The 72,089-nt window shown below is 37.2% G+C and overlaps 1 protein-coding gene and 3 pseudogenes across 1 annotated transcript; 2 read left to right on the plus strand and 2 right to left on the minus strand.

Moving 5' to 3' along the window:
- Positions 1 to 16,444: 16,444 nt before the first annotated feature.
- On the plus strand, positions 16,445 to 25,081 carry LOC138330934 (uncharacterized). Its single transcript, XM_069278414.1, has 4 exons — positions 16,445 to 16,584; positions 24,136 to 24,368; positions 24,490 to 24,678; positions 24,879 to 25,081. The coding sequence occupies exons 1-4, from the start codon at positions 16,445 to 16,447 to the stop codon at positions 25,079 to 25,081; spliced, it is 765 nt and encodes a 254-aa protein (XP_069134515.1).
- Positions 18,828 to 20,655, minus strand: LOC138330935 (uncharacterized; annotated as a pseudogene).
- A 21,468-nt stretch (positions 25,082 to 46,549) lies between the features above and the next one.
- On the minus strand, positions 46,550 to 52,268 carry LOC138330705 (uncharacterized; annotated as a pseudogene).
- An 8,466-nt stretch (positions 52,269 to 60,734) lies between these two features.
- Positions 60,735 to 63,180, plus strand: LOC138330706 (uncharacterized; annotated as a pseudogene).
- Positions 63,181 to 72,089: the final 8,909 nt, after the last annotated feature.

Below are 72,089 nucleotides of genomic sequence, written 5' to 3' on the forward strand. Positions count from 1 at the left end.
CAAAATACCAACACTGTAATATAACACTGTTACCAACACTGTAATTAACAGCTACAACATGTAAGACGGCCTCCCATGTATGCGTGTTGCGTGTAATATAACGAGGTGCGTGTTTTACCAACTGCTGTATATAACAGTTGTACCAACACTGTATATGGAACACCAACATATATCAGAAGCATGCGCCGTAATATAACACCAAGCAACATACCAACACCTGTCATATAACACCAAACAACCAACACTGTAATATAACACCAAACATACCAAACACTGTAATATAACACCAGACATACCAACACTGTAATATAACACCAGACATACCAACACTGTAATATAACACCAAATATACCAACACTGTAATATAACACCAAACATACCAACACTGTAATATAACACCAAACATACCAACACTGATATAAAACCAAACATACCAACACTGTAATATAATACCAAACATACCAACACTGTAATATAACACCAGACATACCAAACACTGTAATATAACACCAAATATACCAACACTGTAATATAACACCAAACATACCAACACTGTAATATAACATCAACATACCAACACTGTAATATAACACCAGACATACCAACACTGTAATATAACACCAAATATACCAACACTGTAATATAAAACCAAACATACCAACACTGTAATATAACACCAAACATACCAACACTGTAATATAACACCAGACATACCAACACTGTAATATAACACCAGACATACCAACACTGTAATATAACACCAGACATACCAACACTGTAATATAACACCAGACATACCAACACTGTAATATAACACCAGACATACCAACACTGTAATATAACACCAAACATACCAACACTGTAATATAACACCAAACATACCAACACTGTAATATAACACCAAACATACCAACACTGTAATATAACACCAGACATACCAACACTGTATAATATAACACCAAACATACCAACACTGTAATATAACACCAGACATACCAACACTGTAATATAACACCAGACATACCAACACTGTAATATAACACCAGACATACCAACACTGTAATATAACACCAGACATACCAACACTGTAATTTAACACCAGACATACCAACACTGTAATATAACACCAGACATACCAACACTGTAATATAACACCAGACATACCAACACTGTAATATAACACCAGACATACCAACACTGTAATATAACACCAGACATACCAACACTGTAATATAACACCAGACATACCAACACTGTAATATAACACCAGACATACCAACACTGTAATATAACACCATTCATACCAACTATGTTTCATAGCCGCCATTATGCACCATAACGAAATTTACTGACCTATAAAGTGATAGGGGGGTCACCACGTGACGGATCTCTGCCAATCATTTGGGCACATATCTGTCTGAGGTGCGATAATATGTAATCCTGTCCGTTTTGAGTGTCTTGATAAAGTGGCAGATGACCTTGAACATTTGACTTTTTTTTTGTCCACACAGTTTGAATTACTTCTTTGTCCCACATTTACCATTTGAAGTAATTCGTATCTTACTTACGTTTGTTGAGATCCAGTGTCATCTGGAAAATCCTACTATTACTTTGACCCTAATTATATCATATATACAGCGTAAATGTATATACACAATATGTATCTCTGCTAATGTAAATACATATCAATTAATCATAAAAGTACATGTACTCTTTCTGGAACATATATAGTATTGTAAATGGTCGTTTACAACAATACATATACATCTACAAAAGCCAAAATTATAAACAATACATGTTATAATCGACAAGTTTACTCACAGTAGTAAAACACGTGTGAACCTTTTGGAAGTAGTATTGAAAGAGTGCGCTTCGCGAGCACCACGTGACCGCGTCCGCACACATCGGTGACGTCATCAAATCTGCGGTTCACAACACTAGAATTGCACTTAATAATTATATTCGTTATTATATGTTATCGATCGAGTGCATTGATTCACTTATATATATCCAAAAATATTACTTACAAGTATCATTGGTTTCATTTCGTACATGTATCTTAACGATTATAGAAAAAATATGTACATTGTCAAGAAACCGATGACATCATTTATGGAATTCGACTACGTATGCATATCATTTTCGTCAGTTACTTTAAACACACTTATTTTCGAATCAAGGTCGTTTTTTCCGTACACAGTTACAGGTTCATTTTTGAGTACTGCTTATTTTCGAAGCCGGCTTATACTCATTATTAAGTTTTTTTCAGATATAACTAAAGTGATGATACTTTGTTTGATTAATTAACGTCCTATTAACAGCTATGGTCATGTAAGGACGGCCTCCCATGTATGCGGTATGTTGCGTGTATGTTGTGCGAGGTGCGTATTTTGGGAGACTGCGGTATATTCATCATGTGTCTTCTTGTATAGTGGAACTGTTGCCCTTTTTATAGTGCTATATCACTGAAGCATGCCGCCGAAGACACCAAACAACACACCCTACCCGGTCATTTTATACTGACAACGGGCGAACCAGTCGTCCTACGCCCCGTTTGCTGAGCGCTAAGCAGGAGCAGAAACTACCATTTTTATAGACATTGGTGTGTCTCGGCAAGGGGACAGAACCCAGCGCCTTCCTCACAGGGGCAAACACTCAACTCAAGATCAAAAGTAAGGCGCCACCAGTTCATCTATATCGTCACGGAATCTATGGTTACCATGATACCATCACAACTCCATTACTTATCAGATAAAGAACACAATCAGAATGTTTTAAGGTACATGTATTAAATCTTTATATTTTAGGTACGGCTGAACGGATACCGGGGGAAATGAAGCCTGTCGTTTTGGTAATGTTCTGTTGTGCTGCATATGTAAGGGCTGGTAAGATATCATTTATTTATTACTCAGATAAGGTAACGACTCCTATAACTAGTGATAGATTTGCTTTGTATCAGGTCAATAACTTTATGCAGTGTGTTGTTTTTATATTTTATTATTTTGATTATTCTTTGCCTTGTGTCCTCTCCCACAAACTGTTTCTGCGCTTTTTTGCATAATATATCAATGGCAAATGTTGAAAAAGTGTAAATAGCCAAACGATAAGTGTTATATATGCGATATAGTTATAAAGTAGGACGTTATTTAATCAAACAAAACAAACATATTATAAGGTAAAATCGGCACACGATTCCGATACTTTAGAGCGCGCATTGACTAATTACTGTACATGTTTGGCAATAAGTTAAGTAATGCAAATGTTTTAGGAGACTTGTTGTTAATAGCCTCACTTGCAGAGAATAGTTGCTGCGTTATTCTTCTTTTTATCATTGTTTTGTCATACCACAAAAAAACCTTTACCGACTACAGAATGGACTCTCGAATCATTACTTAATATAAATCATTTTGGTCTACAACATTTATTTTAAAATATTTAAATTTTGCCACAGCGACTCCCATTAGTCTAATGATAATCTTGATCTGCATTTTGAGCCAATAAATGCAGCTCATACTTGGTGCAGTAATATTTATATAAATGGATGCGAGTCTTGTTTACTGACACCATGTTGGTCCGCGCGGGACAATTGACATTGTTGAATGAATCAGTTTGGTTATGAAACACATTTTTAGCCCACCATCATCAGATGGTGGGCTATTCAAATCGCCCTGCGTACGTGGTCCGTCGTCCGCCGTCCGTCTGTAAACAATGCTTGTTATCACTATTTCTTAAAAACTGCAGCAGGGATTTTGTTCAGACTTCACATGGAGGGTTCCCTTGGTCCATATTTGTGCCATACAGATTTTGAGGCTGATCGGAAAAACAAGATGGCCGCCAGGCAGCCATCTTTGATTTTGGCAGTTGAAGTTTGTTATCGATATTTCTTGAGAACTACGGAAGGGATTTTGTTCAAACTTAAGATGGAGTGTACCCTTAGTCCCTATTTGTGCCATACAGATTTTGAGGCTGATCGGAAAAACAAGATGGCCGCCAGGCAGCCATCTTTGATTTTGGCAGTTGAAGTTTGTTATCGATATTTCTTGAGAACTACTGAAGTAATTTTGTTCAAACTTCACATGGAGGTTACCCTTGGTCCCTATTTGTGCAATACAGATTTTGAGGCTGATAGGATAAACAAGATGGCCGCCAGGCGCCCATCTTTGATTTTGATAGTTAAGGTTTGATATCCCTATTTCTCAAAAAGTGCTGAAGGGGTCTTTCTCAAATTTAATATGTAGGTTCCCCTAGGGCCCTTGTTGTGCATATTGCATTTTTGGACCAATCGGTGAACAAGATGGCCGCCAGGCCGCCATATTGGATTTTGATAGTTAAAGTTTGTTATAGCTATTTCTCAGATAGTACTGAAGGGACCTGTCTCAAATTTCATATGAAGATCCCCTAGGGACCTAGTTGTGCATATTGCATTTTGAGACCGATAGGTCAACAAAATTGCTGCCAGGCAGCCATTCTTAGATTTTTATATTCAAAGTTTGTTATCGCTATTTCTCAGAAAGCATTGAATGGATCTTTCTCAAATTTCACATGTAAGTTTTCCTAGGGACCTAGTTTTGCATATTGTGATTTGGGACCGATTGATCAACAAGATGGCCGCCATGGAGTCATCTTGGATTTTTATAGTTGAAGTTTGTTACCGCTATTTCTCAAAAGGTACTGAAGCGATCTGTCTCAAATTTTATATGTAGTATGTTTGAAAAAGTTTAAACAGTAGAGAAAAGATCCATCTTTCCTTTGTCAGATATAGATCACTCTTTGGTGGGCGCCAAGATCCCTCTGGGATTTCTTGTTTTAAATGTCTTGATATTTGAAAGTAAACTAAAAAGCTATTGAAAAACACATAAATTTGTTGTTTTTTTTTCAATTTTGTTTTATAGGACCATTTTCTATCACGTTGAGGTTAAATTAGTCCGGAGGCTTAAAGCTGGTTTTTGGCCGAATCGTGCACATTGTGATACAAGTATGAAATTTGGCATACAGTTACTATGGCCCATTCCAAATATTTTTAGACCGAGACCCCAACGAGATTTCACCTGTGGGGGCCATGGCGGCCATTTTTCAAGATGGCCGCCATGAAAATTTTCAAATTCAAATTTCTTGAAAAGTAATTGCAATAAAAGCCTAATTTTTAATTCTCTGTCTATGTTTAGGGGTCAGGGCATACAATAATGGCATTATATAGGAAATATATTAATGTCGGCCATCTTGTTTTTCAATATGGCGGTCATTTTGGCGGGAAAATCACTCATTTCTCAGTATTTCACCATGATAAAAAGATTGTAACAGATTGTTTTGTCTATTAATCAATTATTTTAATCTTATAATTATGTTCAAAATTTGGTATAGATGTGAAGAGATAGGTTTATTAATGTAATAACAATATTTAATGGTTGTAAGGAACATAGATTGTAAAAAACAAGATGGCGATTTATAATGTTGTTTTTTAAAGAAAAAAATACAATGTTTTATATAAAGTCCTTCAATTTCAAGCAATCCAATGTTTTAATTTTACTTTGAGTTTCAATAAACATTCAATTTTTATTATTATGGAAGTGATTTTTTTCTTGTTGAGAAAATGGCCTTTATGATATTATTACAGATTAATATATTTCCTAAATAATGCCATTATTGTATGCCCTGACCCCCAAAACATAGGCAGTAATTATGTCACGTGTTGCCAACATTATCCGCCGTGATATGGTCGCCAATGAGTATCCATCATTTGACGGAACTTTTGAGAGTGACTGTCAGCAAAGATCAGTACCAACATCATTGCTCACTCTTGTTTCCATGATACTCCATGGTACCGATATTAGGAATGAGGCAAATCATCAGTCACAAACGGCATTGTCTCTTTCACAACTGATGTTCTATAACTCTGAACGCGATATAAAAATGTGATCTAAAGATGCCAGACATAGTCGTGATCGTGAACCACCGCTACCCCTGTTTCTTGGAGCATATGTACATTCAAAGACGAGATCTAAGGATATGATAACCATTCTTCATAAGATGGGACTGTCTGTAACATATGATCCGTGTTCTGCGTATGTCCTCTGATCTAGCAAATTCAGCAATCCATCACTTTGAATCTATAGGAGCGGTATGTCCACAATCACTGAGAATTGGAATCTTTACGACATCAGCAGTAGACAATATTGATAATGATCCTACATTTACTAGTTCTCAAACATCATTCCATGGAACTGGTATTTCCATTTTCCAGCATCCAAATGTTGATGACGTTGGCATTGAACAATGCAGGCCATCACTATCCAGCTCAGATCGAAAAATTGCGAAGCTTCCAGAAAACTACACGTCTGCACCAGCTGTTGTGACCATTAAAGACTCGTCTATTCCAGAGATGACAGAGCTGTAGCCCGAGATACTCTGGCCCTGACGCCAGACTTAGACATTATGACAGATAGACGTCTGGTTTAGGGCCAGAGCGCAGTAGTACACGAAAACCTGGAATAAGCTGACACCGTTTGGTAGCCAGGTACTCTCTCTAATAACAGCCCAAACAAAATAAATCAATTTGTAATACATGTACATGATGGTAGATTGTACTGACATTTAATTTTCCATATTTCCTTTTTCCAAGTGTTCAGGAGATTTTTCTTCGTCATGTAAGCTGCCTGGTAAGCACGATTACAGACGTGGGCAATCCCTTTGCAGACACCAGTGGAGATCTTCTTGTCCTTGACACCATAGTGATTGCTGATTCCACCATTGTCGAGTCCATCATCAAGATTAAGTTGGTAGGACAAGAACGATGTGACCGTTTCTTTGAAGACCGCCTCTTACACAGAACTACACCCATCCATGCCAAAACTTCCTCTCTTTCGAAAAATGCCCCTAAAGAGAAATCTAGAGATCAAAAACAGCTAAAGTCACTAAAACGCGATCGCACATTGTTTTCTACGCTGTACGTTGTCTGCCAAGCCCGCCAAACCAACATGAGAATCAATCATATCCATCTTCACTGTCGAAGTATGGAGCAATGCGAATGGGGACAAAGTCCGATCTCTTGGGGTGCATAGAGGGAGTAGTTGTCCGTGATACAGTCAAACCACTTGATGCTCAAATGGTTATCCTTGATAGTGCTGCCATTATCAACATGATCAAACCCGGATTATCAGAGACGTTTGATGACTATGTCTTGAAGATCATGGACTACATCCGAAATCAATTCCTTAGAGGTGTAACAGTAAGGGTAGATGTCGTATTTGATGTATATAGAAAGGATAGTCTGAAAGCTGGTACACGACAGAAGAGGGGAAAAGGTACTCGGAGACGTGTTGAAGGGAAAAACATGGTGCCTAGTAACTGGCCGGAATTCCTGCGAGACGATGATAACAAATCAGAGCTATTCCATCTGATTGCTAATCAAGTTGTACATGAAACGTTCCCAGGAATCGTCATCATTACTCGTGATGACAAAGTGTTGTCGTCGGCACCATGTGATGTTGCTGGTGTGATGAACTGTACACATGAGGAGGCTGACACAAGGATGTTTCTACACGCTTCCGATGGGGTTCGACAGGGCATAAGGAAGATCCTTTTGAGAACAGTTGACACAGATGTAGTGGTAATTGGCATACGTCTTGCTCAGAAGATCGGCTGTGAATGCATGTGTGTGGCATTTGGTGCAGGTAGAACATTCCGCTATCTAGACATAACGGCCATGGCTCAATCACTTGGACAAGACAGGGCCAGAGCTCTTGCTGCATTTCATGCCTTGACAGGATGTGATGTTACATCTTCATTTGCCGGTAGAGGTAAACAAACAGCCTGGTGCGCTTGGAATGCCTTAGACGTCGCTACTCATGCTTTGTGCACTCTAGCTCAGACACCATCTGAGCAGAATGTAATGGATGCTTTACCTACAGTTGAGAGATTGGTGGTGATCATGTATGATCGAGGGAGCCCCGAGACTACTGTGAATGAAGCAAGACAGTCATTGTTCACACAGAAAGGTAGAGAAATTGAAAATATTTCCCCAACACAAGACGCTCTTATCCGCATCTATTAAGAGGCGGGTATATGGCAGGTCATGTATGGGGTCAAGCAACGCTGAAAGCACCACAGTTGCCAAGCCCTGCCGGCTATGGATGGATTTGGAAAACCTCAACGGCACAATGGGAAATCAAATGGATGACTATTTCACCTGCTGGTGAAGCATGTCGTGTTGTTATCAAATGTAGCTGCAGCAAAGGCTGTAACAGGCAGTGTAAATGCAGGAAAGCGGATTTACTTTGCACAACGCTTTGCAAGTGTGGTGGATGTGTTTCATAACCATATATACAATGAACTTCTAATTATCGTGTGTGGTCAGTATAAAGAGAACAATAACTTTTGTTTTAATGTCTATTTACATTATGTGGTTCGTAAAGCTCTCCTTCAAATATATCAACATACCCATAGAATGAAAAGGAAACGCAACCAATTTGTTAACAATTGCTTTGAAACTTGAATAACATTAATATGTACACTGTTCTTGAAATTTTATTCCAGATAAATTACCATTATTTTGCTACCAATGCATTAATCTTTTTCTATTTGTATAGATAATCCTAATACTAAATTATGAGTACAGACACAAAAACATGTTTCTGTCTCATTTATTTTCCATAATATACAGCCAATAAAATTTCAATATAGAAAATGATTGGATTTTCCCGCCAAAATACAAGCATATTGGATTTTCCCGCCAAAATGACCGCCATATTGAAAAGCAAGATGGCCGACAATAATATATTTCCTAAATAATGCCATTATTGTATGCCCTGACCCCCAAAACATAGGCAGAGAATTAAAGATTAGGCTTTTATTGCAATAACTTTTCAAGATATTTGAATTTGAAAATTTTCATGGCGGCCATCTTGGAAAATGGCCGCCATTGGTGAAATCTAGTTGGGGTCTCGGTTGGAAAATATTTTGAATGGGATATAGTAACAGTGGGCCAAATTTGATGCTTGTATCACAATGTGCACAATTTTTCCCTAAGCCTCCGGACTAAATGGCTGAAGCGGGAAAATCAAAATGTTCACTTGCATTTATATTATACTCTACTTTGAACTAGAAAGTAAGATGTAAATAGAATATTAAAAGGATTGTAAGATTGCATTTATTGGAGATATAAATGCAATCTGGGTGGCAGATAAATAGAATAGCGCCGGTCAATCCTTTAATTGTTAATTAAAATCTTTCTTTCCAATAGCATGAAGGGAAAACACCAGCATGTAGAAAGTAAATCGAAAGTCCAAATCCATACACTTGGTGTGTAGACAATTGAACACATTAAATTAAGTCTCTTTTTTCTTTGCGAATGCAAAAGCAAACAATAGGCCCATGGGCCTAAACGGTCATCTTACTCATTGCACAAAACAACAAAGTCACAGTATAAAGTATTGGTTAACGATTAATATAAACAATACGAGGAACTCCTTAGTTGAATATGTAAGTTTCTGAAATAGTTAAATTGTCATTTGTTGAACAAACTTGGTAGCCCTTCATCCATATATGGTTGTAACCCATTCACGGATTAATATATGGTGGAGTCAGATTTTAAAGCCAAATTTCAGCAAAGCTTCCATTTTGGACATCCGCCGTACTATCCCCATGGGTCTTAGCTCGGTCCTTTATAAAACATGATTGTCCTCACCTAAAGTTCCCCCTTCTGAATCAAAACCCCTATAGACCAATTTTCCTTGAGATCGGAGACTGAAACCTGAAAACAGGAAGTGGGCCAGCGGCCATCTTGGAATGCCAACATCTTTACGAAAATGTTTGCATGTTGTTCGGCATCAATTTAAACCCCTATAGACCAATTTTCATTGAGATCAGAGACCGAAGCCTGAAAACAGGCAGTGGGCCATCTAAAATTAAGAAAATGTGGCCTTTTGGGGCCCCACCCCTCAGCCCCTAGGGGTCGGGCCAGGCTCATTTATATAGAATATGATTGTCTTTCCCAAATGATGTTTCACACCAAATATGGATGTAATCCGCTCAAGGGTAAAGGAGTAGTAGGCTTTTGTATAAATAGTCTTAGGCACAGCGCACGGCAGACTGCACACGACGACGGACGACACACGATGACAATAGGTCAGATGACCTATTAAAACTACCTATTAAAACTACAAAACAATGTCTGTAAACAAACACATGAATATCTACTTGATAAGTCGTATACCAACAAGGACATAGTCATTCAGATCCCCCGCCAATGGAGATATCAAAGCTGAAGTAGGTTTGATTGTGGAGACTTATGTGTATGAAAAACAAGGACATAGTCATTCAGATCCCCCGCCAATGGAAATATCAAAGCTGAAGTAAGTTTGATTGTGGAAACTTATGTGTATGAAAAAAACCAGGAAAAACGAAGTTGAGCTAAAGAAAGATGGAGTATAATTCAAGTAGAGCGGGGCTGCAATTGTTGAATCAGGTATACAGCCTTGACATTTATAAAAGACTATATACACAAAGATGGGTGGAGTTTTGCAAAGTAACATTTACCATTTACCATATTTTCAGCAATGTTTCTATGGTAACGGAAAAAGTGCAAAAAATGAAAACCTAAAAATAGCAAAAGGTACTACTAGACCATAAAAAGAATGTGTCTATGAAGTTTCGTGGAAATATCTCTGCTGGTTTTAGAGTTATGCTCCGGAAATGAACCTGCTACAAAAATATAATATTTTCAGCATTATATGTGTCTGTGGTTACAGAAAAAAAACAACACAAAAAATGAAAACCTAAAAGTAGCAAAAGGCACTACTAGACCATAAGAACAATATGCCTATGGAGTTCCGTGCATATATCTCAACCAGTTTTCCAGTTATGATGCGGAAACGAACCTGGTACAAAAAAATATGATATTTTTAGCAATGTTTCCATGGTTACGGAAAAAGTGCAAAAAAAGAAAACCTAAAAATAGCAAAAGGCACTACTAGACCATAAGAACAATATATATGTGTCTATGAAGTTTCATGGAAATATCTCTGCTGGTTTTAGAGTTGTGCTCCGGAAACGATTCTTACACAAAAATCTGCCATTTTCAGCAATGTTTCCATGGTTACAGAAAAAAATACAAAAAGTGAAAACCTTAAAATAGCAAAAGGCAATACTAGACCATAAGACCAATGTGTGTATGAAGTTTCGTGGAAATATCTCTACTGGTTTTAGAGTTATGCTCCGGAAACCATTCAGACGGACGGAACCCATTTGTATATCCCCCGCCAACTTCGTTGGGCGGGGAATAAAAAACAGGAAAAAGGAAGTTGAGCTAAAGAAAGATGGAGTATAATTCAAGTAGAGCGGGGCTTCAATTGTTGAATCAGGTATACAGCCTTGACATTTATATTAGACTATATACACAAAGATGGGTGGAGTTTTGCAAAGTAACATTTACCATATACCATGTTATTTTCAGCAATGTTTCCATGGTAACGGAAAAAGTGCAAAAAATGAAAACCTAACAAGAGGCCCATGGGCCTTAACGGTCACCTGAGTTAGAATATATGATGAAACAAATTAAAGACATAAAAACACTATATGCTGGGCCTTGAAGTTGGTCAGTGGTTTATAAATTTGACCTTTTTAGACTATGAAGAGTATTTGCTTCCATCAAACCTGTGAACTTGAGGTATTTTTTGAAATTTTAATCAATTTGACCCTGTTTGGTCCTGCCCCTCTGGTCCCCCAGGGGGTCATCGAGGACGGATATGAATGTTAAAATGCTATATCTTAGGCTAATAATTCTAATCAAGTTTGACTAATTTCCTACGAAAATTGGGCAAATAATGTTCACAAATATGTTTTTCCTTTATAAACTAAAGTAAACTTGACCCCTCCCAGGGGTAACGTGAGACCCCAAGGTCATATAATTCACAGTTGTTATAAACACCTGAAGACCTTTCCATCTATTTATTTGATTCTACTATATCCAGAATTTTAGAAGATTTTTGAAGTTTTAGCCTATTTGACCCTCTGCCCCCAGGGAGTCGGCCAGGACCAATGTGGATATGATGTTAAAATGCTATCTCAGGCTAATAATTCTAACCATGTTTGACTCATTTCCTATTAAAATTGAGCAAAAAATGCTCATTAATGTGTTTTTCCTATATAAACTATAGTAAACTTGACCCCCTCCCCAAGGGGAAACAGGAGATCCCAGGGTCATATAATTTACAATTTTTATAAACAAACTTTAAGACCTTTTCATCTATAAAGTGTATTTGATTATACCATTTCCAGAATTTTAAAAGAATATTTTTGAAGTTTTAGCCCCGCCCCTCTGCCCCCAGGGGGTCAGCCTGGACCAATATGGATATGATATTAAAATGCTATCTCAGGCTAATAATTCTAACCAAGTTTGACTCGTTTCCAAGGAAAATTGAGCAAAAAATGCTCATAAATATGTTTTCCCTATATAAACTATACGTGAGACCCCAGGGTCATATCTCCAGGGGGAAACGCGAGACCCCAGGGTCATATAATTCACAATTTTTGTAAAGAACCTTAAGACCTTTCTATTTATGAAAAGTATTTGTTTCTACCATTTCCAGAATTTCAGAAGAAGATTTTTGAAATTTTAGCCAATTTGACCCTTTTTTAGCCCCGCCCCTCTGCCCCCAGGGGGTCGGCCAGAACGGCCAGAACCAATGTGGATATGATATTAAAATGCTATCTCAGGGGCTAATAATTCTAATCAAGTTTGACTCGTTTCCAATGAAAATTGAGCAAAAAATGCTCATAAATGTGTTTTCCCTATATAAACTATAGTAAACTTGACCCCCTCCCCAGGGGGAAACGTGAGACCCCAGGGTCATATAATTCACAATTTTTGTGAAGGACCTTAAGACCTTTCCATCTATGAAGAGTATTTGATTCTACCAGTTCCAGAATTTCAGAAGAAGATTTTTGAAGTTTTAGCTTATTTGACCCCTTTTGGCCCCACCCCTAAGGCCCCTGGGAGTCAGTCATGGAAAATTTGTTAATAGGATTCAATGGCCATTTCATAGGGATAATTCTGACATTATTTGACTCATTTCCTTTTACAAATGACCAAATAATGCTCAAAAATGTGTTTTCCCTATATAAACTATAGTAAACTTAACCCCCTCCCCAAGGGGAAACCTGAGACCCCAGGGTCATATAATTCACAATTTTCGTAAAAGACCTTCAGACCTTTCTATCTATGAAGAGTAATTGATTCCATCACATCTGTGAGTGGAGAAGATTTTTGAAATTATAGTCAATTTTACCCCTTTTGGCCCCTCCCACAGCCCCCAGGGGGTTGGGGACCATATAATTCACAATTTTGATTGGCCTAATGCCTTAGAAGCTTTGTGCAAAATTTCATTGAATTTGCTTCAGTGGTTTTTGAGAAGAAGTCGAAAATGTAAATTGTTTACGGACATACGACGCACGACGGACGATGGACGACGCACGACGACGGACAAAAGGCGATTAGAAAAGGTCACTTGAGACTTCGTCTCAGGTGACCTAAAAATAGCAAAAGGTACTACTAGACCCTAGAGAGAATGTGTCAATGAAGTTTCCTGGAAATATCTCTGCTGGTTTTAGAGTTATGCTCCGGAAATGAACCTGCTACAAAAATAAGATATTTTCAGCAATGTTTCTATGGTTACAGAAAAATAAGCAAAAGGCACTACTGACCATAAGACCATAAGAACAATGTGTCTATGCAAAAATAACTAAAAGGCACTACAAGACCATAAGACCAATGTGTGTATGAAGTTTCTTGGAAATTCACTACGAGGTGTTTGCGATGTGTGTGCGATGTATGTTTGTTTGTTTTTGATATTCGTGTTTATTAGTGTGTTACGTGCCCTATTAACAGCATATCCAGGTCATGTCACCATCTACCATGCAAGGACGGCGAAAGAAACTACCACTATTATTAGACACTCCCATGTATTCTGACGTCACGGCGTGTTGTGTTGTGTGTATGTTGCTAATATATGCGAGGTTGCGTGTGTTTTGGGATTTCGACTGCGGTATATTCTAGTTGTTTTGTGTGATATACAATCTTACCATTTGTTAAGTATGTGTCTTCTAAAGGGACAATATATTTGGTATAGTGGAACTATTGCCAATGGATATATTTGTTAAAAAGTTATTTTCAATTTTATAGCATTTGCTATATCACTGAAGCATGCCGTTATGACGAAAGTCCGGAGAAATGGGCCGACCTTTAACCCTGGGGACACCAAGCGCTACAACACACCCACCCGGTATGGTCACATTATACTGACAACAAGTATATTCGTGTTGTGCGAACTACCAGTCGTTGACAACGGGTCGCGTACACAGTCGTTCCCTGTATGCTGAGCGCTAAGCAGGGGCAGAAACTACCACTTTTATAGACTTTGGTGTGTCTCGGCCAGGGGACAGAACCCAGAGCCTTCCTCACAGGGGCGAACGCTCAACTCAAGGCCAAAAGTGAGGCGATGCCAAGGGAGGCATTAGGAAAGATAAAGTCAGTTAGGAAGAAGAGAAAAGATAAGATCCTAAATTTAGTCGCCTTTTACGATCATGCAATAGGGGCAGCAGGTACAATTCTAACGCCCTACCTGCAGGGCCAAGGCCTCCCATGTATTCGGTATGTTGTACGAGGTGAGTGTACTGGGAGACTGCGATATGTTCGTGTTGTGTCTTCTTGTATAGTGGACCTGTTGCCCTTTTTATAGTGCTATATCACTGAAGCATGCCGCCGAAAACACCAAGCAACACACCCCACCCGGTCACATTATACTGACAACGGGCGAACCAGTCGTCCCACTCCCTGCGTGCTGAACGCTAAGCAGGAGCAGAAACTACCACTTTTATAGACTTTGGTGTGTCTCGGCCAGGGGACAGAACCCAGAGCCTTCCTCACAGGGGCGAACGCTCAACTCAAGGCCAAAAGTGAGGCGGTGCCAAGGTAGGCATTAGGAAAGATAAAGTCAATTAGGAAGAAAAGAAAAGATCCTAAATTTAGTCGCCTTTTACGATCATGCAATAGGGGCAGTAGACACAATTCTAACGCCCTACCTGCAGGGCCAAACAATGAGATACAATCGGTATATAATAGATTTTAAATTGCAATTATGTCTTCAAATATCCGCGTAAAAGTCCTTACAATTTAAAAATTTATTTATTTTTTTCTAAACTGATACAAATTTTGTCATTGTGCTATTCAGTTAAAATGTGTAAATTTTTTAAAGGTTTTCTTAAGTCTAATACCTGCTTGGCTTTAAAGCTGTTACAGTACATCTTTTGACTTGTGCTAAGGCTAAGAAACGTTTGACTGATATCTTAATAGAGGTTTGTTTGTTTGATTAATTAACGTCCTATTAACAGCTATGGTCATGTAAGGACGGCCTCCCATGTATGCGGTGTTGCGTGTATGTTCTGCGAGGTGCGTGTTTCGGGAGACTGCGGTATATTCATGTTGTGTCTTCTTGTATAGTGGAACTTTTGCCCTTTTTATAGTGCTATATCACTGAAGCATGCCGCCGAAGACACCAAGCAACACACCCCACCCGGTCACATTATACTGACAACGGGCGAACCAGTCGTCCCACTCCCTTTTTGCTGAGCGCTAAGCAGGGGCAGAAACTACCACTTTTACAGACTTTGGTGTGTCTCGGCCAGGGGACAGATCCTGAGCCTTCCTCACAGGGGCGAACGCTCAACTCAAGGCCAAAAGTGAGGCGGTGCCAAGGGAGGCATTAGGAAGGATAAAGTCAGTTAGGAAGAATAGAAAAGATAATATCCTAAATTTAGTCGCCTTTTACGATCATGCAATAGGGGCAGCAGGTACAATTCTAACGCCCTACCTGCAGGGCTGATCTTAATAGAGGGTTTGTTTATTTATTTGTTTGATTAATTAACGTCCTATTAAAAGCTATGGTCATGTAAGGACGGCCTCCCATGTATGCAGTGTGTTGCGTGTATGTTGTGCGAGGTACGTGTTTTGGGAGACTGCGGTATATTCATGTAGTGTCTTCTTGTATAGTGGAACTTAATAGAGGGTATTGCTGGGCTAACTTTAATCATATATACATATCTCTTTGAAGCGAAGTACTTACTGTCATTTGAATAATTATATAACATTATCTTAACAACCATAATCGAATGACCACTGTCATTGTAGGTATCCTTTCCTGAAGACACTTTAGTTACCGGTGTGACAATACAGGGACGGTACAAAGATTATAACCAATGGGTAAAGTCGTACTTTGTACTACACAGCATGGATAACGTCACATGGACAACGGTGACGTCAAAAGGATCTCCCTTAGTATGTATTATTTAATAACTAATTATCTTGATCTATAAATAGTACCGTCGTTATATCAGATGTTTGTCCTGTCAACGAATCTCCTCATTATTATAGTTATTTTCTGGAAGCACGGACATGAACACACCAGTGACGTCAACTCTGACGCCAAACATCACAGTTCGGCATTTGCGGATAAACCCACAGGCCTGGGAGTGGTTCCCCGCTATGCGGTTCGACGTTAGTGGTTGTCAAATCAAACAGCCGCTCGGTAAGCAGTAATTCTTAATTAATGCATATTTTTTCCTTTTTCGTTTCTCGATAGAGTCCTGTTTCTTTTTTTGTTTTCTCGAAAATAACTAATATGTGTCAAATCAACCAGGTATCTCTGGGCTAAGTTTACGACAATACAATATTATTTTAATAACTTAATAAATGTATCTGCTTAACTTCATTATCAAATAATAAAAAATTACCTCAATCAAATGCAATTGGTACGTTTGTAATTTATTGTGACCAGAACCCTGGTTTATTGTGACCAGAACCCTGGTCGAATTAGGCAGGTCACGTTAGAATTGTTGTTGTAGTTTTCATGATGGGGGAATTAGCGGGGCACAATTAACACATAGAAAAGGTTTCGATGTTTATTTGCAAGTGAGAGGTAATATTAAACATGTTGACATAATAATAGAATAGTCACAAATATATACACAGTTGAAGTTGTAGGGGAAAGTCAAGTCACCATGATGAGTCAAATAATTCTACGTATCCGTAATAAACTTCATATAAAATCCTGTAGGTAGAGGTAAAATCCAAATATAAGAATCTTTGACTCTATACTCCTAACTAAACTCTCCAACTCACTCACTAACTATCTGTTATATCTCCCTAAATAAGAATCCTATAGCTACTCTTAATTATAGTGACAGGTGGCAATTGCCTTTTTTCTCAAAGTTCTCAAAATAGTGACATGTATTTCTCAAGGCAAAAATGGGTGAGAACAAATAACATGTCTATAAATATAAGTGAAAGGTTTGAGATAATTGAAGTCTTAATCCTTTCCTGTTTGTCCCATGAAGTAAGGGATTAACTGTGGCACCTTTAGCTAGGATATACTTGACAATGGATAATTCATTACAGGTAAAAATAAAAATGACTTACATATGACATAAATGGTTTAGATAATGCTTTTATATTAATTTTCATTAATATAAATAAACTATTTGAATAAAGAGAAAAATCTTATTAATTGTGCAAATTTAGTATTGGCACTGGTGCAGTACTACAAATTATAATCAAATTAAGATAAATGCATTTTCAGCAAATCAAGTGGTGTACTCTTTTATTTAGTAAGTTACCGCCAAATAGCGCTCATCGGCTGCACATTTTCCCGGTAGTCGGCGCGCGTGCTCTTCTTGGTATGTTCTGGAAAGACTGAAGAGTTCCAATACATACGTTGGTAGGTAGGCCAAACAGTACGCTTTTCATTTGGTTTGCAATGCCCTATTACTGTTGTGTTCCCGGTTGTAAATCGGATGGAAGTGGTCATACATTCCCTTCTGATCCACACTTGAATAAGTTATGGCGAGCTGCAATCCGTCGTGTGGACGAAAAGACCAAAGGTTTATGGGAGCCCGGCAAGCATTCAAAGGTCTGTTTGGATCACTTTTCTGAAACGGATTACGTTGAGCAGACATTGCTTGGTAAGATCGTTTGTTTGTTTGATTAATTAACGTCCAATTAACAGCTATGGTCTTCTAAGGACGGCCTCCCATGTATGCGGTGTGTTGCGTGCATGTTGTGCGAGGTGCGTGTTTTGGGAAACTGTTGTGTCTTCTTGTATAGTGGAACTGTTGCCCTTTTTATAGTGCTATATCACTGAAGCATGCCGCCGAAGACACAAAACAACACACCCCAACCGGTCGCATTATACTGACAACGGGCGAACCAGTCGTCCCACTCCCTGTATGCTGAGCGTTAAGCAGGAGCAGAAACTACCACTTTTATAGACTTTGGTGTGTCTCGGCCAGGGGACAGAACCCAAAGCCTTCCTCACAGGGGCTCAACTCAAAGCCAAAAATGAAGCGGTGCCAAGGGAGGCATTAGGAAAGATAAAGTCAGTTAGGAAGAAGAGAAAAGATAAGATCCTAAATTTAGTCGCCATTTACGATCATGCAATAGGGGCAGCAGGTACAATTCAAATCTGTCACATTGTAAGGTTACTCTTGGATCTAGAATTTTAAATATATGCTTTGCTATTCAAAACTTCAGACAATCCGTTGTAAGTTAATTATATATATCCTTCATACACGTAATGTACATATACAGGCGTACATATTATAATAGTGTACAAGTTCATTATCTTTTTGTATCATGATCATTAGTCAGCACTACTAGTACAATGTACATGTATATAAAATAAATACCTACTTCAACAGAATATTAATTAAAATATGGTAACTTATAGTATACTAATTCTAGAAAAATACCAGAGTACCATAAATATTATAGTTTATTGTACACAGGAACATATTTAACAATGTTTTGAAAAAACTCTTATTGAACAAACATGTAAAATAAGTGCAATATGTTTTTCAAGAATTATTGGGAGCTGTGATGGTCATTTTGAATTTATCCCAAAAATAAATCTTGGTCATAACAATCTCAGAATAATTTCATGAGAGGCATACAAAATGAAAGATAATGCAAACCTACATTTTTCCTGCAACAAATTTCCTGTAGTATTTTTGGTAAAATAATTCTAACTTTGGCAGCATACTACCTGACCAAAAAGAATTATCAGCATGAATTTCCTCTACAAAAATATCTGTAAATGTATAGACTTCAAAAAAACATCTCTGTTTCTTGTAAATGTTCAGTTGCCCTTGAATTTGATAGTAATAATTATGACTTAAGATGCATGTTTCCAAGCTCATCTTTTACTAAAAATGGAAAGTCAGTGTTTCCATCAGTTACAGAATGTCTACCTCTATATGGACATTTGACTTCTACAAGATTACCCTGGCCATCTGGTGAGGCAGCAAGAAAACTATTATTGATATCCACCCTCAACCCACATGCATAGACTCTTGTCCCCTTAATTTCCTCAAACTTTTTAATTGCGGCCTTCTCAAAGGATTGTCCATGTATGATAGCTGGTGTACTGAGTGTGGCAGATTCAAACATAGATTGACATAACTGGTCCTTGTTCCGTCGGTCAGTGACTTTCATATATCCCCAAATCTGGGAGAAGTCAGGCGCCACTTTCTCTCCTTGTGCCACTTCTTACATAAACTTAGTTTTTTTGTAGTTTCTTCAATTTTCAGGGATTCTTCCATAGATTTAACCTATTTTAAAATAGTGTTAGTATTTAATTCAGGTAGTAAACATGCTATAAATAACTTATAAATAATACACAAATCTTTCAAAATAAAATTATAAATTCAATATTCAATGAAAATTGACTCTCATGCTAAAAAAACTCATTATGCAATGTCATTCACCATGTTTTTTTTTAAATGACAGGGGTTAACAACTATTTGACAGTCATATATTCAATGTTGTAAGTTTTTTTTATGTATAACAATACCTTATTTCCTGCATCAACCCAATGTTCAGTAATAGGTAGTGTGCTGTAATCATGGTCTCTTGCTGCCACTTGTATGTTCGCCTTCGGCATGAGATATCTGTTGCAAATTGACTCAATGTTATTTTCATGTGTGCAATATTAATCATTTCCAAGTTTACTAGTAAATTTCAGAAATTAGCAGTAGAATACAATATTTAGAATATTTACTTAAGCAAGTAATATTCTGAATCTAGATTCATATAGGTTTCTATATTTTTGCATTAATTTTAATTTAATTACATACAAAGATTTCATGATAATGCAATTTAATCACTGTTTGAAAATTTACCTAAAAGCATGGTCCTTGGATGATGCAGCGCAATAGTTGATTACTTGGGTTTTGACAAATGCGTTGTAACCAGCATTACCTCGGTATCTCTCAGGTCTAGGATCATCCATGTTGATGTCGTAACTGGATTCAATATCTTCTGCCTTCACTGGAGAACCTATGACAAGTGTAGACAACACAGTTCAATATACATGTATAAGATTGCTTTGGAACAGAAAACACAGTAGCAGAAATAAACAGTGAATTTTAATATTACAAACCAAATATATATTACACTGTAATACTGATTAAAAGTTATGATGATTGGTATAGATTAGGCGAACATACTTTTCTAATAATACATGTATATGGAAAGTGAATGTCAGTAGTATTATTACTGATTACAATATGTTCTGTTCAAAAGCTATTAATTATATTGGTACATTTTTTTGTTTGTTTGATTAATTAACGTCATATTAACAGGTACATGTATGAAATATAGGTTTTATCAGAACTAGCATTTCTAGCTGATATTCTGTTGCCATATAATACTGCCAGCACCTTTATATTGCTATAATATTGCAAAGTCCATTAATTATTGTCACTAAATAATTTGCTTGTTTATCAATGTTAAAAAACAAACAATAACAATCAAAAACAAACAACAGCAATAATAACAAAAAAAATTAAAACAATAAAGATGTGTTGATATGTTCAGTAATTATACAAAATACCACACCCGGTATAAGTAAACTTCTGATCTGAAAACAAACTGAATATAACCAATTAACCAAAGGCAGATTGATAATTACAATTTGTTTTCAGGTCTCATTTCAAATTGGTATATATATGTGTTTTGTAATTTTATTCGAACACTATATAATTGCATATACAATGGAACTGTGTTTTTTTTAATCCTACTGCCCATTCACCATTGGTTTATTGATTTATATTAAAACGAAACAAAAAAACTGAACGTTTGTTTTGTTATTGCCTTGGTAATTCTTCTTTGGTTTGTGAAAAGTTTGCAGTTGTCCTGTGCAGCTTCCCTGAATAGCAAGTCTACCAGTTTCAATAAACTGAACAAGGACAAGCAGAATGGCTGCGACATGCTTGCATGTACCGCATGAGCCTTTACCAGCTGGACACTCATAATCCGTATTTATGACTTCGCCATTTGGTCCGAGTCTTACTTTGTAGTTGTAAGAAATCTGTAAAAATGTACAGTAAAACCTACCTTAACGACCGCCTCTGTATAAAGACCACTTCACACTGACAGAACATTGACTTGTTGGTAAGACAAAGTCTACAAGTCATGTAGGTGATTAACTAATCTCAAATTAACATCAAGACCATTTTTCTAAGGTCTAAAATGAGCAATTTTAACACAATTCAATCTGTATTTGATGACCACTTGGCGATTATGACAATTTTTTGCTTTGAGTGGTCTTTATTGACAGGTTTGAATGTACACCAGGTATATGTACCATAGTGGACTAAATAAGGTGTTTTATATCTACGTTTTAAGTATGTTTTTCAGTAGATTGTTTGTCTGGTTATATTTTGCAAGCTTACTCTTTTTTTATTGCTGCTGCAACTGTTCCAGTCAGAAACACATCAGAAGCTTCTGCCTTAAAGCTGCAGGCATCGACCCGTCCGGACTCCAATAGGAGACGGCCTTTCGTAATAGTTTGAATATAGGACTGATGTTGTTTGTCAACAGCCATCCTGTACAAAAAATAACCTACACAAACAAGATACGGTTATACATACAGTAATGTAGTTATACGGAAACAAAATCATATCAAATTGGAAAGAATGATTAAATTTTTGGGATCATACTGTTTAAAATATCAAAGTCAATTAAAGCAATATTATAAATATCCTGCAATAGCTTTTCATACCAAGTTCACGCGAAGATCAATGTTTTTTACTATATAACTACAACCTACATTTAATTACATTTCCTTGAATACTAAGTAACACATGTACTTGAATTGGACTTCAATATTTGACTTTACACCTGTGTATACAAATGGGGCAACAGTGGCCAAGTAGTTAACATGTCTCGACACATTACCACAAGCCCTCCACCTCTGGGTCATGAGTTCGAATCCCAAGTGGGGCAGGTACTGACCGCTGGTCGTTGGTTTTTCTCCAGGTACTCTGGCTTTCCTCCACCAACAAACCTGGCACGTCCTTAAATGACCCTGGCTATTAACAGGACGGTAAACTTATAAAACCAAGCCAAAAGTCTATAAAAAAAATATGGTTCATGTTATGTATTTTAATTAAGTTAAGATATACAGTATCTTCTACCTGTGACATTCCTAGACTTGGCAGTTGGTTTCTGTGGTCTAGCGTCAACTGCCGAAACCCAAACATTCCCACTAGCCAATCAGGTAATGGTGATGGTGTTGGCAGAAGGACAACATCATCCCGAAAGTTCTGGTTCCTGTCGTAGGCTTATAGACTGCAATAAATACATACAGTACAGTGTATATGCATGTGATTTTAAATCAAAATGTTGGACTCACTGGCTTAATGTTGTATGCATAATGCAGTAAATAATCATGTTGTTGGTTTGTCCATGGGAAAATATGCATAAGCTTACTGTTAATATGTGTGGGATACGTAACGCCTAGGCACTGTCAGACTTTGACATATATAAACAGCGACTAATATACATGATAAATAATTTATGTGATGTGGTAGTTTACCGTTAACGATCTGTATCTGTATATTGACATGAAATTACCAATACTGGCATGTAATATTGACGGGAATAGCGTTCATACAATGTTTATATATCTGCCGGATAGGCCTACAGTAGTCACTCGTACATGTACTTCAAGCGAGATTAGAAGAAGTTGACAAGTCCTAGATATGCATTCTATACATATAGCTTCATATTCGTAATTCTGTGGAATGAAAAAATGCTCAAATATACACTATACGTTCAATTAAATCAGCTTTTCTTCCTCGTAATACCGCACCACGTTTTGCCAATTCTAACTTCAATCTGTCAAATTTCTACAAATGATTAGCCGCCATATTGTTTATATTTCTATACCAACTAGAGCACTAGCGCCACCTAGTGACGCCAAGAGCGATAACTCCCTGATGCCCTGATGAACCCTATTTGGAAACACATCAGACATACGTAATCAATTTATAATAACGATGAAAGGTTACATTCTTAGTCACGTATTCACACAATATATTATATAAATATAATCAGGTAGGGCGTTAGAATTGTACCTGCTGCCCCTATTGCATGATCGTAAAAGGCGACTAAATTTAGGATCTTATCTTTTCTCTTCTTCCTAACTGACTTTATCTTTCCTAATGCCTCCCTTGGCACCGCCTCACTTTTGGCCTTGAGTTGAGCGTTCGCCCCTGTGAGGAAGGCTCTGGGTTCTGTCCCCTGGCCGAGACACACCAAAGTCTATAAAAGTGGTAGTTTCTGCTCCTGCTTAGCGCTCAGCATACAGGGAGTGGGACGACTGGTTCGCCCGTTGTCAGTATAATGTGACCGGGTGGGGTGTGTTGCTTGGTGTCTTCGGCAGCATGCTTCAGTGATATAGCACTATAAAAAGGGCAATAGTTCCACTATACAAGAAGACACAACACGAATATACCGCAGTCTCCCAAAACACGCACCTCGCACAACATACACGCAACACTACGCATACATGGGAGGCCGTCCTTACATGACCATAGCTGTTAATAGGACGTTAATAAATCAAACAAACAAACAAACAAACTCTGGTACTGTAGATCAGGTTTGATAGCTTGGATGTTGGGTAATACCTTTTGTTGGCGAAACACCTGTTATTTCCATGTTGGCGGAACACCTGTTATTTCCATATGCATCCGTTTTGTGTTGCTTATGTTTATTGTTTTATATACCATTTTGTTGACAGGTAGAAGTAGACAGTATGCGCGAAAGCTTGTAAAACCCATGGACAGTGATCATACAGTCTTTGGTCCAATAGCAACAAGCCTTGCCGTAGCGGACTGTGCTAAGAAATGCCACTTCCATAGCACTTGTATGTCATTCACTCACCAGACATCCGATGCGACACCGCAATGTACAGGATATAGTGCCTGGATCGTCGAGTACGGCACCCTTACTCCCAGTACTGATGTATTCTTTAGGCAAGGTTAGATTACTATTCTTTGTTAAAGTTCAACCTGTATCTGAATAAAAGATAACACTATGTATACAAAAATAGATAAAATCGAAACAGATCTGAATATTGCTTCTTGTTACAGATATCTCAGATATGGTGGACATATATGGCTACAAAATGGATCAGGAAGCCGCCATCTTGTATAACATCGTAGAAGTGAGACAGGATCAGGGAAGTGCAGCAAAGGCCTGTACCTCAATGTACACACGTCTGATGGTTGTCGACACGTTAACTAAGATGGAAGGTCTGAACAGGATCATCACAGAATATTTCGTCTTAAGTTAGTATATTGCCATTTTAGAATTTCATTTTTGTTTGTCAAATCCTTTGTTGGTAGTATTTCTTAATATTCGAGTAGATCACTAATTCCGAAATGATCTGGCAAGTTATGAAACGAAGTTCTTGGTGGTGTGAGTAAAAGAGTTATGATCTAAGCAAATATATTTCAATTTTAAACTCATATATTTTTTTTTCTTTCAGAACAAGATTTTCGATTCTTCGTCGCCGGAACCTTCACATCTTCGGTTTGGAGTTACATGGGAAATACAGGAAAGGTTATCGACAATGACCTCTGGTCAGTTGGCAACCCAAAGCAAGGTCAAGGCCTATGCGTCATGTTGACGGAAACAGGATTGGCTAGTGTAGATTGCCAGAAACAGCTTTTCGCAATTTGTGGAAATTGATTTATTAGATTAAAAAACTTCCATTATTCCGAGAAAAAAATACTTCAGGTTTATTTCAACTGTTCCTGATAGTCTTCAGCCGGTTACTGAAAAGTGTTTAGTATAGATGGACAGTCATGTGACACTTTGAGAGACTTAACATTGGTGGCAGGTTTAATTTATCGTCTTTGTTCAATGATGTTTCTCTCAGTTTGTTTGATTATTCTAACGTCCTATCAACAACTAGGATCATGAAAGGACGGCCTCTCATGTATGCATTGTATAGCGTATGTGAAATGCGAAGTGCGTGTTTTGGGAAACTGGTATGTTCGTGTTGTGTCTTCTTGTAGAGTGGAAATATTGCCCTTTTTATAGTGCTGCATCACTGAAGCATGCCACCGAAGACACCAAGCAACACATCCCACCCGTCCTGTTTCTCTCACATGACGATTGTCTCCTTCACTCTTTTGTTATTAGGGTATTTTCTGTTGTTATCATTTTGGTCTTGTCATGGCTGATGTGATGACCAATGAGGCTTTGGCCACAGTTCACATTTGATGCAGTAAACCATATCACGAATTGTCTTTTAGTTCTGTGCAAAGTGCCAGAAGAACCTGGTAGATATTGAAGGCCAATGTTGTATTTCTGTTGTTTGGTGGTGTCTTCGCGTTCTTTTTGGGGACCAAGATCTTCCACTCCAGGTATCGTTGGTATGAGTCAATTTCCTATACAATGTGATATTAGCAGAGGTATGGGATATAATGTGGCTTTTTAAAAATTAATGCAGTGTTCAATTTCCTGACTATTCTGCCCGGTTTAACAAATGACTACTAATTAATGATGGATGTCTTACTATTCCAATCAGTATGTTTTATTAATGCTCGTGTGGTGGACCACTAGGTTAGCATTTGATTGGTAAATGTTCACAAAATACCCCGTTATGATATATTCTGGTGCAAACAAATAACATGTACATGTTCATCATGCTTTTTTATTATAGTCACGTGCTGTACAAACTTTCTATAATGTGTGTATAGTAATTCAAATGGTAAATGCATCAATTCACATGCGGTAGACAAAAATACAGGTAATCTAGAAAAGCCGCCATCTTCACATTCTGATATTAATACGTGTTGGTCCAAGTTGTTTATATGTTCGGAAAATACTCGGTTCGCAGTGTTTGGTCATAGTGTCATCGGCATATCTGAACCAGGCAGAAGACAAAACAGTCGAAATATACCGCCAGCAAATAATTCTCCGAATAATGAAAAATAAATTATTTCTAATACAAGAGCTTTTACATGTACATGTTTAGCTGCATTTTGGCTATGCTTAAAGTTGCTATTAACATAGAAAATAAAAAACACCTTTTCTAGTGTTTCACATTTTACATATCTCTTTTAGCCCATCATCATCACACTCAAATCGCCTTTCTTCCTTGGTCCGTCTGCTCTTCCGTCCTTAACATTTCTTGTTACCGCTAAATTTAATATAATATAGTTGAAGTTTTTATTTGTTTCCAACGTCCTATTAACAGCTTGGGTCATGTAAGGACGACCTCCCATGTATGTGGTGTGTTGCGTGTATGTTAGTGCGCAATCATGTTTTGGGATACTGCGGTATATTTAATTTTTAGTCCACCATCTGCAAATCGCCCTGCGTCCGTAAACAATGCTTGTTATCACTATTTCTTTAAAAAAAACTGCTGCAGGGATTTTGTTAAACTTCACATGGTCCCCTTGGTCCATATATGTGCCATTCAGATTTTGTGACTGATCGGAAAAACAAGATAGCCGCCAGGCAGCCATCTTTGATTTTGGCAGTTGAAGTTTGTTATCGATATATCTTGAGAACTACTGAAGGGATTTTGTTCAGACTTCACATGGAGGGTACCCTTGGTCCCCAGTTGTGCCATACAGATTTTTAGGCTGATCGGAAAAACAAGATGGCTATCTAGAAGCCATCTTGGATTTTGACAGTTGAAGACTACTATCACTATTAAGATTTACTAAAGGGATATTTTTCAAACTTCACATGTAGGGTCCCTTTAGTCCCTTCTTGTGCCATACAGATTTTGAGGCTGATCGATAAAAAAAATGGGCGCCAGCCAGCCATCTTGGATTTTGGCAGTTAAAATTTGTTATCGTTATTTCTTGAGATTTACTAAAGGGATTTTTGTTCAAACTTCACGTGTAGGGTCCTCTTGATCCCTAGATATGCAATACAGATTTTGAAGCTGATCGAAAAAACAAAATGGCCTACCAGGCAGCCATCTTGGATTTTGGCTGTTTGTTATCGATATTTCTTGAGAATTACGGAAGGGATTTTGTCCAAATTTCAGAGGGAGGATCCCATTGGTCGTTAGTTATGCCATACAAATTTTGAGGCTGATCGGAAAAACAAGATGGCCACCAGACAGCAATCTTGGATTTTGGCATGTGCAGTATGTTTTGAAGACTACTGAAGGGATTAATTTTAACTTCGAATGTACGGTCCTGTTAGTCACTATAGTTGTGCCATGCAAAATTGAAGGCGGATCGGAAAAACAAATTGCTTTCTTGGCAGTTTTATTTTTTAATCCCTACTAATTGAGAACTACTGAACAGATTTTGTTCAAACTTGATGACATGAAGGATAACGTCCCCTTGGTCCCTACAAATATCCCATGCAAATTTTGAAACTGAGTGCAAAAACAAGAATGCTACCTACGTTTTGTCTTGCTTCATTTATAGAATTTAAGTTTGATGGCAATATAAATCATTAACAATATTTTGTTTTTAACAGTCTTTGAATATTAAAAGCTGAAAAAGAGGTTTCAGAGTCTTTTGTTATTGAACATTATTTTTTACACACATATCACTGATTATCAGCAACCGTCTTTTTTTGGAACCATCTGAAAAAAAGGTTTTAAATGTCTATACGTACTTTCCTATAGATCCATATAGAAAATAACTAGAACTAATATAACTATCACAATGACGAACTAATATAACTATCACATTCAGTCATTACTATTATATATGAAGCCTGAAAAAGAGGTTTGTGAGTCTCTATTTAAGCACTTAATCCTGGAATGACTAGAATGAATTAACATGAATTATGAACACATAATTGAACATTTTTTTACACAGTTCAGTTTCCTTCACAATATCGCTGCGGTACTTTTACTACTCGTCCACTCCTGGTCACTTTCATGGGCTGGACACTTTCACCAGGGGGTGTATACGTAGGAGACAATGGCGAGGGCATTGTCCTGACATCAGTATTACCAAGCGTTGGAGACAATGGCGAGGGCATTGTCCTGACATCAGTATTACCATGTGTTGGAGACAATGGCGAGGGCATTGTCCTGACATCAGTATTACCATGCGTTGGAGACAATGGCGAGGGCATTGTCCTGACATCAGTGGTCAAACCTACAACACGAATAGGTCTCAGGAACCTTCGGTTTCGACGATACCGCTTTCCATTAGAGTTCTGTACAACATAAGAACGATGTTTGTATAATACAGTTCCAGCTTCCCACATATTTGACTACGCAGGATGTCTGATTAACACACGATCACCGTTGTAGAGTGGTTTGAGTGGTGTGGCTTTTGCGTGCTTATCAAAGTTCCTCTGTTGTTTTTCCTGACGGGTGTTAAGACTGGAATATGTAGCAGCGTCCAAGGTAGATGCTAAAAGTGGAGCTGTTGTAGGTAACTTTGACTTCAGCCATCGACCGAAGAACATTTGTGCTAGTGACAAGCCCACACCTTCAATGTTGGTGTTGCGATAATCTAACAATGCCAAGTATGGGTCTTTGGCTTTCAGTAGGAGGCGTTTTACAGTTTGTATCATACGCTCAGATTGTCCATTAGCTTGAGCATGATATGGACTGGTTGTAGTATGTTTGAATCCACATTGGTGTGAAAATTCTCTGAATTCCCCACAGTTGAACTGAGGGCCATTGTCAGATATCACCTCATCAGGAATTCCGTATTTAGCCATTACGCTTTTCACATGGCTTATCACGCACTTTGAAGTAAGTGTCTCTAGTTTCGAAATTTCTGGCCATTTAGAAAAATAGTCAACTGAGAATATGTAGTGCTCACCTTTGAACTCAAACAGGTCCATCCCGATCCTTGACCATGGTCGAGTAGGTATTTCCGGTGCAATCATGGGTTCTTTCGGATTTTGGTTTTGGTATTTAGCACATACTTCACACGATCGGATTTTTTCCTCAATGTCGCGTGTCAATCCCAACCATAACAGCACATCTCTGACATCTCTGGCGCAATCCTTACATTTGGTTATGCCTAGATGATATGAGTGAATTATGTCCAACATTTCATTTTTCATAGATTTTGGTATCACAAGTTTGTGGCTTTTGAAGACGAGTCCATCAATGCACGATATCTCATCGCGAAATGTCCAATAAGGGAGTAATGCTGAGGGTACCTTATTTTTGACATCAGGCCATCCATCGAGGAGCATGTCCTGTAGCTGATTGAGCTCCTCATCTTTTGCTGTGTGATCTTGTAGACGTGTACATTTCTGGTGAAACTGGTAAGTATGCTGTCAGGTGAAGCTCGTTTACCTGAAGCTCGGGGACTAATGGCTCCTTGGTTTCCTTAAGAAAGGAACGACTGAGATGATCGGCAATAAACATATCCTTGCCAGGTTTATAAACGACGTTGACATCATAGTTTTGCATAGTTAATAACAGCCTCTGTAGCCTCGGGGGCGTTTGTAGTATGGTTTTTTTTTAATATTGACTGCAAGGGTTTGTGGTCAGATTCAACAGTGATCTGTTGTGCGTAAACATACTCGTGAAATTTCTGACAGCCATATAAAATAGCGAGTGTCTCTTTCTCTATCTGCGAATACCGTTGTTGTGTCTCCGTCAAGGCGCGAGAGGCATACGCAACGGGTTTGTTGTCTTGCACAAGTACAGCTCCTAATCCTTTACTACTTGCATCAACGGATAGTGTTATCGGCTTACTACTGTCATAGTACTGCAGCAGCGGTGTTGACGAAGTCATCTCGATGATCTTGTTGAAACAACTGTCCTGCTCAGGACCCCAGTGCCATTTAGTGTCTTTTTCTAAAAGTACACGGATTGGGCTGCTCACTTCAGATAACCTTGGCATGAATTCCGCAAGTTATTGTATAAACCCCATGAATGTTTGCAGTTCTTTCACATTGGTGGGTTTCTCCATACTCTTGACAGCACGGACTTTCTCCGGGTCTGGCATAAGGCCATCTTTAGTTAACAAATGTCCCATGTAGATCACTTCCGCCTTACTTATTTCACATTTGTCAGCCCCTAACTTCACATTGTTCTCGCGAACGCGTTCCAACACTTTTCTAAGACGCTGGTCATGTTCCTCCTGGGATGTGCCCTATACTAAGATGTCGTCAATGATTGCCTCAGTACCGTCCAGATCTTCAATCATCTCTGAGATGACTCTTTGAAATACCTCAGGTGCACTTTTAACACCAAATGGTAGACGTGTGTAACGGTAACGGCCAAAGGGTGTGTTGAAGGTACACAACTTTGAGCTAGCCTCATCGAGCTTGATTTGCCAAAATCCCGACACTAAATCCAACTTACTAAAAACCTTTGCGCCTGGCATCTGTGACCCGACATCCTCAATGGTTTTCAAGGGATAATGTTCACGCTGAACAGCTTTGTTGAGATCACAGGGGTCAATACATAGTCTGAGTTTTCCGTTAGGTTTTAACACAGTTACTAAGGAGTTTACCCACTTGGTTGGTTTAGACTCCTTAACCACTACGCCGAGTTTTTCCATCCTGTCCAGTTCCTCCTTCACCTTTTCTGTAAGAGCAATAGGCACGCGCCGTGGAGGATGTTCACAACTGGAGGTACAGATTCATCAATTTTTATGGGATGTTCTCTAGGCAAGCAATTTTCGTGTTTTTATCTTGTATAGTGGAATGGGTACAGATTCATCAATTTTTATGGGATGTTCTCTAGGCAAGCGGAAGAAGAGAAAACAACATCCTGAATTTAGAAGCCTTTTACGATCATGCAATAGGGGCAGCAGGTACAATTATAACGCCCTACCTGCAGGGCCCAAACTTAATTCTGAACATAACAATACATTTAAAAGTGTTTTAAAGTTAAAAAAAAAAAAAAAAATCCTCCTCCCCAATCTCATCCCATCCACAATATTCTTTGCCTAAGTTTATAATATGCATAAATATTGCCCAATGGAACCTAATATGATATATAACATTTTAATTGTGGTATATTATGGCACAAGATGAACTTTAATCTTACATAAGTTTTCAAAACTAGGTCAGTGACCTATGTTTGACACTAGGTCATATTTTCCAAAATGTTTGTTTATTTGCTTGATTAATTAACGTCCGATTAACAGCTATGGTCATGTAAGGAATGCCTTCCATGTATGCGGTATGTTGTGCGAGGTGCACGTTTTTTGGAGACTGCGATGGCCCTGCATGTAGGGCGTTAGAATTGTACCTGCTGCCCCTATAACATGATCGTAACAGGCGACTAAATTTAGGATCTTATATTTTCAATTCTTCCTAACTGACTTCGTTGCAAACTAGGCCCAGCACGCTCATGTTGCATTAATATCTATATGTAATCAATGCGTTACTATACTTTTCAACAACCCAATAAATTATCTATTGTGTATGAAACGACGCGTGAGTATTTGCAAGGAAACCCCCTAACCGCGTTGGTAAACATACCTGAAGCAGCTTGATATTGGTGATATTTTAAAACAGTTGAAACTGACATGTGGATGATTTAAGTTCTATGTGCCGTAATTTTCCTACTCAATTTATTTGTTTGATTAATTAACAGCTATGGTCATGTAAGGACGGCCTCCCATGTATGCGGTGTGTTGCGTGTATGTTGTTTCTTTGATTATTTTAACATCCTATTAACAGCTGCGAGGTCAGAATGAAGATCTTTTCATACTGTACCCAACATAACCAACTTTGTGTGTGTGTACGGCCCTGCAGGTAGGGCGTTAGAATTGTACCTGCTGCCCCTATTGCATGATCGTAAAAGGCGACTAAATTTAGGATCTTATCTTTTCTCTTCTTCCTAACTGACTTTATCTTTCCTAATGCCTCCCTTGGCACCGCCTCACTTTTGGCCTTGAATTGAGCGTTCGCCCCTGTGAGGAAGGCTCTGGGTTCTGTCCCCTGGCCGAGACACACCAAAGTCTTTAAAAGTGGTAGTTTCTGCTCCTGCTTAGCGTTCAGCATACAGGGAGTGGGACGACTGGTTCGCCCGTTGTCAGTATTATGTGACCGGGTGGGGTGCTTCAGTGATATAGCACTATAAAAAGGGCAACAGCTCCACTATACAAGAAGACACAACACGAATATACCGCAGTCACCTCGCACCACAACATACACGCAACACACCGCATACTTGGGAGGCCGTCCTTACATGACCAGAGCCGTTAATAAATCAAACAAACAAACCAACATTGTGATAATTACAATACTTACAATGCATAAATTGTACAAGTATAATTAAGAGCTGAAATCATATTTACATCTACAGTACATAAGGTCAGAGCATGAAGCCATGTTGTGTTATTTGTAATTTTACTTGATTGGTCGAAAATTTTGATATGCCATATTTCTTTAGCAATCTATTGGAAAACATCGGGATCGATGCATTAAGCTGTGAATCAATCCAATGGACCATGATGCATTATAAAGATACGGTACAACACAAAAGTTGTGCATTGTAAAATTCTTGTTTGTTTGCCTTATGTATGTCTAGATGGAAACAAACTTGCAGTATTCTCTTAAAAACGTAGGAATTACAAATAATAATGTAAAAGTGCGACATGAAATTTATATAACGTGGCTTCGTAGCCTGATCGTATGTTATACGAATATATCATGGGTTACACTGCTCTAGGTCATTGTTTGTTTGATGATTTTTAACCTCCTATTAACAACCAGGGTCATGTAAAGACGGCCTCTCATGCATGCAGTGTGTAGCGTGTGTGAAGTGCGTATTTTGGTAGACTGTGGTATCTTCGTGTTGTGTCTTCTTGTATAGTGGAACTGTTGCCCTTTTTATAGCGCTATTTCTAGGTCATACTATTGAACCCGAGGTGGTGGTAATCAACAAGTGTTATAAAACCCATTTCACTGCACTAGAAATGTTTATATGATGAATTTTGGTAGTATCCATTGGTAGTTATCATTAATCAACGCATCATAGTCCCTTTCGCATTGACTGCGTTCCTGAAATTGTGACATGCACAAAAGTACTTCCTCGAGGACGACGTTATTGCCAAGATAAACAATATGGTGCAATTTTTCTGTTGTTTACAAAGCGGACGACTGTGTAGAAGAAAATTGTATAAGTTTATTTCGGTTCCCAAAGAATAAACGGAAAACGCCAGGCGTGGAGTAAGGCAGTCAAGAGAGAAGATTGGTATCCGACAGATGCTAGTTATGTTTGCTCTAAATGCTTTGATCGAAGCTGGCACAGCGATAACCTAGACGATGTCAACTATAAGCCAACGTTGTTTTCTATGTACCTGCTGTCCATATTGCATGATCGTTTAAGGCGACTAAATTTAGGATTTTTTCTTTTTCTCTTCTTCCTAACTGACTGTTTTCTAATGCCTCCCTTGGCACCGCCTCACTTATGGCCTTGAGTTGAGCGTTCGCCCCTGTGAGGAAGGCTCTGGGTTCTGTCCCCTGGCCGAGACACACCAAAGTCTATAAAAGTGGTAGTTTCTGCTCCTGCTTAGCGCTCAGCAAACGGGGAGTGGGACGACTGGTTCGCCCGTTGTCAGTATGTGACCGGGTGGGGTGTGTTGCTTGGTGTCTTCGGCGGCATGCTTCAGTGATATAGCACTATAAAAAGGGCAGTAGTTCCACTATACAAGAAGACACAACATGAATATACCGCAGTCTCCCATAACACGCACCTCGCACAACATACACGCAACACACCGCATACATGGGAGGCCGTCCTTACATGACCATAGCTGTTAATAGGACGTTAATTAAAGAACCAAACCAAACTATTAAGTGGTAAGAAGATGACATTGCCTGTTTAAAATGAAGTTTAATACTTTCAAGTAACTGGAAAAAAGGAAAAAGAGATTCAATTGAGAACAAAACTTATTTAATTCAAAGGTTCATGTTGAAGTAATAACTCAAGATTTGTTTGTCTTTCATAAGTTAAAAACCGTTCTGAAACAAGGATGTGTTGGAAAGATACTTGTTCAGTAAGTATTACAATTAAAGGTGAATCATACTTATATATCTAAAGTTTTTAAAGTAAAAGATATATACCATGTATTTTTGTGTAAGAAATTAAATTTGTAAAATATACAGATAAATGTAATTTGTGTTATTTTTTATATCGCTTTGTACCTCAAGATGAAATGATTTATTCAAGTCAGTGGTAAAAATGAATGCAAATGTGCCAAGTGTCTTAATTTAATGTTAACAATATCAATGCTGTTGAGTTTAATTTAATTAAAAAATTATATATTCTAAAATGCTGCACTTTTCATTCATTTTTATCACTGACAGTTGAAAAGGACGAACAAGGTCAGATTCTGACGTCTAAAAAACTTTCACATCCAACTTGTATCCGACCAAAATCCAACGTTGGATTCTGACGTCCATGTGCCTGCTGGGAGTGTATCCATTTACCATTTTGTGTGGATTTTGTATAATTGATAATATAGGTACAATTTATGAGAATGATTAAATCGATAAAATTGTCATGTAACAAACCCATCTTTATTTTATCAGGAGTCGGAATCAGAGTAGAGATTGGCAGAAGAGTGACAATACAAGAGCACTTTCATATGTTGTTAGAGGCGTGTATGTTTGAAAACAATCTATTAGGTCAAAATTATGCCAAAGGCAGCAATCTGTAAATATATGTATGTACGTAATTAGCCCCCCCCCCCTTTCCGATATAGAGTTGAAGTTGTATAAATGCCCCCGTGCCATGGAATTTACAATGTAAATTTTACAACTTGTTATTTGTATTCCATATTGCATGTACTTGCAACAAGTCTTTTACATGTGAATCACAACATAAGAATGCGTCTCAAAGGATAAAAGGCATATATGCATGCTTACTGAAACAGATTAATGTGTCATAAGTACAGAAAGTATTAAAATATTTCGCCCACTACATACATTTTGGTTCATTAATAAGCCAAAATTATTGAATTACAGCGAATACGGTTTATGTATTCCACTGTACTTTATATTTTTGTAAATTATATTTGTAGGTTAAACTGATAATAGCTTAATGGATTTTCTTTTGTAATTGATTTGGTGTTAAAGTGAGGCGTTTATATGTAAGTAAGTTTTTCAAAGGACTTGTTTTTGAGCCGTACCTATTGTATAATGGTGTTCCTTGATTGAATTTTAGGACACTGCTCCATGATTGGAAAATAAACTGACCACGTCACCAACTGAAAACTGTGATAAGGAACACCATGTCTGTGCTTTCAAAAACAGTTGAGCTGTTTTTCCTGTCTGTATATGTTGAGAACTGAATCTGCAGCTTTCATGGGACATAACTCGAGCCTTGTTCACTCCGGTGAATTATGGAAATTTGGTCACAAAAACTATTAAGAGCTGATTGAGTGTTGCTGGTAATCATTCAACACAAGTGTTGAAAGAAAGATTGATTTCTTGATGGATATAAGAAACAAATCATACTGACCAAATGTTGGATTTCTAGTCTATAATCTATGATATGAATAGATAGTGCATTTAATATCAATATGACAGTTTTAATGCTAAATCTTTTGTCAGAACTTTTTCTGAAGTTTTTGTAAAAGTTTCATTATGTCATATTTGTGATTATGTCAATTCTAACTTCTCAATGAGCAGAACATCTATCTTATACATGCTCAGGTTCTGTTCTTTCTTTCATTTTTGAATAAATCAAATATTACAGTGATTGATTTTGTTAATCATAATTTAAGGATTCAAACTTTTAATATTTAAAAGATATTTTTTCATAAAAGAAAATCTATAAGATGATGCTGCATCAGAGACTGGATGCCAATTTGCTATTGTGCTTTGTCTGTTGTCATCATAGAGTGCCATTACAGGTTCATACATAACATTTTCACTTTGTATTTTTTTCTGATCTTGGAATGGAATTCAATTCAAACTTACATACATGTATGGGAAATATTTCATAAACAATATTTGTTATTTACTTGCTTCTATTAAATTTATATGTGGAATTCTTATGGCTTTCAAGTTTGATTTTGTTTAACTTCCTTTAAGCAGCCAGGTGCATTTAGGTATGTACCAGGTTTAGGAAATGAAGGGAAGACATAACAGGTAGTACATTGATAAAAATCACTGACCTTCAAACAGGTACTTTGGAAGTCATGTGACCAAAGACCTAAGACCCCTGTTATCAGTGTTTGGTTTACATATGACATTCATATATCCCCTTGATGCTAATAATTTAATATATGAATTGAGACCTTAGATCAAAAATAACTTAGCAACCACAAAATTTGATCATTTCTATGTATGAAAATGCAATTTTATTGTTATGAAGCATTCAATTATGCGAATGAGAAATAATTGAAAGTGGTTGCTAGGGTACACAGCCTTTCATAGAGTATTTTTCCATCACAAAATTGTTATAGTCATGAAAATTTATGAATGTCTCAAAGAAAAACTTTTGTGAAAATGCTATATATATATCAAAAAACTTTAAATGAATGCAAAATTGAATCCAGGTAAGACTTTTGTAATATAATACTGCTTGGTTGCTATGCAACGGTTGGTTACTAATAAAAGTTAACCAAAATATTTTTTTCATTGAAAAACAGATATTTTATCATCTTCACATGCATAACATGTCTTTATCAGAAAAAATATACACTAGATTACATTAAAATGTACACAACAACCCCATTTATATATTTTAGAAAAATGTTGCTAAGGGAAATGGTTGCTATGGATTTAACATCCAATAACTTTTTTCTTAGAACAATGACATACCATTTTCTCGTCATTTTTATAAAGATATGGATGTCCTCTGCAAAATGAGCATCTTTGGAAAAAAGTTAATTATTCCTTCATATTTTTAGGTCATCCTGACCCTCCCTTCGGGTCAGGATGACCTATAGTCGTCATGTTTCGTCCGTCGTCGTCCGCCGTCCGCTGTGCGTTAACTTTTCACATTTTGAACTTCTTCTCAAGTTCTACCAGTGCGATTTGGCTGAAACTTGCATGAAATGATCCTGCCATGGTCCCGACAAAGTGTTGTTATTTTTGGGTCGATCCGAAATCCAAGATGGCCGCCAAAGCCACCATCTTGAAAAACACATTTGAACTTCTTCTCAAGTTCTACCGGTGCGATTAGGCTGAAACTTGCATGAAATGATCCTGACTTGGTCCCGACAAACTGTTGTTATTTTTCGGGTCGATCCGAAATCCAAGATGGCGGCTGAGGCGGCCATCTTGAAAATACATTTTTGAACTTCGTCTCAAATTCTACTGGTGCAATTAGGCTGAAACTTGCATGAAATGATCCTGACATGGTCCCGACAAAGTGTTGTTACTTTTCGAGTCGATCCGAAATCCAAGATGGCCGCCACAGCCCCCATCTTGAAAACACATTTTGAACTTCTTCTCAAGTTCTACCGGTGCGATTTGGCTGAAACTTGCATGAAATGATCCTGACATGGTCCCGACAAAGTTTTGTTATTTTTCGGGTCGATCCGAAATCCAAGATGGCCGCCAAAGCCGCCATCTTGAAAGCACATTTTGAACTTCTCAAGTTCTACTGGTGCGATTTGGCTGAAACTTGCATGAAATGATCCTGACATGGTCCTGACAAAGTGTTGTTATTTTTCGGGTCGATCTGAAAATTCAAGATGGCCGCCACAGCCGCCATCTTGAAAACACATTTTGAACTTCTTCTCAAGTTCTACATGTGCGGTTTGGCTGAAACTGGCATGAAATGATCCTGATATGGTCCCGACAAAGTGTTGTTCTTTTTCGGGTCGATCCGTAATCCAAGATGGCCGCCAAAGCCGCCATCTTGAAAACACATTTTGAACTTCTTCTCAAGTTCTACCAGTGCGATTTGGCTGAAACTTGCATGAAATGATCCTGACATGGTCCCGACAAAGTGTTGTTATTTTTTCGGGTCAATTCAAAAACCAAGATGGCCGCCCACAGCCGCCATCTTTTAAAAACACATTTTGAACTTCTTCTCAAGTTCTACCAGTGCGATTTGGCTGAAACTTGCATGAAATGATCCTGACATGGTCCCGACAAAGTGTTGTTATTTTTCGGGTCGATCCGAAATCCAAGATGGCCGCCAAAGCCGCCATCTTGAAAACACATTTTGAACTTCTTCTCAAGTTCTACCGTGCGGTTTGGCTGAAACTAGCATGAAATGATCCTGATATGGTCCCGACAAAGTGTTGTTATTTTTCGGGTCGATCCGTAATCCAAGATGGCCGCCAAAGCCGCCATCTTAAAAACACATTTTGAACTTCTTCTCAAGTTCTACTGGTGCGATTTGGCTGAAACTTGCATGAAATGATCCTGACATGGTCCCGACAAAGTGTTGTTATTTTTCGGGTCAATCCGAAAAACCAAGATGGCCGCCACAGCCGCCATCTTTAAAACACATTTTGAACTTCTTCTCAAGTTTTACCGGTGCGATTTGGCTGAAAACTTGCATGAAAATGATCCTGACATGTCCCGAAAGTGTTGTTATTTTTCGGGTTATAAAATCAGTGGCCGCCACCTTTAAAAACATTTTGAAAAATGGATGGTCCCGACAAAGTGTTGTTACATCTCTGGGCTTACCATGACACTATATCTAATTAATTTCCTACATGTTAAGGCCCTTTGGCCTCTTGTTTGAAAGAAAATTTGTTGAAAGAAATTGAAAATGATCCTGACATGGTCCTGACAAAGTGACACCATATGAAATTAAATTTACTATTGCCAAGGTAGTCAGATGACCGTTAAGGCCCTTTGGGCCTCTTGTTTCTGTTGAAATGGACAAGTCATATTGCTATATATCAGTACGGCAAAATGAGGGAAACGTTGCCATAGAGACACTTTTTAAAATCGACGCTTTGAAACAATAGATACATCGATTTATGATTTATATTTATTAATAGACACAAGACATCCATACAAATACATTAAAGTAAGAACAAATGAAACAAGAGGCCCAAAAGGCCTTGACGGTCACCTGAGTGCTGCTACAGAAAGCATTGCAAAGTTGGTTCAAATCTGTAAAAAGTATTTACGAATCAGAATAAACTTTAAAGTTGAACCTTTATATTAGAATTTTTTTTTTTTTTTGTTTTTCATTTTAATAGTTAGTGTATTATGTTACCAAACCTTATGCTTCAAAATCCAATTTGCTTCGCCAAAATTAACAAAACCAAACTAGAAGTCAGTTAGTGTCAGTGATTTATGAATTTCATTTTTTAATCTATGAAGATTATTTGGTTTCATCAAACCTGTGAATTCAGAAGCAGATTTTTAGGTCACCTGAGACGCAGTCTGGGGGTCGGCCAGGACCAATATGGATATGACGATAAAATGCTATCTCAGGCTAATAATTCTAACCCAGTATAACTAATTTCCTATGAAAATAAGCAGATAACATTCATAAATGTGTTTTTCCTATATAAACTATAGTAAACTTGACCCCCTCCCCAGGGGGAAACATAAGACCCCAGGGTCATATAATTCACAATTTTTGTAATGGACCTTAAGACCTTTCCATCTATGAAGAGTATCTGATTTTTAGATTTCGAGAATTTCAGAAGATTTTTTTTAAGATTTCGCCTGTTTGGCCCCGCCCCTAAGGCCCCTGAGAGTCAGTCATGAAAAATTTGTTAATAGGATTCAATGGCTATTTAATAAGGATAATTCTGACAACATTTAACTAATTTTCTATTATAAATGACCAAATAATGCTCCAAAATGTTGGCCCTGCAGGTAGGGCATTAGAATTGTACCTGCTGCCCCTATTGCATGATCATGAAAGGCGACTAAATTTAGGATCTTATCTTTTCTTTCTCCCTAAATTACTTTTACGTTTATTTTCCTATAGTCTCCCTTGACACCATCTCACTTTTGGCCTTTGGTTGAGCGCTCGCCCCTGTGAGGAAGGCTCTGGGTTCTGTCCCCTGGCCGAGACACACCAAAGTCTATAAAAGTGGTAGTTTCTGCTGCTGCTTAGCGCTCAGCATAACGGGAGTGGGACGACTGGCTCGCCCGTTGTCAGTATTATGTGACCGGATGGGGTGTGTTGCCTGGTGTCTTCGGCGGCATGCTTATGTGATATAGCAATATAAAAAGGGCTACAGTTCCACTATACAAGAAGACACAACACGAGTATGCCGCAGTCTCCCAAGACACGCACCTCACACGGTATACACGCAGCGCACCGCATACATGGGAGACCGTCCTTACATGACCATAGCTGTTAATAGGACGTTAATTAATCAAACAAACAAACAGACAAAAGCTCCAAAATGTGTTTTCACTATATAAACTATAGTAACTTAACCCCTTCCCAAGGGGGAAACCGGAGACCCCAAAGTATAATTCACAATTTTTGTAGATGGCCTTAAGACCTTTCCATCTATGAAGAGTATCTGATTCCACAAGTTCCAGAATTTCAGAAGAAGATTTTGAAGTTTTAGCCTATTTGACCCCTTTTGGCCCCGCCCCTAAGGCCCCTGGGAGTCAGTCATGAAAAATTTGTTAATAGGATTGAATGGCCATTTCATAGGGATAATTCTTACAGCATTTGACTAATTTTCTATTATAAATGACAAAATAATGCTTCAAAATGTGTTTTCACAATATAAACTATAGTAAATTTAACCCCCTCCCCAGGGGGAAACCTGAGACCCCAGGGTCATATTATTCACAATTTTTGTAGAGGGCCTTGAGACTTTTCAATCTATGAAGAGTATTTGATTTCTGGAATTTCAGAAGAATATTTTTGAAATTTTAGCCTATTTGGCCCCACCCCTCAGGCCCCTGGGGGGCTGGGACCATATAATTCACAATTTTGGTTGGCATTTGGCTATGGAAGGTTTCTGCAAAATTTCAGTAGTTTTGGATAAGAAGTCGAAAAATCCAATATCAGTACCCTGAGCCTTCTGGTTCTTGAGAAGAAGTCGTTTAAAGATTTTAGCCTTTTTGACCCCTGTGACCTTGAATGAAGGTCAAGGTCATTCATTTGAACAAACTTGGTAACCCTTCATCCCAGCATCCTACAGGCCAAATACCACTACCCTGGGCCTTCTGGTTCTTGAGAAGAAGTCGTTTAAAGATTTTGGCCTTTTTGACCCCTGTGACCTTGAATGAAGGTTAAGGTCATTCATTTGAACAAACTTGGTGGCCCTTCATCCCAGCATGTCACAGGTCCAATATCAGTACCCTGAGCCTTCTGGTTCTTGAGAAGAAGTCGTTTAAAGATTTTAGCCTTTTTGTTCCCTTTGACCTTGAATGAAGGTTAAGGTCATTCATTTGAACAAACTTGGTAGCCCTTCATCCAAGCATGTCACAGGTCTAATATCAGTACCCTGAGCCTTCTGGTTCTTGAGAAGAAGTCCTTTAAAGATTTTAGCCTATTTGACCCCCGTGACCTTGAATGTAGGTCAAGGTCATTTTTTTAACAAACTTGGTAGCCCTTCATCCCAGCATGCCACAGGCCTAATATCAGGTCTCTAGGCCTCTTAGTTATTCACAAGAAGTTGTTTAAAGAATTTTAGCCTATTTGACCCCTGTGACCTTGAATGAAGGTCAAGGTCATTAATTTGAACAAACATGGTAGCCCTTCATACCAGCATGCTACAGGCCTAATATCAGGTCTCTAGGCCTCTTAGTTATTCACAAGAAGTTGTTTAAAGAATTTTAGCCTATTTGACCCCTGTGACCTTGAATGAAGGTCAAGGTCATTTATTTGAACAAACTTGGTAGCCCTTCATCCCAGCATGCCACAGGCCTAATATCAGGTCTCTAGGCATCTTAGTTATTCACAAGAAGTTGTTTAAAGAATTTTAGCCTATTTGACCCCTGTGACCTTGAATGAAGGTACAAGGTCATTTATCCAAAAAATATTGGTACCGGTAGGTTAGCCTATTTGACCCCTGTGACCTTGAATGAAGGTCAAGGTCATTCATTTGAACAAACTTGGTAGGCCCTCCATCCAGCAACCTACAGGCCAAATATGAGTACCCCCTGGGCCTATCTTCCGGTTATTGAGAAGAAGTTGTTTGAATGTAAAGTTTACGCACGGCGCGACGGCGGACGGCGCACGGCGCACGACGACGGACGGTGCATGATGACAATAGGTCATCCTGACCCTTCGGGTCAGATGACCTAAAAATATTGGTACCGGTAGGCCTATATATGTTTATGCCCTTCGGTAGGCATTTTAATCGATATACAGCGAACTTACAGACCAGGATCTATCATAAATGTTCAGTGCTAACGTTTATTCTATTATAAATGCTTACGTACGTGTAGTAACATACCAGGCGAGTTCCTGTGGCTCGGTAATATGTGGATATTATTGCAAATGGCCGTGGTTTCTAATCTTGATTGGAATATTTCTGAGTCACCAGCTCTCATCTACAACCTATTCTACGTGTGGTACCGGTGTCCTCTGATTAAATAGTTTCTGCACTGAAGATATTAGTCTGTTTCTTAATTTACGTTTCCAGTTTTCATTTAATGAGTTAAGGGCGTCAGAATGGTACCTGCTGCCCCTATCGCATGATCGTAAAAGGCGACTAAATTTAGGATCTTATCTTTTCTCATCTTCCTAACTGACTTTATCTTTCCTAATGCCTCCCTTGGCACCGCCTCACTTTTGGCCTTGAATTGAGCGTTCGCCCCTGTGAGGAAGGCTCTGGGTTCTCCCCTGGCCGAAACACACACCAAAGTCTATAAAAGTGGAAGTTACTGCTCCTGCTTAGCGTTCAGCATACAGGGAGTGGGACGACTGGTTCGTCCGTTGTCAGTATAATGTGACCGGGTGGGGTGTGTCGCTTGGTGTCTTCGGCGGCATGCTTCAGTGATATAGCACTATAAAAAGGGCAAAAGTTCCACTATACAAGAAGACACAACATGAATTTACCGCAGTCTCCCAAAACACACACCTCGCACAACATACACGCAACATACCGCATGCATGGGAGGCCGTCCTTCCATGACCATAGCTGTTAATAGAACGTTAATTAATGAAGCAAACAAACAAACAAAAGATATTATTAATGTTTAGTCCCTTCCACATAGAGATGTTACGAATACAGTATTGAACAATTGAACAATTTTGAATTGCCACACCATAAGGATGGATTCAATATATCTAATGCTACGAATCAAAATTTGCTTTAAGGTAGGTTTGGCCCAACCAAATAAATAAAAAAAATTTGTGAAATGCGATAAACGGAAGAAAAGATGAAAAAAAAAACATTAAAATATCTCTCAATTTAATTTCTTCATGCGTTTGAGATTAAAACAAATGTGTCTTGAATACCAAATTGAAGGAAATCCTTGATTTATTACGGTGTCCGTCAGTTTGTTTGTTTGATTAATTAACGTCCTATTAACAGCTTAGGTCATGAAAGAACGGCCCTCCCATGTATGCGGTGTGTTGCGTGTATGTTGAGCGAGGTGCGTGTTTTGGGAGACTGCGGTATATTTATGTGTAGTGTCTTCTTGTATAGTGGAACATTTGCCTTTTTTATAGTGCTATATCACTGAAGCATGCCGCCGAAGACACCAAGCAACACACCCCACCCGGTCACATTATACTGACAACGGGCTAAGCAGGAGCAGAAAAACTACCAATTTTATAGACTTTGGTGTGTCTCGGCAAGGGGACAGAACCTAGAGCCTTCCTCACAGGGGTGAACGCTCAACTCAAGGCCAAAAGTGAGGCAGTGCCAAGGGAGGCATTAGGAAGGATAAAGTCAGTTAGGAAGAAGAGAAAAGATAAGATCCTAAATTTAGTCGCCTTTTACGAGCATGCAATAGGGGCAGCAGGTACAATTCTTACGCCCTACCTGAGAGCCAAACAAAATAGTATGCAAATGAAGCTGCGATGGATTGTGTTGTCGAAGTTTCGAGCATGCGCATTGTTAAGCACTAAAAGTAAAGAAAAATGGCTGAACGAAAGTGTGGGAGATAAAAAAAATATATCTGAATCGGCAACAAAGTGGCGGAAATTATATAATGGATTCGATAACACCCTAGGATATCTATAGGGAATTAAGTTCAGAGATGGCATGTAGCAATAGAAGAAACAGAAGCCACATCTCAAGTGGAACTTGCTCGGATCTGTTGGGACTCGTGTAACGGCGTTGCACGTGGTGAGTTAAATTTCAACACATATGCCAGCGCACAAACAGCCGCAGACTAACTACATGTATATTTGGTGTACAAAGCTAGCGAGTGTATGTAAGTAACATGAAGTGTTTTAGATTATATGATATGTATAAACAGTCCATCGCACTTCGATTTGTTGTTGTTTTTTTAACTAAACATGCCGTGTCAAGACTGTCACTGCTATCTGACATTTTGTTGCACGCTTCCGTTTGATGCTGCGGCCTCGTTTTGGAAAAAAATACGTCATGTTCTATGCTTGAAATCACTATTTTAAGGAGTATTTTCCTGGTCAAGCTAGGCAACTGACCATCCATATTCGCTGTATGCATTGAAAATGACCTGAAGATTATATCTATGTACAAGATAAATTTCAATTTCGTAGTCTTTATTTTCATTGGGCGAAACCTACCTTAAATTCCGGCTATGATAAAGAACAAAATGCAATGCACAATTACAGTGTACATGTAGATATTTCTTATTGTATAATACAAAAAAAATTGTATCAATTTTCTTAACAAGAGGCCCTTAACGGTCACCTGAGTTCAGATGCAGAATGAAACTAAAGACATGTAAACACTATATATTGGCCCATCAGGCCCTTGAAGTCAGTCAGTGATTTTATAAATTTGACTTTTTAATCTATGAAGAGTATTTGGTTCCATCAAATCTGTGAATTCAGAATAAAGATTTTTGAATGTTATCCATTTTGATTCCTTGGATTAAACTGTTTGGATTATAGTACAGCTTTTCAAAAACCTCATTCTTACTAAGCATTTACTCCACAACTGGTTTTATGACAAATTACACTCAAATGGGGTTCCGCACATGACCCTTATTTAGACCCTTTCACCCGTTTTTGCAAAGATGATAACCCGACTTGACCTCATTAGAGATTGGCAATACTGATAACAGCTCTCAGAATAATATCGGTATCTAGCAATATTTTTTTTAAATTACAATCTTTTTTTTACACTTCAAATTAATAAATTTGATAATATCACAAATTAAACAACTTTTGTCCAATTTTAAGATGATCGACGGATATCATTTCTTTTGCTTTTCGATCTTAATCAGACTGCTTATCTGTTTAAACAGGATTTGAGGAACAAGAGATCCAAGAAAGATCTTGACACCCGGGCCATGCAAAATAGAATGATCTTTGTCAGTCATTATCTTTTCTCTTCCTCTTTTCCTTTAAAAGTAACAAAAACACCAACTAGGGATTCAAATTTCAAAAAACTACACAGCAGCAACATACTTCTGTTGGCAAATTGATATGGCCCTTGTCTGTCATGTTGTAACAGGATTTATTTTTAAATAAATATGCAGAACCAAGGACCAATTAAACCCTACAAGACATCTTCAGTACTTGATTTCTGTAAAGGTTGCTCCAAATCAAAGATGGCTGCATATAAATAATGTTATTTTCTGATCATTCATGAAATGAAATGTACATTATATTATAGGGACACATGAAATTTCAGAGAGATACCTTGAAGTACTTTTAACAATAACAGACTTAAATTACTATAATCCAAGAGGACTGCTTGTTGTTTTGTGAACATTTCAGGGATATACATGTATTACACGTATATGCATAACAATCTATGCACAAAATATGAGAAAGACCCCTTCAGTGCTCTGAGAAATAGCCATTACAAAAATATTATATCGATGGATAGGAAGTGGACAACCAATTATGAATGATTTTAATTGCCCACCACCACAAAAATGCCAATTTTATTAATGACCTTATGAAGTTATGATATTAAGGAATTGTAAGGTACAAGATTTAAGGATTTTCTAACATATACAACTAATTAAAAGCAAAAAAATCAATGGTTATCTACAAATTGAGTAATACCACCACAGAATCAAAATTGTATTCTATATAATGAAGCTAGCTCAATCAGTCCTGAACTGACTATAAAATTTGAACATGATTTCTTATTGATTTTAATAATTATCTAAACATTTTATCTTTGAACATCATTCTTCTTGATCATGGATTTTTTTTTACCAAACTTTCACATTTTTTTCAATGGAATACCATTTTCTTTTAATATTACTATAGCACCAATTTCATCTCTTCTTGCAAGCTGAAGATGCCATTTTGCTGAGCTTGTCACAAATCACTTTACTTACAATTTAAGCTTTAACAAACTCCGTGTATGACTTTTTGCAGGATTTGCATCTTATACTATACATATCATCTTCAGTGCATCTGTCCATCAGCTTTGTAGTAAAAAGCTGCTGAAGTGAATTTACCTCTTCTACTGCATCATGGGCATGGTATTTGACATTCAAATAAGTCTCCACTAAATGACCATGCTTGTAACAGCCATTGACTTCTTCTTTAGGAAAGATTTTCTTTGATAATTTCAATGTGTCAATAAATGCTGGTATAATGCTAACAAAGTCACACTGCAGACCAAATTCCTTCAAAATCCTCAACAGAATCGGCACATCGAAGCTAGCAATGTTGTGCCCAACAAGTATTGGATGGTCAAATTCTTTGAGATATTCTAAGAAGTCAAGAAGAGCTGTACGAATGCATTTCCCTTGTACTTCATTTCCATGCAAATACATTTTATTTGTTCCCATTGAATAAAATAGACCAGTGACTTTTGAAGCTTCACTAGATATTTGGCATCTTGGGTATACATAAGATTGGTACTTTCTAATCCCTACTGATGCAGCAATTTGTGTAATTTCACAGGTATGACCAAATCCAGTTGTTTCAAGATCAAATGTTTCAAAACTTTTGAACCTATCTATACAAACAGGATCAGGAATAAATTCAAGGTCAGGAGAAGAGTACTCTAGATTACTTTGAAAAACTAAACCCTCTTTGATAGTTGAATGCCTTTCCTGTTGTGTCTTTTTACTTTTACTCTGGATACGTCTTTTCTTGAATGATAAGGTTTTTTCCCTGATTGCGCATCTTTCTTCTCTTTTCATCAAGTTTACTAGTAAGCTTGAGGGTGACTTCACCTGGTGACAGTAGTGATGCTTATTTACCTGTAAAATGTTGAAATTTTAAGATAAAAAGCATTGATATTGAAGTTCAAATACACAGTTTAACAACCCTAATAAAAATGCCAATGCACATTGAAAGTAAATGACTTGTATATGTTACCAAGAATTTGGCTTGTCAAATTTTCAGTTAGGCAGGTAGACTTTGTAAGTCAATGCACACGGAGAGAATAAAACCTCCATTGGATGTTGTGTAAATTTAATCTCACTTTTTACCTTTGTTAAATAAGTTTGGCCTTCATTTTTCTGCAGGACAGTTGCTGATACTCTGTTAAAGAGCTTGATCCACCATAGTGCCTGTTATTTCATGAAAACAATACAATATTTATAAAATGTAATGATGATTAAAGTCGTGTTCTGCTTAAACTGTGACAAGAATGGGAAATGAATGGAGGTTCTTTAGCTATGGGTATATTTATATTATAATATTCTTATAAAAATTCTCAAAACTGGTGGGAAATGTTTTCTTTCTTCCATAACCTCTTGAACTCTGATGAAAGTAATATTATGCCAAAGCATACTGGTAAGTGCCAATGTAAATACAAGAAATTATCATATATTGAGTTCAGTGGTAATATTAATATCTCATGGTTAACTTAAACGTTTTGTTCAATTGAATGACCTTGACCTCATTCAAGGTCACAGGGTCAAATAGGCTAATTAGATTTAAGGTTTAGTGGTAACAAAACATCTAATTAACTTAAACGTTTTGTTAATTACATGACCTTGAACTCATTCAAGGTCACAAATAGGTTAATTTTCTATAAACAAATTATTGTGAAATTATATATTGGCAGAGATATATTGGTCTTGTAGCATGCATGTACTTGGATGAAGGGCTTCCAAGTTTGCGAATGACCTTAATGTACTTTAATTGGTCAAATGAGGATATGTATTGCCTTCTTTGTAAGTCACTACTGTATATATACTGTATGTTGTTTTGTGCCAATAAATTGATGATAATTTTAAAAGGCCCATGGGTTCTTGTTGGATTATCTCTAGTCCATCACATGAGAATATATTAATAGAATCAATTAATTTAATGCAATTCATGATACAATCAAAATTTAATTGTTACACAATACCTCACTTACCTTGATTTTGGCGCTTTTGAAGAAACCATTTGATTGAAATTTTCATTTGCTTGGGTTGATCCTATCTCTAATAAACTTTTTTGCTCCCCCTCTCTATTTATGGACCATTTGCCTCGAGTCGGGTCTTTTCAGGGCTTCTCCCTTTGGTAAACTTTTAAACCTAAAACAATATTCATAAATATTAAAATTGGTTATATTCCTAGTAATTTTTACATATTTAGAAATTTTGGAACACCACAGAGATATATCAATTTTTATTTAAAATCATATGTTTGTTTGTTTGATTTATTAACGTCCTATCAACAGCTATGGTCATGTAAGGACGGCACTCCCATGTATGCGGTGTGCTGCGTGTATGTTGCGTGAGGTGATGTGTACTGGTGAGATCTGCGGTATGTTCGTGTTGTGTCTTCTTGTATAGTGGAACTGTTTGCCCTTTTTATTAGTTCTATAAACTGAAGCATGCCGCCGAAGACACCAAGCAACACACCCCACCCGGTCACATTATACTGACAACGGGCGAACCAGTCGTCCATGTACAAACTTGGGATTCATGTTTTCACCTGGGGTATTCATAAATAGTAATTGACAAGTTGCTTGAATGAAAAGAACTAAAATATATATATGTGGGAATTTGTTATTTTATCAAATACATCTGTTTTGTCATCATGATATGAAAACCAAAATTGAAGTATATATCCTTTAAAGATGCTCCACTGCTGACATTTTGTTTGTTTGTTCTGATTTATTAACGTCCTATTAACAGCTATGGTCATGTAAGGACGGCCTCCCATGTATGCGTATTTTGCGTGTATGTTGTAGGTGCGTGTTTTGGAGACTATGGTATTTTCTTTATCAAAAAACATGAGCAGACGAATAAGTATTTTTCTTCAGTTACAAACGCGCACACACCAAACACAAATAAATTATTTTTATATTATTTTTTGTGTTAATTAGACAGATAGAACACCAATTATTGTTCGAATGATGAGTATTGTTTATGCTCTGTCGGTGGTGGAGCATCGTTAATATGTTGGCCATGCAGGTAGGGCGTAAGAATTGTACTGCTGCCCCTATTGCATGATCGTAAAAGGCGACTGAATTTAGGATCTTATCACTTTTCTTTCTCCCTAATTTAACTTTTGTTCTTCCTAATGTCTCGCTTGACTCCCACCTCACTTTTGGCCTATGGTGAGCGCTCGCCCCTGGAGGAAGGCTCTGGGTTCTGTCCCCTGGCCGAGACACACCAAAGTCTATAAAAGTGGTAGTTTCTGCTCCTGCTTAGCGCTCGTGGGACGACTGGTTTATTGCCCGTTGTCAGTATAAATGTTACCGGGTGGGGTTGTTGTTGCCTGTCGTCTTCTGCGGCATGCTTCCGAGATATTAGGCACTCTAAAAAGGGCAACAGTTCACTATTACAAGACACAAACACGAAATATACTGCAGTCTCCCAAAACACGCACCTCGCGCAACATACACGCAACACACTGCATACATGGGAGGCCGTCCTTACATGACCATAGCTGTTAATAGGACGTTAATTAATCAAACAAACAAACAAACAAAATCTTTAATATGCATTTTATAGACATTATTGGTACCTACCGGAATGTTGGTGGATTGTCTATGAATGTACACCATTTTACATTTGAACACAGAGAATGATCTCCAAAAGCATGGGGAACAATACGATCCAGGGCATTTTGAAGATCATTCTCTTGCTTACAATCACTGATGGCATACATGAAGCATCTTGTGAGATAAGGTATAACTTCTGCTTGCTTCAGTTCTTTAGACTGCAAATAACTACAAGTAGCATATAAATATTTGAGTCATTTCTGACCATTAAGACAATGAACAAATTAGGCAAAATCAAGCAAGGAAAACATTATTTGCAAAATATCTAACCAATGTACCTCTTCTGCCTTGAATGAAGATCAAGATCATTTATATGAACAAACTTTGTTACATTTTATAATTGTTCAAGCATGTCATTACACATCCTGTCAAAAGTTTTGACAGACGTAAGAAACAATCATTGATACAGAGGAATATATTTACATTGTCATATCACAATGCCTTATTGACTCTACTGATACCCATGTGATATCCTAGTGATGCCATGTATCTTATCAGTTATGGGAGAATGGATGACAAATAAATGCACAAATGGAAAATCCAACATACTGATAAAGCACAAGCAAGCTTCATTACATTATATCATCATTGCCAACTGAAAACATCTCAATGTTAGTCTTTTATAATTATATCTTACCTTTTTGACATTTCATACAGACATTTTGAAAAGGATTTCTTTGTATGATTTCTGTCATCTCTTTTTTCCAAGTCAGGGAAAGACTGCTTAAGTCTGGACGTAGTAGTGGAATCGTTGTCTGCATAAAGAATCTGTATCTGTAAATTGCAGTTATCTTTAAATGGTGGGTCATGTCAACAGCCATATCTGATTCCATGGCTTTACTATTTCCTGACCAATTTTTCATTCAAATGTGTGATCTTGTCAACCCTTGGCTACAGATCCAACAGGTTTTGCTCCTAACATCATATGATAGGACTTTTCCAGTTTTCTTCCCTATCATGCTTGGATGACCTGAATTAATCTATGTAAGAATTATTCACAGATTGATTAAATGAACCAATATATATTGCCAACTAGAATAGTCAGCCAATGGTATAATGGCCCCTGCTACCATGCATTAGAGACCATGATAATTAAACGACATTAGTGTTGAAAATGAAAATATTGTACGGTCTTCGGGCTGCAGTATACTTATCAATCACCCAATACCATGTAATAATAAAATGTATAGATCAAACATGGTCTTGGAGCTCAAATGCCTTACAGTACATTTATATAGAAGATAAAGGCAAGGCATGATGAGCAAGTAGATGTTTGATAACACAAACGTATATGTACCACTGTAGAGGACTTCATGCACAATCTGTAGCTAGACACAAGTGGTGAAGAACAAGTATTTTCCCCATATGAACCTACCTATACTAATAATGTAATTCCAACCAGTGCCTCTTCTCTGCCATCCACCATCAAAGCTCACTTCCAATGCCTGAGGAAGACATGACTTAATTGCATAAATGTACATATACATTACACATCTTTATTGAAATTTGTAAAAATGTCTTGTTAAATTCATTAAACTGAGTATGTAGTAAAGCATAATAGTTATATTTATTCAACTTATACAAATCCTTGATAAAGATCCAATGAAGAAACATATTTTGAATTTAACTTTGTCTTATTCCGTCTTAGAGTTAGCCCCCTTGCGGGTAGGTATCAAATGCTACTTCATAATCAATACATACCTGCAAAGGTAGATAACTCTGTAATATACAAATACAGAATAAGTCAATGTCATTACCTAATTTAAACAACTGCAATCATTGAGTGAGAATGTTTATAAGAAATCTGCCTTATGAAATTAAATATATGAAAATTGATTGATTTCCACTTTATGCAAATGATCAAGTAAAATGTTAAATTGTCTTTCAATGGAATCTGTTAGGTCTGCATTTTGACATCTACACTGTATATAGACCACAAATTCCATAGGGCAGTTTAATATTTATATTTACACTATTAACTAATGCGCCCCATAGAATATATTCTTAGAGGAATTTCTCCATACAAGCATCGTTAAAATAAAAGTGAAATTCTATCCCTATATGAACATTATTGATGTCATAATGGGTCACATTTTGGGTGTCAATTTTATATAACCCCATATACTTCACTTTGCCTTGTTTAGTTTATATAGACGTGGCAGACTTTTTTTAATGATTAAGATCTTTTTTACATTCCATGATCAGAATTGATAAAGTTTTGAAATTATTTTATTTTTACAAATTTTATTATACATACATGTACATGTAAACAAACACATACATAATGGATCAAATAACAGTGATCAGAATACAAAAATAGGTATACACACACATTAAACATACTAATATATTTTTTGAAGAATAAGATCAATAAACTTTATATAGTTTCTGCAATTAGTAAGATAATTCAATATAGAGATATTATTCGGCCATAGATTTTTTTTGATTCACAAATACATGTACATTTTACAAGACGATCTGTGAAATATTAGGGAATCGGTCACTTTAACACTTTACATGTGCTTGAAGATCCCACTGTAGAATATTTAATTTAAATGAAAATGACCATTAGAATACGTTAATTAAATTATAAATGTCCCTTAATTAATCGAGAAATCAACTGCAAAGTGTATGTCTTAGGCGAATCTTTGCTATGATTAATTGAATGATGGGTTTGATGTCCTTGTTCCGGTTAGAACTGAACCTTACAGGACACGGTTGTAACTTACTTGATTAGTAGGGTTTAAGGTCCTTGTTCCGGTTAGAACTGAACCTTACAGGACACGGTTGTAACTTACTTGATTAGTAGGGTTTAAAGTTCCTGTTCCTGTTATAACTGAACCTTACAGGACACGGTTGTAACTTACTTGATAAGTAGGGTTTAAGGTCCTTGTTCCGGTTATAACTGTTTGTTTGTTTGTTTAATTAACGTCCTATTAACAGCTATGGTCATTGTAAGGACGGCCCTCCCATGTATGCGGTGTTTCGCGTGTATGTTGTGCGAGGTGCGTGTTTTGGAGGCTGCGGTATATTCATGTTGAACCTTACAGGACACGGTTTTAACTTACTTGATTAGTAGGATTTAAAGTCCCTGTTCCGGTTATAACTGAACCTTACAGACACGGTTGTAACTTACTTGATTAGTAGGATTTAAGGTCCGTGTTCCGGTTATAACTGAACCTTACAGGACACGGTTGTAACTTACTTGATTAGTAGGGTTTAAGGTCCTTGTTCCGGTTATAACAGAACCTTACAGGACACGGTTGTAACTTACTTGATTAGTAGGTTTTTTTTGTTTGTTTGATTAATTAACGTCCAATTAACAGTTATGGTCATGTAAGGACGGCCTCCCATGTATGCGGTGTGTTGCGTGTATGTTGTGCGAGGTGCGTGTTTTGGGAGACTGCGGTGTATTCATGTTGTGTCTTCTTGTATAGTGGAACTGTTGCCCTTTTTATAGTGCTATATCACTGAAGCATGCCGCCGAAGACACCAAACAACACACCCCACCCGGTCACATTATACTGACAACGGGCGAACCAGTCGTCCCACACCCTGTATCCTGAGCGTAAAGCAGGAGCAGAAACTACCACTTTTATAGACTTTGGTGTGTCTCGGCCAGGGGACAGAACCCAAAGCCTTCCTCACAGGGGCGAACGCTCAACTCAAGGTCAAAAGTGAGGCGGTGCCAAGGGAGGCATTAGGAAAGATTGAAGTCAGTTAGAAAGAAGAGTAAAGATAAGATCCTAAATTTAGTCGCCTTTTACGATCATGCAATAGGGGCAGCAGGTACAATTCTAACGCCCTACCGATTAGTAGGGTTTAACGTCCTTGTTCCGGTTATAACTGAACCTTACAGGACACGTTGTAACTTACATACTTGATTACTAGGGTTTAAGGTCCCCGTTCCGGTTAAAAGCTAGCTATAGCCTAGGACACGTTGTAATTTACTTGATTGATGGGGCTTAAAATCCTCTATACAATGATTAACTGTGTCGGTAGACCGTTCATTTGTTTGTTTGATTAATTAACGTTCTATTAACAGCTATGGTCATGTAAGGACGGCCTCCCATGTATGCGGTGTGTTGTGTGTATGTTGTGCGAGGTGCGTGTTTTGGGAGACTGCGGTATATTCATGTTGTGTCTTCTTGTATAGTGGAACTGTTGCCCTTTTTATAGTGCTATATCACTGAAGCATGCCGCCGAAGACACCAAGCAACACACCCCACCCGGTCACATTCTACTGACAACGGGCGAACCAGTCGTCCCACTCCCTGTATGCTGAGCGCTAAGCAGGAGCAGAAACTACCACTTTTATAGACTTTGGTGTGTCTCGGCCAGGGGACAGAACCCAGAGCCTTCCTCACAGGGGCGAACGCTCAACTCAAGGCCAAAAGTGAGTTTTTTCAACATAATAAAGCCACAAATTTTGGCATCATAGTAGTTGTGAATTCTACATCAAATTTAACTCTTTCTACAAATATATTATTGCATTCAGCACCAGTCCAGACAACAAAGTCACATCATGGTAGACCAATTATGTCCATTTCACCTTGAACTTGTGCATACTACTCATGGTTTGTTTGTTTGTTTGATTAATTAACGTCCTATTAACAGCTATGGTCATGTAAGGACGGCCTCCCATGGATGCAGTGTGTTGCGTGTATGTTGTGCGAGGTGCGTGTTTTGGGAGACTGCAGTATGTTCGTGTTGTCCTCTTGCCCCTATTGCATGATATCATAAAAGGCGACTAAAGGACTAAATGTGGTATCCCCCGATATCTGCCCCGCTATACTGACATTCTTGAATTTGTAAATTTTATATTTCTTATATTTGAAATTGAAATAAAGATACATTAGTGGTTTGAAAATAACAATGGTTTAAATAATATTGCTCTAAATATAAAATATAGGGTGGTTTTTGAGACGCATAACCGGTATTTTCGAGAAAATAGCCGAATTTCGTGTGTGTAACATGGAAATTAAATATGAGCGCAGTTTTGCTCCACAAAGATATTTAAGATTTAAGTTCATATTCAAAAATCAAATATACAGATGAAATTTCATTTTGGAGCACGACTGCGCTCATATCTAAAAATTAAAAAAACTAATAAAAACAAGAGGCCCAGAGGGCCTGTATCGCTCACCTGGTTTTTTGTTAGTAATTATCACAAGACTCTGACAATTAGAAAAATAAGCAAAATTGACTCCCAAAGTTTAATTTTGAATCACAACCATACAATGATGCTATTGATACCATACAAATATGCTATCCAATACATAGGTTCAGAGACAAAGTAATTTATATGAAAATAGTAGCCTAATTGACCTTTTGACCTCGCATCTATTGCCGTCTAAGGCCCCGGGGGTCAGCCCTATCATTTGTACAATTTCAAATCCCAACCCTATAAGGATGCTACCATTGCACTATAAGTGCTCTTCCATTCTTAGTTGCAGAGAAGAAGTCGTTTATATGGAAATAGCTAAATTGACCCCTTTTGACCCCACCCTTCAGGCCCCGGGGGGGTCAGCCCCATCATTTGCAAAATTTTGAATCCAAACCCTATAAGGATGTAACCATTGCATTATGAGCGTAATCCCATGTTAAGTTGCAGAGAAAAAGTCATATATATATGGAAATTGACCACTTTTGACCCCGCCCCTCAGGCCCCCGGGGGGTCAGCCCTATCATTTGCACAATTTTGAATCCCCACACTATAAGGATACTACCATTGTATTATGGGTGCTATACCGTGCTTAGTTTCAGAGAAGAAGTCGTTTAATGGAAATAGCCAAATTGGCCACTTTCGACCCGCCCCTCAGGCCCCCTGGGGGTCAGCCCCATCATTTGCACAATTTTGAATCCCCACCCTATAAAGATGCCACCATTGCATTATGGGTGCTATACCATGCTTAGTTTCAGAGAAGAAGTCGTTTATATGGAAATAGCCAAATTGGCCCCTTTTGACCCCGCCCCTCAGGCCCCCCGGGGGTCAGCCCCATCATTTGTACAATTTTGAATCCCCAACCTATAAAGATACTACCATTGCATTATGAGTGCTATCTCATGCTTAGTTTCAGAGAAGAAGTCGTTTATATGGAAATAGCCAAATTGACCCCATTTGACCCCGCCCCTCAGGCCCCCGGGGGGTCAGCCCCATCATTTGTACAATTTTGAATCCCCACCCTATAAGGATGCTACCATTGCATTATGGGTGCTATCCCATGCTTGGTTTCAGAGAAGAAGTTGTTTATATGGAAATAGCCAAATTGACCCCTTTTGACCCCGCCCCTCAGGCCCCCGGGGGGTCAGCCCCATCATTTGTACAATTTTTAATCCCCACCCTATAACGATACTACCATTGCATTATGAGTGCTATCTCATGCTTAGTTTCAGAGAAGAAGTCGTTTATATGGAAATAGCCAAATTGACCCCATTTGACCCCGCCCCTCAGGCCCCCGGGGGGTCAGCCCCATCATTTGTACAATTTTGAATCCCCACCCTATAAGGATGCCACCATTGCATTATGGATGCTATCCCATGCTTGGTTTCAGAGAAGAAGTCGTTTATATGGAAATAGCCAAATTGACCCCTTTTGGCCCCGCCCCTCAGGCCCCTGGGGGGTCAGCCCCATCATTTGTACAATTTTGAATCCCCACCCTATAAGGATGCTACCATTGCATTATGGGTGCTATCCCATGCTTGGTTTCAGAGAAGAAGTCGTTTATATGGAAATAGCCAAATTGACCCCTTTTGGCCCCGCCCCTCAGGCCCTGGGGGGTCAGCCCCATCATTTGTACAATTTTCAGTTAGTAGCCCATAAGGATGCTACCAGTCAAATTTTGTTGAAATCCGACCAGCGGTTATGGAGAAGAAGTCGATTGTTGACGGACGGACGGACGGACGACGACGACGACGGACGACGGACGGACGCCGGACGCCACGGTATGGCAATAAGCTCACTTGGTCCTTCGGACCAGGTGAGCTAAAAAGTTCGATCTTCACTCAAAAAGTAAGATGAAGGGAATGACTAAGTTCTAGTTGTCGACGGTGGCCAGTTTATCTCGGAATTTTGCATGTCCTGTTTGCCCATCTATCTATCAATCTATCTATCTAAGTATTTCAATTTTTTATTTAATATATGAGAGAAAACAAAGTATTATAGAAAAAATAATAAGAACAAAGTATACTAAGTACTGTAGTACAGTATATTAAAAAAAAAATTCCCGACTTCGCGACCTCGATATTTCCGTAAACTAGCTTGCGACCTCGGAAACGTAAACAAAGCGCAGCAGCTCGTCTCGGCTTTTTAACCAGTTGTATCTATGGTAAAGAAGATGGATTTTAAACCGGCTGTCTACCCAGAATATTTCATAATTGGTAGGTTTACTATTCATAAGCTCATGTTTACCCGTCCAAAATATAGAATGCAACATTTCAATATCGACGTCAGGTGAGTTTTGACAGCTACCCCAGATCGAGCCTCCGAGACTTGGGCAGACGACAGTGTTACCTGGCTAGGAGTAAAACACTATATTTTAGCACTGTCACAACAAAATGTAACATATTACATCAACAATACTACAAATACTGCTCACATCTCCTGTTACACTTAATCGCCATCACATTAGTTATTAATTTAAATGCGATGATTTGATTTGGAATATTTTCGTCGCAAATCGTCTTGGCGGGTGTTACGTTAGGCTACGTACAGTAGCCCGAAATACTCTGGTCCTGACACATGTTCTCCAACAATGTTAGAGGTGAAGCAAACACGAGACAATTTTGATCATTATGCCGTGTCGATATTGCCCATCAAAAGGTTCTCAATATCCGACGTCTTTCATAAGTATTTAAGAGTCCAATGTTATTGGATTAGCCCTGACACCAGACATCTAGGCTACCTGTACATGTCATAATGAGACACACGGATACAAGAGGTCACAACAAAAAAAAACTCTACAAAAAAAAAACCTTTGAGTAGGAGAATTAACTGGAAAACGTTTTTTATGGTGGCATATTCCTGCACACCACTTAATATTTAGCGAGATATTTATCTCGTCCCAAAATTATTATGATTCGATAAGTATGAATTAAATTAACTTATTGTCATGATAATTAAATTAAGTTGACTTATCGCAATAATTATGTCGACTTGTCATGGACTTTGATAATTAAGACAACTTTTCTTGATGTTGTTAGTAAGCAAGGCGACATTATTTCAATAAATGTTTTGGTATATAACTGGTTCAGATTTAGTTAGCAAGATAACTAACATAATTAGTCAACTTATTATAGTTTTTGGCAAGATAAATTATAATGGTAAGTCGCCTTAATTATCATGACAAGTCGATATGATTATCACTATAGTCGACATGATTATCACGATAAGTCACTTAATCATCACCGCAAGTCAACTTAATTATCATGATAAGTCGAGTTATCATGATAATTTTGGTGATATACAATGTAATTATCTTGCTAAAGATTAAGTGGTGGCAAGAATATGCCATCATAGTTTGTAGAACATGTTTTGATCAATTTTATAATTAGACCTGGTATAATGATAACAGGTTACAAAATACAGATAAACATATTGTTTTTGTTAAAAAAAAACTTTACTTATTTAAATCCAAACCTCACATGTACATATGCATCTCTATGTACATGTAATTAATAATCAATATGTATTCTACATGTATAAACACAGACACACCTACAGTTGTTAGGCACCATTTTGTCTATTTTAAATGCAGATATTTTTAATTCAGTTACAGATACATAACATAATGCATCTCTGTTAATTCAATAATAGAGATTTCTGTATTTAAATAAAGTGTACAAGAACAGGGAAAACACACAATTCCTGTTGTCGGTGTCTTGACCAGGAATCGAACTACTAAAAGGTCTCTGGTGTGAAAATCTACGGCTCAATACTGACTTGAGCCAAAATAGCATGTTCTGTTAGTTAAATGCCATAGACCGTATTAACATGTACTAAAACCATCACTGACCAGTCCTCATTTTACAAAAGATTGATTACCATGTAATATGACTTTTTACTCCTGTTTATAAATCCATCTAAAAACAGGGATATCCCAACTTGATTGTAACATTTTTTTGAAGATCGGAAGGATTTAAACTTTGAAAAAAAAAATATCTCTTGGGTTGATAAACATGGTACATCCCTAGGAGGGATTGATTATTTTTCTTCCATAGTTTTTTCCCTTACATTTACATGTAAGTAAAAACAGTCAAAAGAGCATTTTATCATATCATCATTAATAGTGTAAAGCCAATTTGTTATATTAATTATGCATTTACTTTATTTTGAATATTAATTATGCATACACTTTATTTTGAATATTACTTTATGCATACACTTTATTTTGAATAATTGGGTGTGGTACTAAATTACAAAATTTTTTCTTGCTTTTACCAGTTTAAAACCAATTAAGATACATTGAATATGGCATTTTGATATATCTTGGCCATTAGTTGAGTCTAGCCACAACAATGAGTGTGGTATACATTATATATATATTTTTTTTAATTTTTTGATGTCATTCACTGTAATAATGGACATACAAGTCTTTAGTCTATGAAAAAAATAACCTCAAACTTCAAACAAATAGAAAATGATCATGGGTGTTACATGGCTATAGGGCCATTTTTATGTAAGGATATGCCAGGTTTGTTGGTGGAGGAAAGCTACCGACCAGATGGCAAGTAAAGCGTATCCTCTGTCCATTAGTTTTTTTCCGTATTTTATGATATAACTTTTAAAAAACTGCACGAATAAACTATAATTCATTTTCTTTCTTTTTTTCAATAGAAATTCTAATCACGGCCAGCATGGGATAGCTTGAGACATTGACGATAACAAGATTATTGCAGTGAAGTTGCCATACATGTAAGTTGAAAACCTAAAGTACATGTAAATATATTTTACTTGGGGGTAAAGGTTGCTACTATATCATTGAGTATTTTCCCCTTCTCATTCTCAGCCCCAATTTGTTGTCAAATTATTAAGCTAATTGACAGTAATTGCTGTATTAATTCTCTCTGTACAAGTTTAAAAGCAACAAAAGATAGATTTTATGACTTAGGGGTGACATATGCTGTATCACACATTCAATAGTGTGCAGTTTTAAATTTCACAAATACTTTAAAGTGTTGCCAATGATTGATAACCATATTGATGAAATTTTAATCTGGTTACTCTACATTGCATGTATTAAATACTGACCTATTTATTTCACTTAACACATTGCACCAGAAGAAGTAAATAATATAAAGTTTTTTAAAATATTCTTTTCAGACTGCAAAAATGCCAAAACACTTCTGTTTGTTGTCCAGTGTTTAAAGAGGTGTAGATCTGATCCCTCATCCCGTCGTCCCGGTGCCCCCTTACCTCAAGGAAAAAAAACTGAAAAGAAGCTTCATCGACCATTGACTGAAGGAGATGTTCTTGTGCTCAGCTTGTAGAAGGAGAAATGGCTCGATCAGATCCACTGGTAGTTGCAGAGGAAATAACAGTCAACATATGTCAAATTCTGAAGAGACAGATGATCCAGAGTTCTGCCATAATTTAGAGAAAACATCTAAGGCCCTAAAATCTCCAAAGTCTGTAGAACTGAAAAATCTGTTCAACTCCAAGGAACCATAAAAAAACTGTGTACTCTATGTAAAAAAAAAACCATCAGGACACCGAAATCACCTTACTGTTGTGCCATCTTTCTGCTATTACACAGGCTTTTGTTCATGTTGGTATTTTCATTAACAGTGATAGCAGATGTTGTAAGTTCCATCTTGTAAATGGATACTTTACTCAGGAAAGTGTATTGTTACTTAATTCTACCAAAAATCCTCTGAGACTCTTTCAAGAACTGAGATTGGATATATGTTGGACAATGTGAGAACATTAATGAAAACTATGTCTCATCTAAATTTTGATGTGCCTTACTGCACTGCAAGATTCTGACTATCAGAATCTCACAGGTCTCTCAAGAGATCAGTTTCCATGAGCTGACTTCTTACATACCCCCTCATTACGAAATAACAACAACATGTTCAATCAAAACATGTGTTGCTGTTTTCCTCACTAAACTCAGAACTGGACTCCCAAACTCTTTATTATCTTCAATATTTTGTCTTTCTGAGACTCAGGTTCAGCGCATAATTCCATCTGTAAAAGAGGAGTTAATGGATACGTTTGTTCCAAAGCATCTAGGATTTCAACACATAGTCCCATCAGGAATTTTGTGATAAACACACAACACCTGTTGCAAGGACCCTTTTCACAAAGGCTGAAGATGAAGCAGTTCTTTTGTTAGATGGCACATATATATTTATCACAGAAGAGTGGTGACTATTACTTTCAACGACGCTCCTACATGTCTTCATAAAAACCGCCCTTTAGTGAAACCACTGATGGTTGTTTGGATCCGATGGCTATATACTTAGCGTACTTGGACCATATATGGCAGACTACAGTAATAATGATGCAGAGCATCATCAAGCACATGATGAACAACAATTCAGAAGACATGAAAGGTAAATAAAAACAATTAACTTTAAGCAATACATGTAAATGTTATGGTCCTATAACATATATTACATTAACAATATAATTATTATATAGTGTTGACAGTAATGAATTGACATCATATGGAGATTGATGATAGGATGCAGAGTAAATGTAATATAATTATATACAAATATACTATAGTTCAGTATTCATTAATTGTCATCAGCCTGTAAATTGCAATAAATATTTGTAACTTGTTTGGATTAACATAAGTATGTAATTTAATTTACTGACCATATATTGACCATGTACATGCCAATTATTGAACTTATAAATATAATCGGTACATAGAACCTATGATCTAACTTCACATATATACCGGTGAATAACGGAAAGAGCTTGTAATGTTCAGATATAGGTCATTCAAATCATGATTTTGATTATTTTTTTCGGAGTTGTCATATTGCATACTTCACCTCGATAAAAAATAGCATAATGGTTCCCAAAGTTACATACGATCAAGTTTAAAACTGTTGAAAGAGATGCTAGATCACATTGACATTTTAAGTCAGTGGCATTCTTAGTTGCATCTTATTTTTGACAAATATGTAGTGTAAAAATAATTATGAAATTGTATAAACATGGATAAATAGCAAAGAATGTTATATAGTGTATACATAATAATAAATAAAACTCATTTTATTTTTGATCTTTATTGCAGATTGGTTAAAGGAGGATGATGTCATGGGTGGTTGACAGAGGCTTTAGGGATGCCATGAAATTTCCTTCAGGAGAGCGGGCTAAGGGTGGAAATGCCTTCCTACCTTCAGAAAGGTGCACAAACAACATACACACAGAAGAGGCAAATCTGTCGCCGGTTGGTAACGAAGGTTAGGTGGGTGGTGGAGAGAGTGCTAATGGTAGGATAAACCAGTGGAGACTCCTGGATAAAGTTGTCCCAAACACTACTTGTGCCCCAGATTGAGAGACTTCATAAGAATCATTTGTGCTATGTGTAACAAGTTCCTGTCATACCTTTACAAGTAATGGAACCAGAGTCTGAAGAGTTGGCAATACAGATGTTAGAAAAGAGTCACCCTGCCTAATGCAGTTAAGGAACTTGTGGAGGAACATAATTCTTCTAAAGACGAGAACGCCCATACCAAAAAGTAAATTCTGCTGACGAGATTCTATCAGATTTTCCCTCGCATTAGCATGGAAGATCTTAGAAGCATCACCATGGGGTGTGTACCAAATAAAACAATGTATATCCTATTCAAAGGAACATGTGGAAGATGAGGCATATATGACTTGATGATATGTAACGGATATACCAAATCTGCTTCAGGTCAAGATACAGTCGCGTCATTCCAAGAACTCTCAACACACTCTATGGATCAAGTACTCTTTAGAGGACACATCTACACATTGTTCAGTATCTGGATGGTATAGTGCACTTGCAAAGTTGGAGCGAGGGGTTGTTTGGCTGCTGTGCACATGTTGCAAGTGTGTTATGGTATATTGGGTATCAAAAGGCATCAGGCAGGGGAGTTTTAGCACAGGAAAAACAGTCCAATGCTAGTTCAGGCTGTGGATGATGCAGGGGAGGAACATTGAAGAATGAATTCTGGTACTAATTCCAGATACATAATATTCAATATTCATACTTTTGGCTGTTATATGTAATGTACACATTCTGTACATTTATAAATAATTATATAAGTCTATCAGTATCATTCTGTTTTAGTTAAACCTATTTTTGATTGGTTAAGATGAACACTTTATTTGTCTGGTTCATCGAAAACTTATGTATATATGTTGACTTTATTTTCAACGCTAGTTAAAGGAAAATGGCTCTGGATGGGCGCTGATATACATGTACTCTCCTATCCAGCATTCCATGCTAAAAATATAAAACATTATTAAGCAAAAGATAGACAACATCTTACAAAGTTTAACATTCTAAGTTTCAATTGAAAATGTATTACATGTATAATATTCAAATACATGAAGGCTTTTGTTGTAAATTGAATTTAAAGTGTGCACAAGTAATTTAAGTAGCTATGCAAAGTAATTTCACTATTTGGTATGCTTACAGTAATTGACTAATTAGTGGAATCTAATTACAAAAATAGCAAAGAACAAATACATTTAATACATGTGTGCTTCAGTAATTTGTATCAAAAATTTTCATGGCGTTTGGTAGCTATAGTTCAAAGTTGTTTCTCTTTTTACAATACGTTTGTTATTATTGCATCTCCGTTTTAACTGAGATTTGTAAGCGGACATCTAGTGGTACCTCTTGAACTTTATTCATTCATAAACTCCATTCATAAATTTCCCTAGTAGCGTTTAATACAACGCGTGTAGCGTTTGTTGTATTATTGCTATCCGGTTTACTGTAGATTTGTAGGACTTGCCCTGCAATGACATCTAGTGGTGACCTCTTGAACTATTTCATTCATAAACTCCATTCATAAATTCCCTATTCATTGAATAATAATCCTTTGGACCAATCATCAGTAGTCATGGGAAGACTGCCTTCTGATTGGTAGAATACACAGAGTGTGTATAGAATACACAGAGTATTATATAATACACAGCACTATCTAGGTCAACTCCCTGACTTTTGTGCCTGCTGGTGAACTCCTCTGTCCAACTTACATAATCTCTGTTAATGATAATTCAAATTGGACTTACTATCTAAGGCTTATAGGCCTGAGAGTTATAAAGTAAACTTATCAGATGTTCTTTCTGTGTACCTTAAATAATGTTTTTAAATAATTGTTAAAAACAGATCTTAGGTAAAGGCAAGATAACTTATAAGGCTGCCCTCATGTGTGTATGGTGTTACCAAAATAAGTGTATGTGCAACATAAGAAACAAGAGTATAGGATAAAAACTCATTTTTAATGAAGATTTTTGTTTTCTTTTGTTATTTTAAAATCTTTTATTTCATGTAGGAACTTTAATTAAGAAAAATGTCATACAAAACATATGTATTTTCTGTGATCAGTTGAATGTTCTTAAAATAATTGATATCAAAGTCTTTCTAATATGGTTTATATATTTTAATTTTGGAAATTCATTTGATTTCATTCTATTTTTCTGTTTCTGTTGTGTTGTATTTGCAGTACTTTGAGTACTTTGATTTATTTTTATCTTTCAATATACAAAAATACTGTTCATGATAGAAATAACAACTGTAAACGCAAAGCTTTCTGTAATTTTCAATTCAAAATCTTCATTTTACCATCAAATGGGATCTTTGGACTTGAGTTTAATATAGTTATACAACTGTTGCTATGGCATGTTGCTAAGGAAAACACAAATATAGTAAAAACATGAAAATCAGAAAACATATTTACAAAATGGCTATGAAAGAACATGTAGTAGTCATATAATGCATGTCTGTTGCATTCTTTGTATTTGAAATGGAAACAAAACTGTATATAATTCTGGTTGCTATATGCAAAAGTGTTATTTTTTTAGAATAGTGATAATTATTTATTGTATTCCATATGTATGTTGATTATTTAACTAATAAGTAGCATTGCAAGTTGTTTGATTCATCCTGTTACTTTTTACTGAATGGCATGACAATGGGAAGGGATTAATTAAGGGATAAGTAGGGGTAGATGACGTAACGTGATTTACAGAACAGGATGCGAACCTCTGGCACACCGTGAAAAGTTGTAAGTTCGCAAGTCACTGGCGCGGCTGAAAATGCTCGTAAACTTGGCCTGCTGTACATCAGAGTCTGTCATCGTTCATTCAATGGCCTAATATGCATTTAAATGAATTTGATAAATGGCATTTTTCTTTTGTAAATAGTGAGTGGGTGGTATTCTAATCATATTCACATTTATATTAATTATTGTTTTATCTAATGTATAATTGTTTTAAAAAATGTTGTTGCTACAATGTATCATCTCTGGACTTTGACTGATATAAAATTCCAGGAATGTGAAGACTGCCTTGTTGTTTTTATTTCACATTTCTCTAAAATAACAAGATTGGAATCATTCTGACATTCTATATATTATAGAATAAACAAAAGTAAAAATTCCATTGATTTATTCATGTCTAAAATCTTTTTTGTGTGTGTTTTGAGAGGTTTGTTTGGTGTTGCTATGGAGAGAAATCAGCTGCTATGGCATTACTATGGGCTGTAATACATGTAGCACCATGTTGTAAGAAATAGGACATGCATTGATGATTCCCTATATTATATACAATAAAATATACACAATTTCTTATTAAGTTTCCCTCTAAATATACCAATTGGAAAATCTTAAGTGATCAACCTGGCTATAATAACATGAAAATGGTATACAGGTTTGCCAAGGCTGTTGCTAAGCAACGGTATGAAAGAACGCTTTGAAACTGTGTGTTTTATAAACCTCATATATTGGTTAACATATGGTATAAAAATAAAGGGAATCTGTGTTGGGGCCAAAATCAGCCCTTATTGCACCTACTCCTTTGACTACTAGATTTATATACTGTAAACGTCAGCACTTCCTCGTCTGAATTGCATATGCTAAACTATGATTGGATTGTAGACTGTAGACTAGTTTTGTATATTGTATAGCCATCATATGGGTATAAGCAAATTGTCAATGACATTATAACCTGTACATATTCATAATCACTATTTTGTTAAAATTTGACATCCCCAAAATAAATATGTTATACAATGTGTCAAATTAGTATTCATGAATGCAAATCAAGTTCAGGTCAATATATATTTTATTATGGAGTTCACATGTACAGTCATATATCACAGATCAATTGGTTCTGGTTCTCTATAATTATAACTTATAAAGAGATCTCAATTTACCAATAAATACAAAATATATGAATTTAAGTGTTATTTCTTTGTTTTTAATTAATTATCTATTTCAAGATAATTTGCATCTTGTAAACAGAAATAATTGAACATTAATCAAAATACAATGAAGATCAAATTCATATGCTAAATGTCAACACTTCGTATTGAAACATGGGTGGCCAGAATATACTGTTGCATATATATTCTGTTGTCTGGAAAGTGTACCAATATGTAATTAACATATAATATAGCCCATTTTATAATGTAATGAATTAACTTTGACTTTTTCCAATATCATGATCACATTCAAATCTAGATCTGTAAAAAATTCCTTTAAGCCATCAGTAACTTACATACTTTGGGACCTTAAGAAAAAGTAAGAACATATTTTGTCTGAGTAGATAACCTTGACCTGTTTTCAAGATCAAAAGTCCAGTTACAAATCTGTAACTGATATTGTAAAATCTTAAATAATTTTAAACTTGTATTGAAACTACATTCATGTAGCAATATTTGTTTAATTTCACCCATTAAAACCATCTAATTTTCATTATCATATATACTACGAATTATATCTACAGACATTCATTACTTCTATATAATGGCTATATATATATAGTTAGTTAGAGAATGTCTTCTTAAACGAAAATACTGTATCTATACTAAAGAGTGACAATGACTTAGTAAGAATAAGCAGAAGAATGTGCACGTGGTGGTAATGTAGGTTTAATCCAGTTCCTGGTACTCATAGTCATATAACTCAGTGGCATCACTGTCATCCTCGACCTCTGAATCAACATCCTCAATACCTGTTATATTGTCACTAGTTGACTCGAATATCTGTTCTAGTGGCTAGCTATAGCCTAGGACACGTTGTAACTTACTTGATTGATGGGGCTTGTTTGTTTGTTTGTTTGTTTGATTTATTAACGTCCTATTAACAGCTATGGTCATGTAAGGACGGCCTTAAATCCTCTATACAATGATTAACTGTGTCGGTAGACTGTTCATTTGTTTGTTTGATTAATTAACGTCCTATTAACAGCTATGGTCATTGAAGGACGGCCTCCCATGTATGCGGTGTGTTGTGTGTATGTTGTGCGAGGTGCGTGTTTTGGGAGACTGCGGTAAATTCATGTTATGTCTTCTTGTATAGTGGAACTATTGCCCTTATTATAGTGCTATATCACTTAAACATGCCGCCGAAGACACCAAGCAACACACCCCACCCGGTCACATTATACTGACAACGGGCGAACCAGTCGTCCCACTCCCCGTTTGCTGAGCGCTAAGCAGGAGCAGAAACTACCACTTTTAAAGACTTTGGTGTGTCTCGGCCAGGGGACAGAACCCAGAGCCTTCCTCACAGGGGCGAACGCTCAACGCAAGGCCAAAAGTGAGGCGGTGCCAAGGAAGGCATTAGGAAAGATAAAGTCAGTTAGGAAGAAAAGAAAAGATCCTAAATTTAGTCGCCTTTTACGATCATGCAATAGGGGCAGCGGGTACAATTCTTGTAGACCGTTCAACATTTACCTTCCTCGATGCATGTTTGCTTTTAAAGTAATCAGACCGCTTAGATGGTTTTTTGTGTTGTGATAAAAGTTCCTCCTCGGCCACGGACCGCAGTCGACTCGGCCATGTTAACGTTGTAAAGCAAGCGGAGCTGTCAATTCGAATCATGACCATTAAAGCCTTTGTTGATAAAGACCGTTAACTTTTTCGCCCGAGGAGTTCAGATTGGTTTGGTTTGGCTTGTTTATTTTTATGTCGTATTAACAGCCAGGGTCATGTAAGGACGTGCCAGGTTTGTTGGTGGAGGAAAGCCGGAGTACCCGGAGAAAAACCACCGGCCAACGGTCAGTATTTGGCAACTGAATTTCACGGTTTGTTTGTTTGTTTGTTTGATTTATTAACGTCCTATTAACAGCTATGGTCATGTAAGGACGGCCTCCCATGTATGCGGTGTGTTGCGTGTATGTTGTGCGAGGTGAGTGTACTTGGAGACTGCGGTATGTTCGTGTTGTGTCTTCTTGTATAGTGGAACTGTTGCCCTTTTTATAGTGCTATATCACTGAAGCATGCCGCCGAAGACACCAAGCAACACACCCCACCCGGTCACATTATACTGACAACGGGCGAACCAGTCGTTCCACTCCCTGTAAGCTGAACGCTAAGCAGGAGCAGAAACTACCACTTTTATAGACTTTGGTGTGTCTCGGCCAGGGGACAGAACCCAGAGCCTTCCTCACAAGGGCGAACGCGCTTCCCAGAGGTGGAGGGCTTGTGGTAATATGTCGGGCCATCTTAACCACTCGGCCACCGCGGCCCTGAGTTCCGAAAGTATTATCACTGTTCGGTACGTCCTTAATAGGACGTAAAACTAAACCACACAAACACCGATTTCTGTTTTTGATCTTAATAACTATTTATCGGAGAAATCGGGTCATTTAATATTAGAGAAGAGATTACTTTAAATATAACAGATATTTAATACCAATGTTTCACTCCACAAACTGACAAAATCAATAGCGATTTCTATTTAAATCTTCAAGCCATTTTTAGTATTATGTTATGCATGCCAACATCCACAGCATCAGCTGAAAGGTCCATGAAAAGGATAAAAACGTACTTGCGAAGTACGATAACAAAAGAGCGAATTTCTGCTCTTTGTGTGCTCCATGTCTATCGTGAGATTGGAGGGGCCGTGGATAACTTTGCCGCCGAAAAGTTGAAGTTGCAGTTTGTTTAGTCTATTATTACATGTATGTAAATTCATAACTGTTCTAATTTTGTGTTTGTTTGTTTGATTTATTAACGTCCAATTAACAGCTCTGGTCATGTAAAGACGGCCTCCCATGTATGCGATGTGTTGCATGTATGTTGTGCAAGGTGCATGTTTCGGCAGATTGCGGTATATTCGTATTGTGTCTTCTTGTATAGTTGAACTGTTGCCCTTTTCATGGTGCTATATCACTGAAGCATGCCGCCGAAGACACCAAACAACACAACCCACCCGGTCACATTTTACTGACAACGGGGGAACCAGTCGTCTCATCCCTGTATGCCGAGCAGTTTGTTTGATTAATTATTGTGTCCCAGTCAGGGGACAGAACCCAGAGCCTTTCTCACAGAACAGAAGGTCAGAGTTGACAAATGTCAAGGGAGACGTTAGGAAAAAGAAAGTAATAGTCCCTTACGCATTAACTGCGGTCCTGAAATTGTGACATGCGCAAAAGTACTTCCGCGAGGACGACGTTGTTGTCAAGATAAACAATAAGGATGGGGTGGCCGTGTATCTGATTGACAAATTACGATTCATGTAGGATATTAGACTTGTTACAGGAGAATGACAGTATCATGGCTGATAAAGGATTTACTATATGAGACTTATTAGAAGATGTCATTTAAATATTCCACCCTTCAGAGGTACTGCTGGAGTGGCATCAAACAGCTGAGCTGTCCCTCACTGGGACCGGCGCAGGTGGGGCCCATAAACATAGATAACTCGTCTATGCTTAGAGCAATACTGTCTACTGTATACGAGCGCTGTATTCAGATATTATACACATGCGTTAAAATATATCGAAGTTAACCTGATTTTTAAAATAAATGATTTAGTGTATATTGATATTATGTATTTTATATTTTGTAGCTTTATCTGAATGTTACTGATAGTTGTTTCTATTTTCTTGCATTTTCATCAACGTTCCCGCTGACTGATATACCAATGTATGTTTTCAAATGAACTAACAATTGACTCCGTCCTTTTGTGTTCTTGTTGTTTTTAACGTTAAAGATAAAAAGAAAAAAGATTTTTTTTTTAAACTGTGGCAAAATTGTTTTAAAATAAAGAAATAATTTTAAACTTATGAAAATATTTTAAACACTTTTAAATACATGCTGACAAAGTCTCAGCTCTAACATTTCAATAAGTATTTTTTTATTTAATTCTGATATGGTATATATAACATTTATAATGTTAAAGTACTCTAAAATGATATTTTTCATATAAAGCTTGTGCCAATTATCTGTAAGGTTCTTGTAATAATGTACCACTTAAAATTGATATTTGGTTCATCGCTAATTTGACCTATTGCTACGTTTAAGTATATATCCACTTCACTTTTGTATATGTAAAAAAATGTAAAATTGCTTATATATGTATGTATATATATATATATATATAGAATGTTCAAAAAAAAAAATGTTCTTTGTACATACATGTATATCATATATTTCTTCAAGAAAAAAACCTTCATGACAAAGGTATTTCGCCTTTATCATGAAGGTGTTTTTTCTTGAAGAAATATATATATTTATATATCCTTCTTTTTTGTTTACGTTTCTTGTACATTGATTTTCCACTTTTATTTGTTTTCTTCTTTGTCTTGTTAAATTTTGTAACAAGCTAAACATGTAAAAAGCGTACACATGTACATGTATGTCTGAGATATATATGAACGATTAAAGGGAGGCAAATGCTATCAAAAATCAAGAATAAAAGAAAATTAAAAATTGGAATAAAAAATATATCAAAATTCTCAGTTATTTTGGTTTATAATTAGGTAAACCACTTATCACGGCATATATCTCATGCAAATATTGCTACAAGGTTAAGACATAATGATGAGGAAAATTGTTTAAGCGAAATACAATCAATCAATCAATCATATTTTATTGAAGTGTCACATGTTAATATGTACATAAAACGATCAAGCATATATTACACAAATGCATAATAAAACTAATATCAACATCCAGCCTTATAAGACTTATGAGACACTATTAAGTATAAAACTGATTCTATCAAGAATATAAATATTTACATATTATCACGATAAAAATTACTTAACATAAAATAGTCGTAATAGATTGGCGGGAAAAGTATAAATGTGGTTCACCCTTGGGACGATCCCTATACCGACAATTCACACCATCCCTAGTCTTGGAACAAAAAATTCGAAAGTTGGTTATTACATTAAAATAGTAATTGAAGCACCGGGCCCAGTCAGCTCCGGTCCTGGTGAGCGCCAGCTCAGCTGTTTGACACTGTTGTACTGCTGCGTAGTTTTCTACCGAAGAATTGTGGAACGAAGTATAGGAACAGTTAAAAAAAACTTCCATATATTAGATGGAGTCCTCCCACTTTGTTTAGCACCTTTAGCACCCAAAATAGTTAAGAGTAGCATGTTTGGTTGTCAAATTTTGATGTGGCACTAGTAACGATATATAAGTAAATATAAATATCTTCTGCCATTTGGGTATCCCAGTCGACGTTCCGACTATTTTGATGCCTTGGATGATTGCGCAAAGTGCCGTGAAAACTAAAATTAAAATTTAAATAATTAAGAAAAACAATGTATTAAATAAATAAATAATTATCCACAATACAAATACACTACTTGCAGAAAAAAATAAATATCCACATAGAACTAAATAGGGTTAAAAACATAGTTGACGTTTACGGTTTCTATACATATCTATAAT

The sequence above is a fragment of the Argopecten irradians genome, chromosome 9 (genome assembly GCF_041381155.1).
Source record: "Argopecten irradians isolate NY chromosome 9, Ai_NY, whole genome shotgun sequence".
In the NCBI taxonomy this organism is placed as follows: Eukaryota; Metazoa; Mollusca; class Bivalvia; order Pectinida; family Pectinidae; genus Argopecten; species Argopecten irradians.

Bases quoted from the DNA above. Each gene is read 5' to 3' on its own strand.
- LOC138330934 (XM_069278414.1), top strand. From the start codon at position 16,445: ATGAACACACCAGTGACGTCAACTCTGACGCCAAACATCACAGTTCGG. The intron at 16,585-24,135 runs GTAATTCTTAAT...GACAGGTAGAAG, and splicing joins AAACAGCCGCTCGGTAAGCA to TAGACAGTATGCGCGAAAGC. The intron at 24,679-24,878 runs GTTAGTATATTG...TTTTTCTTTCAG, and splicing joins CACAGAATATTTCGTCTTAA to AACAAGATTTTCGATTCTTC.